General features: G+C 38.7%; 1 protein-coding gene and 2 long non-coding RNA genes across 3 annotated transcripts; all 3 read right to left on the bottom strand.

Annotated features, from left to right (window-relative positions):
* Positions 1 to 11,700: 11,700 nt before the first annotated feature.
* LOC116624116 lies at positions 11,701 to 12,397 on the bottom strand. Its single transcript, XR_004297825.1, has 3 exons — positions 12,304 to 12,397; positions 12,143 to 12,204; positions 11,701 to 11,750 (listed from the first exon to the last, which is right to left on the bottom strand). It is a non-coding gene; the product is annotated as an uncharacterized LOC116624116 (long non-coding RNA).
* Positions 12,398 to 12,467: 70 nt separating this feature from the next.
* On the bottom strand, positions 12,468 to 24,697 carry LOC116624076. Its single transcript, XR_004297821.1, has 3 exons — positions 24,558 to 24,697; positions 20,590 to 20,763; positions 12,468 to 12,495 (listed from the first exon to the last, which is right to left on the bottom strand). It is a non-coding gene; the product is annotated as an uncharacterized LOC116624076 (long non-coding RNA).
* Positions 24,698 to 58,760: 34,063 nt separating this feature from the next.
* Positions 58,761 to 59,569, bottom strand: LOC116624147 (RNA transcription, translation and transport factor protein-like). The gene has a single exon (XM_032391801.1). The coding sequence runs from the start codon at positions 59,493 to 59,495 to the stop codon at positions 58,761 to 58,763; it is 735 nt and encodes a 244-aa protein (XP_032247692.1). The 5' UTR covers positions 59,496 to 59,569.
* Positions 59,570 to 72,089: the final 12,520 nt, after the last annotated feature.

A 72,089-nucleotide genomic window follows, 5' to 3' on the forward strand; every position in this document is an offset into this window, starting at 1 on the left:
ACATATGATTATGAAAATTATTATCATCATAATAGTTTTTAATAAATAAATAGACTAAAATATACTAAGCACTGAGGTAAGCACAAAAAAATTCTTTGAATAAGGTCTGAGGATCTAATGTATAACATGGTGACTATAGATAAAAATGTATACTTAAAATTTCTAAGACAGTAAAACTTAAATGTTCTCACTAAAAAAAAAAAAGTAACCGTGAGGTGATGAATGTGTTAACTCATTGGGAGGAGTCCTTTCACAATGGATACATATATCAAGTCATCACATTGTTCACTTTAAATATCTTACAATTTTGTCAATGATACCTCAATAAAGTGGAGAAAAATTCTTAGTTAAGATCTATAGAACAGAAAGATGGAGGTTTTAGTAGTTTATTATTATTATTTTTTTAAGATTTTATTTATTTATCTGACAGAGAGAGACACAGCGAGAGAGGGAACACAAGCAGGGGGAGTGGGAGAGGGAGAAGCAGGCTTCCCGCAGAGCAGGGAGCCCAATGCGCAGCTCCATCCCAGGACCCTGGGATCATGACCTGAGCTGAAGGCAGACACTTAAGGATTGAGCCACCCAGGCGCCCCAGAGGTTTTAGTAGTTTAAAAGATACCTTCTATTCTATTGTACTGTTTGAATTTCTTATTATATGGAAGCATTACTTTTTAACAAATAAATAGTCCTCCCTTAGAGGCAGAAGAATTAGAACAATTGACATATGGCAATGTGGGATCCATCTTGTGGCTCAGAAGCGGGATTTATTTAGCATTGTTTTTAACAAAATCCCCAGGGGACACAGCATGGGAAACAGAATTGTCCTCTCTGACTTCAATTTCAGAAGTTTAGTATTTAGACCAGCTTCCCTTCAGAGCCGTTTATGACTCTGTGATTCATAAACATAAACATTTATCTTTAACTAATATTGGAAGTGCATCAGATAAAGTGGATTCTATAAGAGCTGCCCTATTGAGATGTTGTTTCATAATGGCAACCATTCCTGAATCAGGTGCTTTATTCTTCTGATATCAGGGACATTTCATCTTTCTCTTGTGCTTAGCAGATGGATACTTTAGGAATCACACTCCACTGTGTATTCCAGAAAAAACAAAGAGAGTCTTAATATAGAAATGAATTGTTTCTCCCTTAAATCTAAAAGAAGGTGTATATAGGCAGACCAGAGCCACCATGGTGACTTTTCAAAGTCTTTAGAGGCCCAGGTTCACTGTATCTTTCTTCCAACCCTCCCATCGCATAGCTTCCATTCTCAAGACTTACTCACAATCTGGCTGATAAATTCTAGCTATCAGATGCCCATGAAGAAAGGAGTAAAGAAAGAATGCTCATCCCCTCACTCCTAAGGAGTGTTCCTAAAAGTCTTCCTCCATTTATATCTCATTAGCCACATCGATGGTGCAAGGGAGGCTAGGATATAAAGCTTTCAGTTGGGCCCATTGCAAGGATTTGGTTACTAAGGAATAAGAGGATAATCCACTTGCAGAAGCAATTACTAGCCTGTGATACAGCAGAGTTTTATCTTTGAGCCTTAGTTGGAAAGTGGAGCGGAGTTTCAGCATGCACCATACGTCAATTTCTGAAACTCAGACTTAGGAGTTACAGTGATCGTGCAAAATATACCTCTCACTATGACACTTACCACTTCTGTTCTATTCATTATCTTGCTTCTGCTGCCACAATCCAGAAAAAGAGAAGAAATTCTTCCACTATCAAAATTGTAAACAATACATTACAAGTGTTTTTATCTTTTCATGTGCTTATTAGCCATTTGCATGTCATTAGTGAAATGTCTATTCAAATCTTCTGTCCATTACAAATTAATTTTATATTTTAAACTTGGTTTTTAAATAAAGATAAATTTAATAAAGTAAAAAGAAATTGTAGGTCCAGTTAAAAAAAAAGAAAAAGTCCATTGTCCCAGGTGCTGTATTTTTTATTTAAATTAATTTATCTTTGACATATGATTATGAAAATTATCATCATAATAATTTTTAATAAATAGACTAAAAACCAATAAATTATATGTTAATTAATTAGTTTTAATTTACCATTTTTCTAAACATTTTTTATATTTATATTTTATTAGTTTCAGAGGTACAGGCCTATGATCCATCATATTTATATAATACCCAGTGCTCATTACATCACATGCCCTCCTTAATGTCCATCACCCAATTACCCCATCCCTCCACTCTTCTCCCCTCCAGCAATCCTGTTTGTTTCCTATGATTGAGTCTCCTATGGTTTGTCTCCCTCTCTGGTTTCGTCTTGTTTTATTTTTCCTCTTTTCCCCTATGATCCTCTGTTTTGTTTCTTATATTCCACATATTAGTGAGATCATATGATAATTGCCTTTCTCTGATTGACTTAGTTTGCTTAGTTCTTTTGTCCATTTTTTAATCGGGTTGTTTGTCTTTTTATTATTGAGTTGTAAGAGCTATATGTTCTGAATATGTCTTTTATCAGATATATGATTTACAAATATTTTCTCCTAGTCTGTGGTTTGTCTTTTCATTTTCTTGATGGTGTCTTTTGAAGAGTAAAATATTTTAATTTTGATAAAGTCCAATTTATCTGTTTTGTCATTTACAGATTGTTTTCACATCAGATCTAACAGTGTTGCCTCGGGCGCCTGGGTAGCTCAGTGGTTGAGCGTCTGTCTTCGGCTCAGGTCCTGATCCCGGGATTCCAGGATCGAGCCCCGCGTCGGGCTCCCTGCTCGGCGGGAAGCCTGCTTCTCCCCCTCCCTCTGCTGCTCCCCGCCGCTGGTGCACTTGTGCTGTCTCAAGTAAATAAATAAAAATCTTTAAAAATAAATAAATAAATAAAATAAAATGTGTTCCCTAACCTAAGGTCACAAAAATTTTCTCTTATTTTCTTCCAGAAGTATTATAGTTCTCACTCTTATTCTAGGTCTTTGATCCATTTTGAATTAAGTTTTTTGTATGCAGTATAAAGTAAGGATCTAAGTTCATTTAAAAATTTTTTGCATACGGATATCCAATTGTCTCAGCACAACTTGTTAAAAGAGTATTATTTCCCTGATTGAAGTGTGTTTGCATCTTTTTTGAAAATCAATTCCCCATAAATCTTAGAAATTATTTATAAACTATATTCTGTTTCATTGACCTATATGTTTATTCTAATACCACACTGATGACTATAACCTTAGTAAGTTTGAAATCAGACAGTGTCAATCCCCCAACTTTATTTTATTTTTCAAAATTATTTTGCTAATCAGGTTCTTTGCATTTCTATATAAACTGTAGGATCAACTTGTCAAATTCTATTAGAAAAAAGCCTGCTGGAATTTTGATAGGGCTTATATTAAGTCTATAGATAATTTGGGGGAGAATTGCCATCTTAAGAAGTCTTATAATCCATGAACACAATTTATCTCTCCATGAATTTAGATTTTCTGTAATTTCTCTCAGCAATGTTTTATTCTATTTTAGTATATAGCTCCTGCACTTCTTTTGTTATGTCTATTCCTAAGAATTTTTTTCTTTTTAACATTTTTTGACTTGAATTCCTTTCTTAAATTTATTCTTAGATGGCTCATTGCTAACGTAAAGAAATAAAATTGATTTTGATTTTTTTTTTTAAGATTTTATTTATTTGAGAGAGAGAGAGAGTGCAAGGGAGAGAGCATGAGCAGGGGGAGAAGCAGACTCCGGGCTGAGCAGAGAGCCTGATGTGGGGCTCAAACCTAGGACCCTGGGATTATGACCTGAGCCGAAGGCAGATGCTTAACGGACTAAGCCACCCAGGTGCCCCTAAAATTGATTTTTATATATCGATTTTATATCTTGCAGCCTTCTTAAACTCATTTATTAGTTCTAACATATACATACATATAATTTTAGGCTGTTGTACATACAAAAGCATAAGGCCTTTAATTTATTTTCTTTGCTTTTTCACACTGGCTAAAACATTCAGTAAAACACTGCATAGAGTTGTGAAAATGGGTATTCTTGCCCTATTCCCAATCTCAGTGGGAAAGACTGTAGTTATTCACAATTAAGTATAATGTTAGCTGTAGATTTTTCATACATGCCCTTTATCAGGTAGAGGAAGTTCCTTTCTATTCATAATTTATTGAGAATTTTTATCTTAAATGGGTATTGATTTTATCAAAAGCTTTATCTGTGACTATTTAAAAAATTATGCAACTTTTGTCCTTCATTCTATTAATATGGTATATTATATTCATTGATTTTCAGATGTAAAATCATTCTTGCATTCCAGGGATGAATCTTATTTGATTGTGGTATATAATCTTTATATATATTGCTGATTTCAATTTGCTAATATTTTGTTAAGGATTTTTGCATTTATGTCATTAGAAATAATTTCTTTATAGTTTTCTTGTGCTATCTTTATCTGGCTTTGGTTTTACACTAATACTGGCCTTATAGGACAAATTGGGAGGTTTTCCCTCCTCCTTTTTTTCCTAAAAACATTTGTAAAGGATTGGTATTGTGCCTTCCCTAAATACTTAATAAAATCTAATGGTGATGTCACCTGGGCGTAGGAAGATTCTTAGTAATTCAATGTCTTATGCATTTCAGGTCTATTCAGATTTCATTTTTTCTTGAGATGGTTTTGGTAATTCGTATCTTTCCAAGATATTAACCATCTCATCTTAAGTTGTCCAATTTGTTTGCATAAAGTGGTTCATAATATTCCCTTTTAATACTTTTAATTTCTGTAAAGTTTGTGGTGATATTCTCACTTCCATTCCTAATTTTGTTAATTTGTCTTTTCTCATTTTTTCTCTTTGTTACTCTAGCTAAAGTTTTATTAATTTTTGTTGGTCATTTACGTGAACCAACTTTTGTTTTCACAGATTTTTCTCTATTGTTTTTCTAATTTTTATTTCACTTGTTTCTTCTCTGGTCTTTATTATTTCTTTCTTTTACTTAAGGTTTGATATGCTCATTTTTATGTAGCTTCTTGCAATGGCAGCTTAAGTTGTTGATATGAGATCTTTTTCTTTTCTAATATAATAACTTAAAGTTTTAAGTACCCCTCTCTGCAATCTGTTAGCTATATCTCATAAATTTTTATATGTTAGGTTTTCATTTTCATCCAATTCAGCATATTCTCTAATGTACCTTGTGATTTCACCTTTCACTCATTGTTTTTCTTAAAGTATACTGTGAAATTCAAAATATTTAGGAAATCCAAAATTGCTTCCTGTTGTTGATTTCTTATTTAATTGTGTGGTAGTCAGAAAACATATTTTAAGTCTCGTTTTATGCCCTGTAGTATGGTTTATTATGAGAGTTCTATGTGTACTTGAAAAGAGTATATATTCTAAAAGGTGTTAGATGGAGTCTACTATGTTATTTATGTCAAGTTGGTTGCTACTGTTGCTCAAGTCTTGAATATCCTGACCGATATTCTATCTCATTCTTTTATCAATTACTAAGAGAGGAATACTGAAATTTTAAGCACTACAATATTGAATTATCTATTTTCCTTTAATTCTGTCAGTCTTTGCTAAGTGTATTTTGGGGTGCTGGTGTTAGGTATTCATATGTTTATAATTGCTATTTCTTCCTGATGTATCAAATATTTTATCGTTATGAAATGTTTTCTTTTGTCTCTAGTAATACTTCTTGTCTTAAAGTCTATTTTTATATATTAATAAAGCCACTCCAGTTCTTCAATGGTTACTATTTGCTTTCCCAGCCTTTGACTTGGCAACTACTTATGTCTCTGAATACAAAGTAGGTCTTGTATAGACAGCATATAGTTGGATCTTGCTCTTTCCTCTGTTGGCTATATTTTAAAAATTATTTTCTTAATAGTCCATCTAAGGACTATGATATATATTTTCAATTTATCACATTCTGCTTCAGGATAATAATAATTAACAATAATAATAATGGTAATAGTAATAATACTAATATACAGCCACCTTGCTCTGACATATTTCCTCTCATTTTAGTGCTAGTCATACATATTACATCTATACCTGTAACCCCCCAAAATAGCATTATAATTGTTGCTTCAAATGGTCCTTGTTTTTGAAGAAATTAAGGGGGAAAAAAATAAAATAATAAATAGTCTTTTATGTTAGCTCACATATTTAACATTTTCAGAGTTCCTCATTCTTTCCTCTGGAGTTTAGTCACCATCTGCTGCCTTGTCCTTTCAGCCTGAAAGACAGTCATTAGAATTTCTTATAAGGCAGGTCTGTTTTTATTTATCTGGGAAGGTCTTTATTCTGCCTTCATTTTTGAAAAATGGTTTTGTTGGATAGAAAAATTCTTGGTCAGTGACTTTATTTTCCCTATAAATACTTTGGATATGTTCTTCCACTGCTTTCTAGATCCCCTATTTTTATGAGAAGTCAGCCATTAGTTGTACTGTTATTCTCCAGACATGGCGAATCATTTTTCTCTTGCTGCTTCAAGACTTTGTCTTTGCCTTGATTTGTTGTAGCTTTTATTATCATGGGTCTAGGTGTGGGTCTCTTCATATTTATTGTACTTGGTAGTCATTGAGCTTCTTGGACTATAAATTAAGTTTTTTCATCAAACTTAGAAGTTCATGGTTATTATTTTTTCAAAAAAACAGTTCCTCCTTTCTTTCCACTCCTCCTGGACTACCATTACAAGTTGATAGGCTTAACATTGTTCTACAGGTCTTTGAGTCTCTGTTCACTGTTCTTCAATCTTATTTTCTTCTTGTCCTTTAGATTGATTAATTTCTATTGATCTATCTTCAAATACACTAATTGTTTCTCTTATCTTCTCAAATCTTCTGTTGACCCATCTAGTAAACCTTCCATTTCAGTTATTGTATTTTTCAAATCTAGAATTTCTCTTTGTTTTTATAGATTATATCTCTATTTAGGTTTCCTATTTTTGAGTCATTTTCACCATATTTTCCTTTACTTCTTTGTACCTGGCTTTTTTAAAATTCTTCAAACACACTTCTAATACCTGCTTTGATGTCTTTATCTGTTAATTCAAACTTTTGGCCCATTCAGATTCAGTTTCTATTCACCACTTGTTGTCCTGTATATGAATTTCACTTTCCTATTTCCTTGAATTTCTCATATTTTTTTTGTTGAAAACTGGACATTTTAGATAAGTTAATGTAGCAATTCTGAAATTGCTTTATCTATTAGTGATTTTTCTGAAGGATTTTTTAAAGTAACTTGAATGAACTTAAACTGCAGAATCTGTCTCCCACAATGTGTATAGTTCCTAATGTTTCTACTTAGGTTTTGAAATTGTGTTTCTAACATTATTTTTCAGCTTGCCTTATTAGAGCTCACCCCTGTGTTACTAATAGCTCAGTGATCAGCTAATGATTTTTGTTGAAGTTTGCTTAAAGACTTCAAGTCCAAAAGCACTTCCAATCTCTGCCAATCAATCTGTGTGTAGACTGGGGAACATATTCATAGCTCAGAGAGTTCTTAAGTATGCCTGGGCTTTTACTTTCCACTAAATTCTTTTTGGTCTCCTTTGGCCATGTGCATAGTTCACAGTCCCAGATCAGCCAGGAATGTGTGGAAAGTGTATTAAGCCTTTTTATGGCTCTCTCACTTCCAAAATCTCCCCATTAAATTATTAGCTGATCTGCTACTTGCCCCAAATAGAATCAGAGCCTCAGGCCAGCAAAGCTATAGAGTTTACCGTTTGTTTCCTACAGAGCTTGCCACTTTTAAATGACAGAGCCATGGGTTTTTGTCTCCAGTCCCAAGTTGAGTCTGTCCACTCAGGAACAAAACTTCTGGTGTTCATGACCAGCACCACCCTCATAAAACTACAGCTTTCAACAACCAGCCTGGGCTAGGGGAGGCATGGAAGCAGCTCCAACCCAAAAAAAGCTGCATATTCCCACAGTTTCTTACACAAAATTCTTCAGTTATTTTTTCAATCAATACTTCTCAACTATTATCTGCCTTTGTTCAATTTCCATAGTCCTGAAGTGATTGTTATTGAAATTTTTATACAGTTATATATTTGATTTTGTTTTGCAGAGAGGTTTCATCGACCTCTTCACTCAACAAGAGCTGGAAATATCTGTACTGTGTGGCTCTGTAGTAGCTCTCCCTAGTAGCAAAACTGTATTTCTTTGCCCCATCAATGTTGGCGTTGGCCATGTGACTTACTTCATCCAGTGACATATTAGCAGGGGCTTTACAGGTACTCTCATGATTTGACTTGGGGTTCTTCCCCTCCTGATATCCATCATCAGCAGAGCATACCTTGGATAGTCACTGGTCCTAAAATAAAGAAGCATGAAGGGGATCTGTATCCAACCTTGAGCCTTAAGCCAAGCCCAGCTGAGCTCAGTCAAGTTCAGGAAAACCCCAGCTTAAACCCTGTTAACCTTCAAATGCATAAATGAGAAAATAAATATTTATTATTATAGGCAACTGAGATTTTTGGCATTGTTTGTTATGCTGCAATGGTGACTTATGTAGTCACCTAATAATAGATGGTATCCTATCTAACCTGTTCCACATCAACCATAAAAGAAAGTAGTCTCAAGCTCTGCTTTGTACATCCTTTTAAATGGATCCAGGCTGAAGGGTAATGTCTAGGTTACAAGCATTATCAAATGCCATGAAGAGATAATGAAACAAGTGGCATGGATTTATCATGAAACTCTCTACAGAGTCAAGAGAGAGCAATGGGCCAGGTGTTAGCCTGAAAGAGCCATTTGCTTCTAGGAGTTATTGACAAAGAAGTAGAGAAGTACATGAAAAATGTCACTGTGCCCTTTTTTTAATTTTATTTTATTATGTTATTTTAGTCACCATACAATACATCATTAGTTTTTGATGTGGTGATCCACGATCCATTGTTTTCGTCTAACACCCAGTGCTCCATGCAGTACGTGCCCTCCTTAATACCCATCACCGGGCTAACCCATCTCCCCGAGTCACTGTGCCTTTTATGAGCCTGACAGACCAAGCTCAGCGCTAACTCAGCATTACTCTCTTACTCTGCATTACAAACTGAGGATCCATAGAATGCATAGAATGCAAGAAAGCATTCTAAACTTCCGTTTTGCTGGAAGCTCTGTATCTTTTGCACACAGCACAGGGAGCTTCTTGAGCAGATTCATCAGTTCAGTTTAATTCACCAATATCTGCAACAGAATACCTACAACATTATAGGGCCAGCACAAGGCATCCTGCTATCCCTCACTTGAATGATAGAGCTCACCAATAAATAGATGCTATAACGTAATGTGATACGGGTCATAATAGGCATCTGTATGTTAGGGAACAACGCCACTTCCCAGATCTAAGAATGTTAACTTAAAAATCAGATCTCACACCTGCATCATAAAAAATATTGTCAGTCTTGGCATTGAAATAGTCCTCATATTGATGTACCCTTGGAATGTGTGTATGCAGAGAATAGAAGACAGCAGGACACCCCAAGAGCTATTGTATAAGAGAGCTGATGTCGGAAAAATCACAAGAAAGGAGAGCAGGATAAATGCTATCAGAACATATCAAAGCACAGCATCAAGCCATGCAACAGAGCTGTGGACTGCTGGGAAATAGCAGCAGTACACAAAACAGCCTGAGCTACAACTATAAGGAATGTGAAGAAAGCCTTCAGGTGAATAGCTAACCAACATTAAGCTAAACTGCTAAGCCAGGTTCAAATTTCACATGTGTATAGCTCATTCTCCATTAGCCTGTGTAGCCCCACTTGAACATAGCAATTGTGGCTTGGACCCCCAGCAATCTTTTAAAAAACAAAAGTCCTCAGAATAATTCTAGATACTCCCTACCAATCCCTTATATATTTTATGTATTCTTTCCAAAAATTGTATACATAAACTTTAATGTCATTTGAAAAGGCCTCACTGTAGGTAATAGATTAGTAGGAAGACTTCCAGCAGCCACAAATATCTCATTCATAACCACTAATCCAGAGGCCCAAAAAATCTCTGCCTTCCAAGAAAACAAGCTATAATAAAACCTATGATCTTCATCTACAGAAGAAGCAGAACCTACCATGGACCTAAGACCTACAATTCTGTCAAAGCTACAGACCTTATAAGCTACTTGTCTACTTCCTCTAGAAAACTGTTAGGTTTCCTTAAATGATCAGGGACATACAGGTTGGCATTGGAAAGGGCAAAAGGGTATGCCTACGAAGCAAATACAAGCATAAAGAAAAACACAGCCCAATTCCCAACTATAATCACACATCAACCAGCAGCCGTTTTATACACGACAGCAATAGCCCTATAAGCTTCACTTCCTAACTAACTCATGAAGGCATTAATAAAACACAATATTAAAAAATGTTAAGCTTCATAATGATGACATTGACTTATCAAGAAAATGCTATATTAAGTTGCTTCTCTGATTAAGAAGATGCAGAAGTATAGTTCATTTAGGAAGACTTTCACAAAAATAACTGATACGGTGAACATTTTAATATTTAAATATATCTGGAAAATATAAACATGCAAAATGTTTTATTGCACAATGGCTCTAGATCACCATTGTTCAGTAGAAATATAAATGTGAGCTGTAAATGGAAGTCACATATGTAATTTTAGGTTTTCTAGCAGACAGATTTTAAAAGTTTTTAAAAGAGTAAAATTAATTCCCCAGGCACCTAGGTGGCTCAGTCGGTTAAGCATCTGCCTTCAGCACAGGTCATGATCCCAGGGTCTGGGATCGAGTACTGCGTCAGGCTCCCCGCTCGGTGGGGAGTCTGCTTCTCCCTCTACCCCTCCCCCCAACTCATGCACTCATTCTCTCTCTCTCGCAAAAATAAATAAGTAAAATATTTTTTTAATTGAAAAAAGAGTAATTCAAGTAATAAATGTAATTTAACCCAACATAGTCACAATATTATCATTTCAATATGTAATCAACATAAAAATCATTAATGAAATTTTTGCAGATTTTATTCATACTAAGTCTATGAAATCTAGTATGCATTTACACTATGGCACATCTCAGTTCATCCTAGCCACATCAATTGCTTAATAGACACATTTGGCTGATGACTACCATATTGGAAAATATAGCTGTCAATAAATGAAGCTTTACTGAAGAACTGAAAGTAAGGCAAATGTAACCATGCTATTCCAATCCCATATGCAGGACTACTAGAAGAAATGCAGATATCAAGACACATGTATTTGTTGAGTTTCCCCAAAAGCTCTGTAAAATTTTCTTGAGTGCTCAGAAATTAAGTACAGCCTTCTGGTGGGCATAGCCTAATGTATAGGGCTGTTGCATCACTACGTTGTACACCTGAACTAATGTAACATTGTGTGTCAACTGTACTCAGTAAAAAAATAAAATAAAATAAAATAACTTTTTAAAAAAGAAATTAAGTGTAGCCTTTGATGCCATAGTCATTTTCTAATTTGGAGAGGAGAAAGGAGAATTGTAGGCACTAAAACCATTTATATAGTCATTTCTGAGATTAATAAGAAAAGTTCAATTTTCAAAGCTGTACCTCTAAAATAACTGAATTTTCAAAGGTTAAATTTCAATCTATGTCTAGATCATGGTAAAAAACACTCTAATAAATAAATCTAATAAAAAATATTTTAAAGCACAGCATGTTTTGCACCAAATGTGTATTGATTTAGAATCATTTGACTGTACAATTTTGAAATTTTGTGAAAACTTGATATTAATATTTAATACTTACATTATAATTTGGGACTATTAAAATCACACGTAGAATTCTTTGTGTTTAATCGTACTCTTTCTAAAATAAAAATGAAAAAATATTATTAATATAACATTAAAATTGAACTTTTTTATGCACAAAAGATAGGAAATGTTAACAAAATGTTTCTTAGGGAAATATGCTTTCTCATTGATCTAATTAGATCTTGTGTCATTCCATCTTTTTCCTATAAGTCCTGGTCTTACTGAGGACTGTGCCCTGTGGAATTTCCTGCTCAACCTCCTCTTTCACCAAAAGAAAGGGAGGAGGTAGAAACTCCTTCTTTCTCATTGGATGAGAGCTAGGACAAAATTTAGCAAAGAATTAGACAAAGAGGAGCTGTAAGTGTAGGCCAGGACAGACTGGTAAGAAGGAAAATTCTCAAATGTCAGGTCCTAAGAAGCAGATGAAGAACGAATCTGCAGACTTACCCTCATAAGGTGGTAACTGGAAGATGGAGAGGTTTGGGGAGGCAGAATCTGGACGCACAGTACTGTGAAGAGGGAAATACTCTGCTTGAGTAAATTCAGGACTCAAAGGAGGAATGATAGCAAGAATGGAAACTGCAAGGCTATTCCAAGGTTTTATTTACCATGAACAAAACATCTCAGGTTTTGGGGGCTCGTGGGTGGCTCAGTCGGTTGGGCATCCAGCTCTTGATTTCAGCTCAGGTCATGATCTCAGGGTCGTGAGATCAATCGAGCCCTGTGTGGGGGCTCCATGCTCAGCAGGGAGTCTGCTTGGGATTCTATCTCTCCCTCTTCCTCTCCCTTGCTCTCTCTCTCTAAAAAAAAAAAAAGATTTTAGATGTCTTAGTTTTTAATGAATTATGCATGTATTATTTATTTCTATGATGATAATTATCTTATTTTCTAAAAAGGCTAAATTACTCTGGATCTTTCATCTTTCTCCAGGACTTTTGTAATCTAATACTTGATTACTCCTATCTGAACTTTCTCGAAGCTTTCTTTCTTTTCTGAGTTGTTCAGGATTTTAGTACAAATCACAATATCTATTAGAGTCTAGCTACAGCTGAGTGCATTAACAGGAAAGCCTAATGGTCCTAACATTAACTCGCTCTTATAAAAGATCTTTGTGTCACAGGCTGAGTTTTAAAATTAAACTACCTGTTATTTTTGATCTACTTTTGGCCCTCCCTAACCCTGTATTCTCTCCAAGCTTTGAAGGATCATTTTATGAGAAGTAGTATGAATACACTTTATAGTAACCATATATAATAGATTAATGCTATTATCCTATTAGTTATTAGGAAGAAAAAAAATAAACTGATTGCCTGAGGACAGAAATATGTGGTAATCTTAGGCCTTTGTTTTGATGTTTGGCTTTGAGATCCACTCATCTCCCTAAGCAGTCCAGGCAATTCCCATGAAGTCAGGCCACCAGGAAAAGTATTTGTGGAGTCCAGAACTCATTATTATTTCCCACCCTTCATTCTAGTAGTAGATAAAGTCCTGGCTACCATTCCTCTTTAGATATTGGTGAGTAGACAGGCATTTGAAAGTAAATGGAAGTTTGGATGTAAAAGCCAACGACTCACGCTAACTAACTAAAAGGCACATGAGACAAAAGTAAACATGAAATGCTGGTGTGTTGATTTACAGTGAGGAAGACACCACCACACGCACAATAAATATCACGTTGGCCTGATCAAAGCATTTTTTTTTCTAGTGGTCCAACCACACAGAAATCAAAAGGTGGTTTTGTGAGCACAGACTCAAAATGATAGGAAGTAGATAAATCAAATCTTTAATGCATCTTTTCCCAAAATGTGTTATGTGCTGTGAGACACTTAGACAGATCTTTCAACAGCAAAAGGTTCAGTAATCAAGTGAAGTTGAGAAACTCTAAATTAAACCAAGTAAAGCAGCTTTCATAACTTTACATTTCCTTTGGTCTGCAGATGTGAATTATGAATCTACAAGGGTTCATATAGGCAAATTTTCTAGAATAAATTTGACTCTTGTTTTTATAGAATAATTATCAGTATCTCATGAAACAATATTACCCTACAGATACAGTTTAGGATTCACTGACCAAAGTCCTTAGCCTGATATACAATCTTACCATAGGGATGGACTTGCCAATGAGCCTTGTGTTCTTGAAATATAAAAACTGAAACCCTGGCTCATTCTCCCTTTAAGGACTTACTTACCACAGAACTGAAACAATCAAAGTCCAGTATCTGAGTGTCTTTCCTTTTGTTTGTTTAGTTAGTACTGCCAATATGTACCTAAGTTATTTTCCTGTTTCTTTAATTTGATTTAATTCTACATTTAATTCTCACATTAAGGAGGTTACAGTGAAGGCTTGTTTGCCTACAAGTAACCCCATCCATTTCAGTTGATTTTCCGTACCTTTATTGTAAGTTATGTATTGATTTTAAATGTAACTCAAAATGACTCTATTTTCTTTATTTTCAATTTTTAGGGTCCAGCCACACTAAATGCTTATTAAAAATATGTAACCAGAAAATGATGTAACTGGCAGACAGAATAATGCCTGCACCCAAAAGTCTACATTCTAATCTCAAGAACCTGCTAATATATTATCTTATATACAAAAGGAACCTTGCAAATGTGACAAAGTTAAGGATCCTGAGATGGAGAGATTATTCTGGATAGGCCAATGTAATCACCAAGGTCCTTATAGGTGAAAGAGAGAGGCTGGAGAGCCAGAATTAGAGAAGTAAATGTGACAATGGAAGTGTAGGTCTTAGTGATGCAATTGCTAGCTAGAAAGAGGCCCTGAGCTGAGGAACATGGGCAGCTTACAGAAGCTGGAAAAGGCAAGGCAAGGGATTCTCCTCTAGAGCCTCTAGAAAGAATGAAGCCCTGCTGACACCTTGATTTTAGACCCATGAGACCCATTTCAGACTTCTGACCTTCAGAACTGTAAGATAATAAATTTGTGTTATTCTAAGCCACTAACTCTGTGGTCATTTGTTAAAGCAACAAGAGGAAAGGGTTAGAATAACCAAAATTTTAGAGACATCAGTCCCCTGTCCACCTGGTGCTTTGCCACCCATTTCCAACATATAATAACCCTCTGGGTTCAAACTTGACTAATACTTGGAGCCATGATGTCCATCAGTCCCTTAAAATCTATTTGGGGAGTGTGAATCTCACTTTACAATGCTATGGAAACTTAAATCTAAGAATCTCAAGAAATTTCAATAAGCGTTAAATAAATCACTGAATGTCTCAAAAAGAGATGAATTTAGTTAGAGAGCAAGAAGATGAAAGCTTTTAACTAAAGATGACAACTACTTGATAAATGTGAGTTTTTAGAGCCCCTAAAGTAGAATGAACTTAAGAAAACTGACCCATGCTAAATAAACTCACAAGAGACTTGACATAAGCTGCATTAATAAGAGATCTCCAGAGAAACAGAATCAAGAGGATGTATATCTAAACAAATTTATTTTAAGGAACTGGCTTATGTGATTATGGAAACAATCTGCAGAGTGGGTTGTCAGTCTGGAGACCCAGGGAAGAGCCAATATTGCAGTTCAAGTCCAAAGGCTGTGTGCTTGTAGAACTCCTTGCCTGGGGAAAGGTCAGTCTTTTGGTCTAGTGAGGACTTCATCTGATTAGATGAGGCCCACCCACATTATGAGGGCAATCCACTTCACTCAAAGTCCACCAATTTAAATGTAAATCTCATCCAAAACACCACTGTAGAAACATCCAGAACAATATTTGATCAAATATCTGGCCACCAAGGCCCAGCCAAGTTGACACATAAAAATAACCATCACATACACCAAAAACTCAATTCATTAATTTAGATTTGGGACCCTTCTGGGGTGCCTGGGTGGCTCAGTGGGGTAAGTGTCCAACTCCCGATTTCGGCTCAGGTCATGATCTCAGGGTCATGAGATTGAGCCCCACATCAGACTCCATGCTAGGTGTGGTACCTGCTTAAGATTCTCTCTTTCCCTCTCTCTCTGCCCTTCCCCCTGTGCTCACTTGCTCGTTGACTCTCTATCTCTCTCTCTCTTTCTCTCTGTCTCTGTCAAATCAATAAATAAATAAATTTGGAACACTTCTTTTTAGCAATTAAAGTATGTATGTCCACTAGCTAGAAAACCTTAGTGACAGAGCGTCTAGTAGATTAAATTAATAAACCTTAAGCTACTTGATGAATGTGAATCAGAACAAAGATAGTAGGACAGGTGTGTGGAACAATCACTGTACTGACCAGATTCTACTAGGTGCCTGCCAATTTTACTACCCTTCAAAAAAGCCTCTGAGGTCTTACTTTTTGAAATTTTCCCTATCAATATATTTCTATTCTTTGTTACACTTGAGACTACAGAGATGGACCATCATCTAGAAGTCTAGGAGGTGTCCCTGTATTAGATGGCAACTAAGATCATTTTCCTTTGAGATTTTAAATATAACATATATAGAGAGAGAGAAAAAATAAGGAGAAGTCTTAGGACATAAGAAACAATGTTTTTCTAGAAGCGATGATGTAGGGAAAAAATGGAAATTTTGTTAGTTTGCCAGTATATAATATATGCAGGTAGAGAAAGAAACAAAGCCAGAAGAACCAAGCTAACCAACCTGGAAAACTAATGGAGTGAGAGGCCTCCAGCCATTGAAAGTCATTTCGGAGTCCTGAGTATAAACCACCTACCAGTTCTCCCAAAATCTTATAACAAATCCCATTGGTTGAAGTAAACCATGACTGTCTCCTCTTTACCTTGTGGCCAAAAAGTCAAACACATCACCTAGGCTCTAGGAAAGCCAGATAAAATTTTACTATTCATCCAGAGAGTTCACCTCTCCCAATGACTAAAATGTTTCTATGCCCTAGAGATCCAGTGTCTAGATTCTAGATTCTTTGGACAGTGTTGGAGACTTAAAATCCCTCTGTAGGTTTTTGTCCCCCTCCCAACATACAAAATATATACCCAAACAGGGCAACCATTGGTCAGTTTAGATCTCTGACTTGTCACTACTGTAAAATATAATTCAGTTGTTCATCTGTTTCCTGGAATGATTTGGGTTGTACTTTTGAACCTTGCGGTAACACCAAGACTGAACCAGGAAGAAATAAAAATAAACCAATTTTTAGTAAGGAGATTGAATCAGTAATAAAAAATCTCCCAACAAAGAAAAGCCCAAGACCAGATGACTTCACTATAAATTTTACCAAATATTTATTTGTTTGTTGTTTGTTTTTAAAGATTTTATTTATTTATTTATTTATCTGAGACAGAATGCATGCAAGTGCGGGGAGGGGCACTGGGAGAGGGAGAGAATTTCAAGCAGACTCTGTACTGACCGTGGAGCCTGACACAGGGCTCAATCTCATGACCCGACCTGAGCTGAAACCAAGAGTTGGACGCTTAACCCACTGAGCCATCCAGGCACCCCAGTTTTACCAAATATTTAAAGAAGAATTAACACCAATTCTTCACATACTCTTCCAAAAAGTCAAACAGGAGGGAACACTCCCAAACTTATTTTATGAAATGTGTATTATCCTGATACCAAAAGCAGAAAAGAATGCTACTAGAAAAGAAACCTACAGGCAAATATCCCCAATGAATATAGATGCAAAAATTCTCAATAAAATACTAGCAAACTGAATTTGGCAGCACATTAAAAGGATCATTCATCATGATCAAGTGGGATTTATCCCTGGGATGCAAGATGGTTCAACATACACAAATCAATCAATGCGACACATCACATTAGTAGAATAAAAGAAAATAACCATATGACCATCTCAATAGATGCAGAAAAAGTATCTGACAAAATCCAACATCCATTCATAATTAAAACTCTTAACGTATTAGGTAACAAAGGAATATATCTCAACATAATAAAAGCCGTATATGAGAAGCCCACAACTAACATTATACTCAGTGGTAAAAGACTGAAACCTTTTCTTCTAAGATTAGTAACAAGACAAGGGTGCCCACTCTCCCCACTCATATTCAACAGAGTACTAGAAATCCTGGCTAGAGCAATTAGGCAAGAAAAATAAATAGAAGGTATCAGAATTGGAAAGGAAGAAGTAAAATTGTCTCTATTTGCATGTGACATGATTTTATGTATAGAAAACCTCAACAACAACAAAAAAATGGTAGATCTAGTCAATGAATTTATAAAGTTATAGAATACAAAATTAACATACAAAAATCAATAACACTTCTATACACTAACAATGAATTTTCTGAAAAAGAAATATAAAAATCTATCCCATTCACAACAGCATCAAAAGCAATAAAATATTTAGGAATAAATTTACATAAAAAGATCCAAGATCTCTACTCTGAAAATGGTAAAATGTTGACTAAAAAAAAAAAAAAAAAATCAAAAAAGGCACAGATAAATGGAAAGGTATCCTATATTCATGAATTGGAAGAATAAATATTGTTAAAATGTCAATAATACCAAGAGCCATTTATAGATTTAATGAAATCTCTATCAAAATCCCAATGGCATTTTTGACAAAAACAAAACAAAAAAACCTTCTAAAATTTATACAGAACCATAAAAGACCCCCAAATAGCCAAAGAAATTCTGAAAAAGAAGAACAAAGCAGGAGGCATCACACTTCCAGATTTCAAGCTTTACTATAAAACTATAGTCATCAAAACAGTATAGTACTGGCAAATAAAAACATACAAATAGACCAATGGAACAGAATCAAGAAATCAGAAATAAACCCAAACATAAACAGTCAACTAATATTTGACAAGAGAGCCAGGAATACTCAGTGAAGAAAAGACAGTCTTCTCAATAAATAGTGCTGGGATGTTTGAGTATTCACATGTAAAAGAATGCAATTGGACCCATATCTTCTGCCACTCACAAAAATTAACTCAAAATGGATTAAAGACTTAAATAAAAGATCTGAAACCATAAAACTCCTAGAAGAAAACATAGGAACAAAGCTCCTTGACATGGGCCTTGGTAATGCCTTTTTGGATATGACTAACTAAAGCACAAGCAACAAAAGAAAAAATAAACAAGGTGGCGCCTGGGTGGCTCAGTCGTTAAGCGTCTGCCTTCGGCTCAGGTCATGATCCCGGAGTCCTGGGATCGAGCCCCGCATCGGGCTCCCTGCTCTGCGGGAAGCCTGCTTCTCCCTCTCCCACTCCCCCTGCTTGTGTTCTCTCTCTCGCTGTGTATCTCTCTCTGTCAAATAAATATACAAAATCTTTAAAAAAAAAAAAAAAAGAAAGAAAAAATAAACAAGTGGGACTACGTCAAACTAAAAAGTTTCTACACAGCAAAAGAGACAGGGTGAAAAGACAGTCTACAGAATGGGAAAAAATATTTGCAAATCCTAAATCTGATAAGGCCATACCCATATATGAGATGGCTTAATATCTTAAAATCTTAATATCTAAAATATGTAAAGAATTCATATAACTCAAGAGCAAAAAAGCAACCCAGTTAAAAATGGGCAAAGACCTGAATAGACATTTCTCTAAAGAAGATATACAAAAAGACCAACAGAGATGTGAAAAGATGCTCAACATCACCAGTCATCAGGGAAATGCAAATTAAAGCCACAGTGAGATATCACCACATGCCTGTTAGAATGGCCATCATCAAAAAGACAAGAGATAACAAATGTTGGCATGGATGTGCACTGTCGGTGAGAATATAAATTGATATAGCCACCATGGAAAATAGTAAGGAAGAACCTCAAGAAATTAAAGATAGAAATACCATACGATACAGCAATCCCGCTTCTGGGAATACATGCCAAGGAAATGAAAACACTGCATCCCCCATGTTCATAGTAGCATTATTTACAATAGACAGGACATGGAGATAATCTAAGTGTTCATTGATGAATAAATGGATAAAGAAGTTCTAGTCTGTATAGACAAACAATGAATTATTATTCAGCCATTAAAAAACAAGAAAATTCTACCAGTTGTGGCAACATGGATGGACCTTGAGGGCATTACGCTGAGTGAAATAAGTCAGACAGAAAAAGACAAATACAGCATAATCTCACTTATATGTGGAATCAAAAGAAAAAAAAACACAGAAAGAGTGGTCAGACTTGTGGATACCAGCGGCAGAGGGTGGGGGGAGGGTGATTTGGAGGAAGGTGACCAAAAGCTACAAATGTCCAGTTATAAGATTTAAAAAGTACTGGAAATGTAGTGTACAGCATGATGACTAGAGCTAACACTGCTGTATGGTACATAGAATAAGTTGTGAAGAGAGTAAATCCTAAGAGTTTGCATCACGAGGAGAATTTTTTTTCCTTTTTTCTTTCTTTTTTCTTTTTACTGTTTTATCTGTATGAGAAGATGGATGTCAGCTGAACCATACTGTGGTAATCATTTCATAATATGTGCACATCAAACCATCATGCTGTATGCTTTAAAGTTATCCAGTATTACAGGTCAATTATTTCTCAATAAAACTGAAAGAAAGGTTGTGGTACCATTTCATCTTGCTGAAACCTTGCCTTCATCATCTTGCTCTCTATACCACAGTATTACCACACTGGTATGGCCCTCTAAGCCCCGATCTCTTGATTATTCCTCAAGATGTATCAATTTTAAAAATGGCTGATCTCATTCACTACTGTTGGATTTTTTTTTTTTTTACTTTTACTCTCACAAGTTAACCTTATTTTCCAGTTCCCACACGACACACCTCATTTTCCCTTTTTTGTGCTGACTACAGCATCATGCTTATTCAGATCTATCAATGAAAAAATTAAGAGCTTTCAGATTAATTATAGCGTAAATGTTAGGCGGGGACAGAATTGTAATGTAAAAATCCAGGCTTAGTCAATCCGTTTTAGTGTATTCACATTCAAGGGAGGGACAAGGAATCCAAAAGCTGCAGTCAGGGAATTCTCCAACCTTCTTGAAAGTTCCTGGCTTTGCAACTCCGTGAGCGACAACAGAACCCAGCACGCAAGATGAGGCCCGGATTGGTGGTCACTGAGGTGAAGCTGGTAGCTTAGGACCAGTGTCAAGTCACAGAGGGAGGATGTGGCAGGTGCTGTGGGCTCCGGTGTGGAGGAGGACTCCTGCCTGAGAAGAGAATGAGAGCCAAGTGGCAGAGTGAGACAATAGGGCAGCTCTGTCAAAGGACAGGCTCTCTGGTCCCAAGGCAGGGGCCCTCTGTCCCCGGTCCTGCCTGAGGGCTGGCTCCATAGGGTACAGGAGACTCTGAACTTCTAGGGGGTGTTTGTAACTAGAAAGAAAGTGTTGGTCTACAGATGAATCCTGTTCCTGGATGATGCCTGGGCAGAGAGTTCAGCTTGCCCCACTTTCTTGTCACAGGAAGCAAGCTGCCACAAAAATCCTTTAGAACAGTGATTTTTTTCTAATCGTTAGCAAAAGAACCTTTTTCAAGCGAAATTTTTTTTTGTGGAATGTCAAAAATATAAAAATAGTTGAAAGCATATCAGCCCTGAGCAGCCTAGAGCCCAAACCCAAGGCCTCCCCACTGAGCCCCACCCCCATGGCAGCCTCTGCAGTCCCTCCATGAAACTACTGGAATTGGGGGGACACAGTGTGAAAGTCATGGCTTCAGAACGCCAGGCAGTCTCTCTATGAAAGCCTGAAAGCATGGATTCGGGCAAATGTGAACAATAAAAACCATGCCTCATGCCAACAACCTAAAAAACCTATCAAAGTCGAATCAACTGGTCCCTGGGAAACCCTAAGTGTCAAAGGCATCCTTGAATCTTACCACATCAGCAATATGCTGCTGGAAATACGCTTATTAAAAAGGCACGAAGAGGCCATGCAATGGAACAGAACATGTCATTTAGAGTCGTAAACCCTGAATTTGTGTCACAATTCTGCCACTTGCTAGCTGGGCGATCCTGAGTAAATGTCTTAAACTCTCTGAGCCCTGGGGCGCTTGGGTGGCTCAGTCGATTAAGCATCTGGCTCTTGATCTCAGTTCAGGGCTCAATCTCAGGGTTGTTGAGTTCAAGCCCCATGTTGGGCTCCATTCTGGGTGTGGAGCCTACTTAAAAACAAAAACAAAAACAAAAAACCTCTCTGAGCCCTGACTCTTTCTCATCAGCAAAAGAAAGAGAATAGGTTTCTTACTCACTTTAAATGGATATAAGGATCAAATGAAAAACTGCATTGAAGAGGTATATAAACTGTAAATCTCTGTATGCATGAAAGTTGTTGATATTATAAAAATCTGCTCTCTGTTATGTCATTCATTCACTCTGCAAATTGTTTATTGAACAATACTCCAACCACTGTAAACCAATAAATTGAGCTAATTTGGATGTGACTTCTCTGTATCCCACTGAACAAGGCAACAGGAAAGAATAGCAACTTGCTCCCGGTGAGCAGTGATGGGATCCACACGGCCTGAGACAGCTCCTCCCCACTACCTGTCTAGCTCCCTGACATGCTATTGCGGCTTTCTTGAGAGAGAATCTATTCCTCTCTGTCACTGCTACACTCACTGCCTTCCCCCCACAGCTGGGGCCCTGAGGTTCCCTGATTCCTGGCTCTATGCAGAAAATTCAGAGCCCGCTGACCTAGTCATTTCATGAGAGATAGGCTGCCAAAGCTAGATGGACTAACTTTCACCACCACCAAGATTCTGGCCACATGCCCAACAGAACTTTCTACACTGATGGCAATGCTCCATATGTTCACTGTTCAGTAACTAGCCACCAGCCACAGATGGCTACTGACCTCTTGAAATGTGTATATCAAAGGAACTGATTTAAGTACTTTAAATAGCCACATGTCCCTAGTAGACAGTGTGGCTTCAGAAAAACGGAATGGAATAGAATGGAATGGGGGTCAAGCCCGATCTTTTCAACGAAATCTAGGAGCGCATGTAGTAATTGTACCCATATCATTTTGAAATACAGCAACATTGTTAAATCAATAAATAATGGTTTTACCATATCCACATGATCTGTCCTAATCCAATCTCCAATAGTGCTTCTCCTAATTATTGAAACTTGTGAGCAAAAGCCAATGTCACGCACAGAGACTGAGTATGCATGTGAGGGATTTAGCACTGTGATCAAATAAAACTTAAAATTAGTCTGACACCTATTAATGATGTGCATAATAGTTACAGTAACGCAGTAATTAGTTATAAAGGGTAAGTCATTCTCATAAATTACTAAAATTAGCATAACTTCTAGCCTGTTTGTTCTCTGGAATTAACAAAATACACCAATATTCTTAGCTTTCCTGAATTCTTTGTCAATGCCTACCCCCAGCATCATTGAAAGACCAGAATCCTGGCTCCAAAGCTATTGCTACATGTTGTTCTGTCTCAGTATTCTTTTTTTTTTTTTTTTTAAGATTTTATTTATTTATTTGACAGAGAGAGAGAAAGCACAAGTAGGCAGAGTGGCAGGCAGAGGGAGAGGGAGAAGCTGGCTCCTCGTTGAGCAGGGAGCCCGATGTGGAGCTCGATCCCAGGATCCCAGGAGCCGAAGGCAGCTGCTTAACCGACTGAGTCACCCAGGCGCCCCTCAGTATTCTTTCCCTACCTAATACAACCCATAGTTGAGGTCTTTGGTGCCCCTGGTCATACTGTCAAGTTCTGCTCCTCTCTGTCCCACCCTTGAGATGTCACTGTGCAGAGCAACTATACTGCTCCCCTCATGAAGTTCCTGCTCTGGAGGAGGCAAATTGTGGACAGACAGCTCTCCCTGATCACCATGCATCCAGGAAAAGGGAAGAGAGAAGAGAGGGGCAAGCAAGAAGGCCAGGAAGGAAGCTGGATGCTAGGCAAAGGCAGCCCGAGGGGATACTGAATATGGACTCAGGATGGCAGTTTGGAGGCAGAGGGAACCAGCATGGAGTAAAAGACAGCGCCGCAGTCCGAAGGCCTGCACGCTTGCGCAACGGGATCCTGGTCCTGAAGCCACACCTGACCGGAGCCGCAGGGCACATGGAGGAAGGTAACCTCCGGGCACACGTACTGTGCTGAGTAGTCCTTGATAATACGCTTCTAGTGGCTCCAGATCGGACACAGCTTTCACGGTGAAGAACAAAAATAACTAACATTGCGGTCTGGATCTCCTGGGAGACCAGAGGAAGCAGAGGGGGGCAGTAAGTACCGGAAGTAAGCAGAGAGGATAGGGCGAGGGGAAGCCTTCGAAAGCACAGGAAGAAAGTTCATGGTTCCTCTTGGCTGGGAACACTGCAGAAATCGGCCATATTTGCAGAAAATAGTCATTTCCGTGGCAAGTGCTGCACCATAAATACCTCCACTTGAACTTGAGCAGGCCCTGCAGGCAGATTTCATGCTTTCCAGGTTAAGAAGGTCAGGGCTCACAGGGTAACTAAATGTGCAGCTTCCTTACAAAATTTTCTACACAAGGGCTCCAGACACCATACAGCTCTCCTGCTCAAGCTGTTGTTTTTCTATGGTGGAAACTGCCAAGTTCTGGTTTCTTCTTCCAAGGTCCAAACAATGAAGAGGAAGAGTTGGGCAACGTTTGTACTAACCACAGTCCTTTTCCCTTCAAGCACCCCCTCTATCTTCACAGTTTCAGTGTGACTCTGAAACAAAATACCAGTGACTGGAACAACAAACTTCATTCACTGAGGGATCTGTATAAACGGCACTAAATGTTCCCACCTCTCTTCAGCCTCTCTCTTTCTCTGTCAGTCTGTCTGTTTGTCTCTGTCTCCCCCAACCACTTGCATGGCTACTAGACAATGCTTGACTTGGTATCTTCTCCATTCACAGAGCCAGCTCAGCTAGAAACTAGCATTTCTTGGTCTCAAACTCATGGGGAGGGAGAATTACCTAGCTCAGCTCAAGTTAGAAATCCGCCTTAATTGAATCAACAGATACCAGAAGCTCAGGTACTTACAGAACTCAGGTGAGTGGTGGGGCCCCACGTAAGGGAGAGAGAGAGTGACAGTCCTCAAAGCAGAGAGATGTGAGCTGAACAAGCACTTAGAAACATGTTTACTGCAGTGCAGTCCTTTAGTGGTGTCCGTATAATCTTTCTTTGACGTTGGAGAAGAGTAGTCATCACTGGAGGTGGGGAAAATGCTAAAATAGGGGCTAGGGTAGATTCTAGCTTCTGCATGGCTTTACCTAAGACTCAGTTACCTCCAACTAATTAAGACAAATAAAAGCTGTATACAAAGGAATTTGACTCTGCCTGATGACAGGTACACAGGAAGGTAGAGTCACAATCTCTTTTAGGTAAGAGGTTCCTTTTAATTCCTCTGAAGCCAAGAGACTCCTTGGAAGGGAGATGCTACTGACATTAAAGTCCTTGAGCTAACAGATTATTGTGCATCCTTCCTTTCAAGGAATCTGAGAAAACCTGGTGGGAGAAAGTAGCTCAGAAGGCAGTATGTGGGGCAACTGTTTTAGAAATTATATGGAGGGGGGATGAGCTTGTGATCTACCAGCAGATTTAATGTGAAAGGTTCCTGTCCTAGTGATCAAGTAACTCAAGTGTCCATTGCAATTGTATTATTAGTTGCCTTTATTAGTCTCCTGTAGAGAAAGGAAGGACCAAGAAGGTTAAGCTCACCTTTGGCAGCTGCTGATTGAAAGCAATTCTGAGCTGCATCTCTGATGGTGAACTCCTTATGACTAAGGAGAAGACACCAGTACAGAAATCGTTCTGTAGAAAGACTTCAAATAAAGAAAATCCTTATCTCCTAGGAAACCAATTCACTCCTCCTCATTCCCTGTTCAGAAAGATGGCCAGCTTTCCCTTTGCCCATCCCCAACTCCATAATCATTTCCTTCTTCAAAAGCTCACAGTCTAACAAAGCAAGAAGGCATTCTAGATGAGTATATGTATTTTTAAAGCTGAATTCTATCCAGCCAAGGTCCAACACCATTTCCAGATTCAGAATCCATTTGAAAAGATACTTGGGACATAGAAATACAGACAGCTGCCAAATAATCACTTAGATATGACAAGGAATACAGGCTGTGAATTGGAACACAGTTGGAACCTACCTATATAACCATTTTCCATAGGGTAGAATTTAACAAATGATATCTCTATTACAAGGGGTCTGGTTCCTCATATCTCTTGTAAGCAATTTCACAAATGCTATGGCCTTCAGGCACAGTGCCTTATAGAAGCTTTCATCTATTCAGTTGTTCAATGGGAGTTGAGCACCTATTATTAGCCAAACACTAGGCAGAGCACTTGGGGGGGGGAGGGTGGGGGGAGGGAAAAAAAAAGAATTAAGGAGTTCAAAGTGTAGCAGAGAAGACAGACACATAGATGAATATTGTAGCTACTAAATTAAAAAGTGAGTTCAAAGCACAGGGCTGGTGCAAGAGGGTCAACTCTACTGGGGATAATCAAAAAAACTTCACAGAGGAAGAAATCTTTCCATTGGGGTCTTTTTTTTTTTAAGATTTTGTTTATTTGACAGAGAGAGACACAGCGAGAGAGGGAACACAAGCAGGGGGAGTGGGAGAGGGAGAAGCAGGCTTCCTGCGGAGCAGGGAGCCCGACGTGGGGCTCGATCCCAGGACTCTGGGACCATGACCTGAGCCGAAGGCAGATGCTCAACGACTGAGCCACCCAGGCACCCCTCCATTGGGGTCTTAAGAATAAAAAGAAGTTTGTCAAGAAGACCACTGTGGGAAGACCACTTCCAGACCTGGGAAACAGCATATGCAAAGGTATGAAACTGTAAAGTTCAGTCATGGAACTGCAAGTCAGTAATTCAGTTAAGGACAGCACCGAGGAAGAAACAGGAGTGGAGAGAGATGAATGGAGAAGTAGGAAGACACCGGCTCATTAAGGATGTGGTTTGTCATGGCTGAGCAGTTTAGATTTTATCCTACCAGTGATGGAGAGTATACTGGATTACCTGTGGTCCTCAGAGCCATTCCGACTCCTTCTATGCTTTCTCCTGTATCACAGAAGTTGGAAGTCTGGGAAAACATTTCCCAGATCTCTTGTCAGTGGTATATCAATTTAAAGTTCACCAATTCAGTGTCCTCATAGGCTTTCAGAAGGTAGAAGGAAATCAAAGGCCACCATGACTCCTCCAATAGTGGTAGGCAAATGTGTGACTTCAAGAGACATTAGGTTGTTGTCAGTGTTCTGCTGTGTGTGAAGTACCCACTGTGGTGTTACAGGCAGCTATGAACATTCACAGTTTTCTGAAGTTCTTTACCAGGGCAACAATAGCTGCTTCCTCTTCCCCAGAAAGTTTGCCACCACATTGTAGGCCTGCTGGCAAGCCACAGAGCCACCGATAACCTTCTCTGACCTACAGTCCTACAACTTTTCCAATATTTTATAAGCATCATTTAGCAATACTAAATCTATCCCTGCTCAAAATACTTCATGTGGTTTCTGTTTCCCTGATCCAAACCCTGACTGGGGCATTTTAGAAGATGACGCTTGGGGCTTTGTGAAGAAAGAATTGAATGGGGAGAGACTAGAGGCAGGGATATCAAGAGATGGATTATTTCAATAATACAAAGGAGAGCTGATGCTCAAAACTAGGAAAATAAGAGAAATAGAGGAGGACAACAACTTTAAAAATATTTAGGACATATGACCATTTGGTTAGAGGAGAAAAATGAAAGGAGTTTAGGCAGGTTCTAGACTTCTGGTCTAGGTAATTGTACCAATGGTGGAAAAGACAGAATACAAGACAGGGAAGATGGGAAGAAGATTTGGTAGGCATTACAAATGAGAGTTTAATTTGGAATGTATTAAATTTGGTGTAGACACTAAGTAGGCAGTTGGGTAAATAAATCTGGGGGTGAGGGGATTTAGGCCAAAGGTATTTATTTTGTAGACCAGGAGCACAGAAATGGTCATTAAACGACAAGAGTGGGTGAAATTGATTAAGGAAAGTATGCAGCATGTAAAAAATACCCAGAAAGTTGAAAAAGGAACCCTGGAAAACATCAACAGTTAAGAGCAAATACTAGAAGAGAATCCAACAAAAGAGATCAAGAAGGAGTAATCAGAGAGGTAGGAAGAATCCACACAGTATGGTATTAAGCAGGAGGAAGTCATCTGGAATCATGGGTAAAGACATAAAGATGACATAAATTGTAACTAATGGAAAACATCAATTTTTAAATATAGGAAGGATTCAACTGATTACTTATGTTCACTCAAATGTTATTATTTGTTGCTTTTATGCACGGGTACAATTTCATGCAACGTGAAAATGAAAGGATGATTTGTAGTTCATGGCAGCTTTACATTTCCACTGGGTTTTATCTCTTCCTTGGTCTTCCTCCTTCATCCTAAGGGCATTTTTCCTGTTCCTCACTGCTTCATCCCCTCAAGCCTCTCCCCGTGTTCTTCTTAGGATGGAGCCAATGCATTTCTGCCCTTATTGGTGGAAATCTCCCAGATTTCTCCCAGATACCAAATCTGCATTTCTTTAGCCAGGCAATCTGAATTGAAGCTTTATGGACCCTATGTCAATGCAAGTTTGGCCTGTGACCACTCACTGACATATTGGTTCAAAAACTGGTAAATGGACCACTAGGCTGTGTTGAAATCAATTTAATGACCAGAATATTTTTTAAATGAAATATAAGAGAGTAACATGGAATGGAAAATATAAGTATATGTTTGTGATAAGAAAGATAAGTATTATTTAATAAATCATTTTTTGGAAATAGATTATATGTGTGTGTTTCAATTATATGTATGTTATGTGTGATGAGTCACAAAGTAAAATATTAGAGCAAAGTCTCATAAGTGTAACATGGGAAAGAATTACCAAGGAGGATTGAGTTCTGTCTTAATTTATATTTACAAAGGGATAAGGTCTCAGGTGCAAATAGTTTACTTGGAAAGTGATCCTAGAAAACAAAAGTGAAGGAAAAGGGAAAGAGATAAGAAAGGGCAAAAAGCCAATAATGTGTGTATTAGTGCTGGTTACTGCTATGGGTGACTGGGTCTCCGTCTTGTTGGGGACACACTGAGAACCCATGTATAATGTGCCTCAGCATTGTCCCACTAGAGCAGAGGTTGGCTAATATTTTCTGTAAAGGGTCAGATTTTAAACATTTTTCTCTTTGTAGGCCATGCAGTACCTGTCATAACTACTCATCTCTGCCACTGCAGCATAAACGTAGCCATAGACAATATGTAAATGAATGGGCATAGCTATGTTCCAATAAAGCTTTATTTATAAAAAACAGATGGGCTGGATTTGGTCAAAGTTTGTCAATGCTGCACTAGAATGCAGGAAGGCTGAAGCATTCCTTTTCCACCAATTCCTATGCCCAATGATTGAAGATTGCCCTAGAGAGTGATAACCCCGCCCCCCCCCCCCATTTCTGGGTGTGCATAGACACTGAGAAAACAGCACAAACGGATGGCCAGTGTGTTTTATGCAAAACACTGGCTGCCAAGGATACATGAAAGTGTGCTGGGGCCAGGTGGAAAAGGGGGTGTGGTGAAGTGCATCACAGATGCAATAAGGGACAAATGGAGGTTATGAAACACTGGAGAATATATTCACATTCTCCCATACTTGATGAAATGACCTCGCAAGGCTCTTCCAAGTGCTCACTGATCTTTCCCGTACCACCCTTTTCTCTAGAAACACTAAAACCTGGTGTTTTTATATTCATCATGACCCATTCCCTAAGGAAATTAGTTGTTGCATTGTAGAGAAGTTTTTTCTTTTACTTCTTCAAAGTTAACTGTGTTTTCAGCTCTCATACCTAGCTTGGCACACATACTACCATTTCAAATCATTTTCTCTTAAAACTGTCCACACAGAGGAATCTCACCTAATTATTCTTACACAGTCTAAAAGACACTGTCTCTCTTATGCTTTTAAGCTCATTTTCTTTACCACACAACTTCCTTTTTCCCCAAATGGATACGTCCAATTATTCTCTTCTTGGGTGTTTTAATTTCACACATTTTTGTGCACTTAGAAAGACCATAGATTGCACTACATTCACTGGCAAATCATCAAAAATCATTTAAATGAAAGAAAATTTTTGTAAAAACATATCTTTTGTAGCAACATAAGCCTGACATCATTCCTTGTTTTAAACCACATATCTAGAGGAGAGGAGAAAGACAAGATTTCATGATTTGATGTCTTTTTAATGACTTTTCACTTATATAGCATTTTTACAGCTCACAGAGCTCTTTCTCATGAAATTTGTGTGGCTTATACATTTTCTTATTCGAACCATGGGGAAACTGAGGCTTGGGGGTTAAGAGTTTTGTAAAATTCACAGAGGAAGTTGGTAACAAGACTGGATCTATAATCTAATCTCCCTTTGTCTCAATCCAGTATGCTTTTGGATATGTATTATTCACAACTACCATGTGAATTACAGATTTTAAGGGTTATTTTTTTTAGCTACTAATTTCTCACAGGAACTTTATAATACCATGTCATTCAACTTTACCCACGCCTGGATATTGGTTATAAATGCTTGGATGTTTTTTGGTTTTGTTTTAATGCAGGTAGGTCCCAAGCATGGTAGATTATTTTCAAAGATGGCTACAATAACCTCTCATCCCTGTATGCTCATGACTTTGCCATTCTTCCTATAGAAAGAAATACAGTCTATTTCCCCTGCCCTTGAGTCTCAGCCGACCTTGTGACTTGCTTTCAACAGGAGAATGCAGTGATGCGACATAGTGAAAGAGGCTTCTTGGAACACATTGATGCCATGTGAGGAAGCCTGGCTCTCCTGTTTGAGGATAAAGGGCCATGGGGAAAGGGGCCCAGCTGAAAGCCAACACCAAATAGCAGGTAAGTGAGTGAAGCCACTTTGGGCTATCCAGCCCCATTCGAACCTCTAGATAACCAAGCCACATGAGTGACTCTAGATGATACCAGTAGAAGAACTGCCCAGCTAAGCTCCTCCCAAATTACTGACCCACAAAATGATGAGCAAATAAAAATAGATACTGTTTTAAGCCACTAAGTTTTAGTGTGATTTGTTATGCAGCAATACATAACTGATACACTAGTAGTGAGGGATTTGATGGTCCATTATTTTGTGGAAATAGTGGAGATTCTCTAAAGATCTGAAGCCAACTTTAATGCCTCAGAAAATGATTAGTTTTTTTTCCATTTTTAAGGACTGCTATCTTGATTCCCCAGGTTTGTTACAGAGTAATGATGTCAATAGATAAATAGCATAAGCTTATTTCTTAACTTCTCACAGAACTGCTTGAGCTCTCCGCAGGAGTGATTTCTGGCAGCCATCTTTTTGTTACTTGACTCTGTCCCAGTGGCCGTAATTGGTCAACAATGGATACCTAGCACAGGTTGGGCAATTAGTCTCTCCGTGGTGAATATGAAATATGGAAGAGAGACCCAGAGACTGGAAATCTTTGAGAACTGAGTCTGCTTAACAGTGGGTCTCTGGATGGAAGGCTATCACTACTCTGAGACCCCCGGAACCACACTGGTCCCCACCCTTCCTGAAAAGGGGTTGTTCAACTCTTCATTAGACTCTGTGACATATTCTAATACTCATTCAATAAGTCGTCTTTCCACATAAACCACTTTAGTTGATTTTGGTTCCTTGCTGCTACAGAAATCTCAATTAACGCAGGTCCCATTCCCACCTTTGGCTGGAGAGAAGTCCAAGGTTGGCTCCTATGGGTTCCTCGGAGGGTTACTGGCCCCTGTCTGCTCCTTTACAGTTTTGGGGCCAGAAGGAAGCTGCTGCCCAGGAAGATAATCTTATTTTACAGTGGGATCAGGAAAGCTGGTCTCTTGAATTTCTTCACAGTTCCTTCACAGGAACTGCACAGATCAGTGCTAACATCAGATATAAGCAAGTCTCTGTCGATAATATTTTCACTGATGAAAGCTCTCCCTGTTCCTACTGCCCCATACTCGTATCACATGGACACCAACTCCATACTGCCAGGACCAGCCTTGGTGGTGGTGGTAGGAGGAAGAAAGTGATGATATCTATAATTGATTACTCAGGAAACTGGGTATTTGGTGGTCAGTGGCACCAAGTACAAGTTCTTATCCCCACTGCCTGCCAGGGCATCTTTGGCCATTATATAACCTTGTTCCCTGTAATACCAAAAATCTATACTCCTCTACAAATTACTATAATATCCTAATTTCAAGTTGAAGTTTGTCAGAAGAGCTGGAATCTTACATAATTACCATAATTCAGGACCCCAAAAAAAGACTGCGGGTAACAACATCATTTTCTATTATATTTGTACAGGGAAAGGTGAATGTGCCGAACGGCTCCTGAGGGTATCTTGTTTTCAGTAAGAGCTCACACAGTCACATGGCTAAATTCCACCTATTTCATTCAGGACTTGATTCAGTTTTGTTACTGAGAAGGGAAAATGATCTTAGTAAATGTCCATCAAATGAGGGTTCTAGAACTCTACAATGTCATGATAATTTTTGCAAAGGATGAATCAAAAAGTTAAGTGTCCCCACTGCCAGATGTCATTGTGCCTGGGTCACTTCTTGGTTCTCTAAAAAATATGAACGAGGCATTTGAGTGACTTTAAGTCTAAGGAAACTGGTGTCTTTTAGTAGACAATTTCAGGTTGTGGCCTACAGATTGATAGTGAATATTCCCCTTTGGATAAGATCAAAACCTCTGGTTTGGATTATACTAGAATCTCTTTCTCCATTTTCAGAGACCAAAGAGTTGAGTTTTCCACAAAAGTTATTGGTCTAAAGAAACAAAGCAATTTATTCCAATTTCTTGTGAAACAGAAAAAGAAGAGGGGCAGAATTATAAAAATGTAAAAATGGAAATGGCCTCTTAATCTCACTTCATACTTAAAGTTTACAAGAAATTTCTTTTTTCTTAACACGAAATTTCTTGAAACTGAATAAAAGCTTGTATAGGTTTTAGTTTTAGTAATCCAATCCAAGAGGCTTCTGGGTGGCTCAGTTGGCTGTTTGACTCTTGGTCTCGGCTGAGGTCTCAGTCTCAGGGTTGTGAGTTCAGGCCCCATGTTGGGCTCCACTTATACTTAAAATAATAAATAAATAAATAAATAAATAAATAAATAAATAAATAAAATCCTAAAGAGAACACACTATAGATGTAAAATATTTATTCAAGTTAAAAAGCAAAATCAAACTAAAATCTCCAAACTAAAACTCTCCCTTTCACCACACTCATCAAAATTAGAACCATTTCCTTGAAAGGAAGCAATTGCTTGGTTTCATTGAGTTGGCTTTTTTTTTTTAAGATTTTATTTATTTATTTGACACAGAGAGAGACAGTGAGAGAGGGAACACAAGCAGGGGGAGTGGGAGAGGGAGAAGCAGGCTTCCCGCAGAGCAGGGAGCCCGATGCGGGACTCGATCCCAGGACCCTGGGATCATGACCTGAGCCAAAGGCAGACGCTTAATGACTGAGCCACCCAGGTGCCCCTAAATAAAAATCTTTAAAAAAAAAATAAAAATAAATAAAACAATGAAGAAAGTCCGTCATTAACTTTTGAATGATTATGATGCACATTCCATTCTCTTACCATGATTGGTGAAGAAAGATCATGTCGAAAGTGCTATATTGGGCGCCTGGGTGGCTCAGATGGTTAAGCGTCTGCCTTCGGCTCAGGTCATGATCCCAGGGTCCTGGGATCGAGTCCCGTATCGGGCTCTCTGCTCCTTGGGAGCCTGCTTCTCCCTCTGCCTCTCTCTCTCTGTCTCTCATGAATAAATAAATAAAATCTTAAAAAAAAAAAGAAAGTGCTATATTTCTCTGTCCAGCATGCCATGAACAGAAACCCCCAGGGAGTTACAGGGGTTCCAAAAATCTTCCTAAGTAATCAGACCAGGGAACATTATGAAAATCCCTGCTCAGATCCTCAGTTCAAATAAGATTTATGTGGAACTTTAGCCCAGAGCCTTATCATGCTCCAGGGTGAAAATGGTGGATTTCCCAAACATCTGGCAGCAACATAGGCTAAAACTGGGTGGAATGGACACTGACAATTCCCACCTTCTCCTCAAACTGCAAGAGATGGTTTTAATTACTGCTCCAATCTAAACCACGCGGAGGCCTCTAGGGGCCACAGAGCTCCACAGCACATTGGCCGTGTCCTTCTACCACTGACTCCCATCCCCACCCAATAACATGGCAGGAAGTGATGACCACCTTACATGTCCCACCTGGAGAGACTGCCAACTGGATGGTAATCTCTAGTGGAAAAGCCTGGCTGGAGGCAAGAGGTGACCAACTGCCCTATACAGTTTTCATCTCTGCAAATTGGTGGCAGAGCAGAGTCCCTGCCTTCACTTCTTTGCTAAGAATAAAATGGCATGTGACTTGACAATGAAAAGATTCTGAGCACAGCCTCAGATGCCTTAAAGTAAGCATATGTTTTCTGAGGAATGAAAGAAACAGAGAGGCTCGAGGCATGTTGGATACACGCTCTGAAAAGGAACTGATAATATGTTACATTTGCTAGTAGCCTTTTCCATTTTTAAAGTGGTTTTATACGTTTTCATGTGACTGCAACCTCTCATCAGCCCTTGTCGACGGCTTGGGCGGCTGCAAGCATCCTCCATTTTACACATGTGGTAAGAACAGCCCGCAGCCTGGCTAGAGATCCCCCAGCTAGTGACCGGCAGCACCCGGGCTAGAACCTCTCTCTGCCTCTCGCACTTCCTCTAGAAGCAAGGCCCCTTTCCGCACACGGTTCTCTCCCCAGAGTGAAGGAACTGGAATATAAAATTGCTTGGTTTGATTGAGTTGGCTTTTTTTTTTTTTTTTTTTTTGCTTCCATTCCTGTTTTGAATTCGTTCACTTTCTATCCCTTCCTTCCCACCTTCATATATTCCCTCTCCCTCCGCCTCCCACACTCTCTCTGAGCATGTTTCAGATGCTGCTTCACTCACTGCTTCGGCGGCAAACCGCCCTGCGTCACAGCCAATATTTGGAGCTCACAGATTACACAGCTGTGTCCTCAGACTGCCTGTTGCTTCTTCTTAGGGTTGGATGAATTATTATTATTATTATTATTATTATTACTATTATTTAGTGGAGGAAGGGTGTTAGGGAAAGAACTGAATAATTACAGAATTAACAGCAGTTGGTGCTCACCTAATGACCCCCTTAGTGGGCCTGCAAGTCCAAGTTAGGGACATTCCGGGGGGTGGTAAATACCCCAGGGTGAAAGGCTTCCAGGGTTACAGTAGTTTTCATTTACCTGACGGGTCAATATCTTGACGTGCAATAATCAAAAAGACGATCAACGGAGTTCTCAAGTCACTCCCCTCACTTACGGCCGAGTTGTGAATGGGGGACGTTGGAGGGGGGCCCGGTGTGCTGGGGGCTGTCGGCCTGGCCTCCCCACCTCGCACTGAGTTCACACGGACACACAAGGCGCAGAGGGCCACAGAAAGAGAATAAGGGAAAATCTGAAGGCTACTTTGTCATCCTGCCCAGAGGGAAAAGAACTCGGAAACTGTCAAAGGTAAGGTTCTACTCTGGTCCTCTCTTCTTTTTTTTCCACAGCAAAATTGCTCAGTCCACTCTTGCCATGACAAACACGTGCACTGAGCTCCTCAAGGGGACACAGGGACGTGGGCCTCACGGGCTTCACCAGTAATAAAGATTTTACCAGCTGCACTGGGCGTTGGTGTGGCATCCACCTATTGCTGTCAGGCTAATAAGAAAAAAGATTCACTGTGGCGAATCAAGTAAATAAACATGCCTGGGAAACACTATGGCAGCAGATAACACTGAGAGAAAAAATGAGAATTGGTACTATTTTTAGTGCTAGCTCTCTGATTATAATTGTACTTGAAGAGCAACTAGCATGAACAATATAAAGGCAAAGTTAATTTCAGATCCTGAGCTTGCTACACAGTTCTTAGATGATTCAAAATGCAATGTGATCTACAGTCATTTTTCCACTGTGTGACAAGGAAACTTGGAGCTCTCTAAGTAGCTGCTGGGAGGCTCGTGGGCAAATGGAAGTTAAGGGAAGTTGTTTATGGAAAGATTTTTTTTATTTAAAAAAAATCTTATATATATATGTATATATATGTATATACATATATATATATTTTTTAAAAATCTTATATGGTGTATCCCAGTCTCCCTCTCAAGCTAGCATTTACTGAAGACTTACAATGTGCCAGGTACTGTATTAAATTATCTCAATTAATTATCATATCAACCTGTGAAGTAGGTTCCGTTACTGTTTTCATCTTACAAAAGCCATATAGCTTGTAAAGATGGAGCTCGAATTTGAACCTAGTCTCTCTGATTCTAGATCCAAATTGTTGTGCTGTTGTAGATGAAGACAGGACATAACTCACGCTTCCACCTTCTGTGCTTTGATGAAAAAAGGAATCGTGCCCCTCTACCCGCACTGAGTACATACACATCCATCCCCAAGAACAGGGCCCCAAGGTTGCTGATGGGAGCAGAGCAGCCCTAGTGAGGCAGAAAACAAAACAAAACAGAAACAGTGGCTACAGCCTTCCCAACACACCTCACGTACCTTCCCCTGTGGAACTGTAGAGCTGAGGACCTTCTCCCATGCTCAGTCCAGGCCTGGAAACTCTGCTGAGCCGCACGTCTCATCCCTCTTCCCAGATCAGAATACTGAGAAGCAGACGTTCAGGTCCAACATTTAACCACTACTCTTGCCATTGTCTAAGGAAGCCGAATGGCTCTGAGACTTACTCTCACAGCTTTACTCTTCTTCCTTCTCCTGCTTTTGAGCTACAAAGTAGCCAAGTTCCGTCTCACTAAATGTGGGTATGAAAACAAACAACTTGCATTCATATAAACTATACCAGAGGCGAGCATGCAGGATCAATGAGGTGAGGAACAAATCTGCTCTACATTATGTGATGCTCCAGGTGCTAATGTACTCGGTGCATATGTGCATGGCAGGATCTATGAACAGAGCTCCACTGTTAATCACTATAAGTTTTCAGACTAAAAAAAAAAAAAATGAGAATCAAATCAAACTGCAAGCATAGAACTAAGGGGAAAACACACCATGCTTGCTGACTGACTATAAGGTCCTATGATATGGTGTTGCTGATCTCATTCCCAACAGTCTGGAAACACTTTTTTTTAGACAGAACTTTCTAACTTCGTAATGGAAGTTAGTGGGACTACAGTTTTGCCTTTAAGGAAAAGTCTTATACAGATAATTAGACTGGAATACATTTGTATCCATTTAAGAGCTTTTCACTTCCAAGTGACAGAGGATCTAACTCAAACCAGCTTAAGTACAAAGGGAATTATTAGCTTATGTAACAGGCATAGGGCTGGCTTCTGGCGCAGACTAATCCAAGGGCTCAAACTCTGTCACCGGAGTCTGTTCTCTCTCCACACCTGAGTTCTGCTCTCCTTCACGTTGCTTTCATTGTCAGTGTCCACTTGGTGGCAGAAATGATTGTCAGCCACTCCTGTCCTTCACTCTCCAGAGTTCAAGGGGAGTTTGAAGAAAAAGTGTCCTGGGTTCTACTCTGACTGGCTTACCTGGTTTCAGGGGCTCATCCTGGATCACATCCCTGTGGTCAGGGATTGAGTGGATTCTTTGGCAAAACCAAATCACATGTCCACCCCTCCACAAGGGCTAAGAGAAGAAGGGTGAGTCCTCACTGAAAATTCAAGGAATTATTTTCAAACAAAGGGGGAAAAGAGGCCTAAAATCAACAGATGTCCTCTAATGCATCTCTTCATAAAACAGAAGTACTTGTATTCACTTATTAAAATTATTCAGTGCCAAGATCTGAAACATCTAAGTGTGAGTATGCACAAGCTTTTCCCCCTAATGTAGCATCCTTAGACGAACCTAAAATATTGCCACATACGTTAAAGCTTTGGGTACCTGCTGGCATGGATATGCTTGCAAAACTTACACAGATTAAAAAAAAAAATTTTTTTTAATCACACAGATCGAAAGTTAAAAAATTTAAATCAATGACCAAGACCAAAGAATCTTATATTTTTATCTCAGATTGGCTCTTAACTCATAAAATGTTATCCTGATAAATTTATGTAACCCTTCTGCGCTCATTTTCCGTATTTCCAGATTGCTTTCCTTTCACGAAGGATGTGCCTGTGTGTCCCATCTCTTCCATGTGTCCCTCCAGATCACCTCTCCACCCTTCTCCAAACTCATCTCTGCCCTGAGAAACTAATTTCTTCGGATTGCATTCGCAGGTTCCTTTATCCTCTGCATTCTGGTTGGGTTCAGCCAGTGGGGAGACCTGGTGGGAGATCAGGAGAGAAAAGGAGAGTGGGGAGCAAGCTGTATCTCTCAACCAAAGGTCACTAAGGTCCCAATGCCTATCAGAGGTGTCCTCTCTTCATGACACTCTCTCAAATTTCCCACATGGCCTGGGGCTGGTAAGGGAGGCCGCAGTTCCTGCACATCCATGTGGTTCACCTAGTCCCTCCCACACCTTTGTAAATAGTCCTTTTACTAAACCCTCCACCAGTGTTCCAACTTTGAGGGTATCATCTGTTTTCTCCTGGGACCCTGATTAAGACAGTCTATAAAATTTTGATGGAGAGGGGAGCAAAGAGAAATGGAAAGGGTAACCAGGGACTACAGATCAAGAAGTAGACCTAATTATCTGATAAGCAACAAAATACTACAAATGGCGCCAACCAATTTGATGTTTGGGTTAATTTACTTTTTCATTTCAATAGATCCTTTAAAACCCCCACATTAGATATGGAAACTACAAGATTAATATCAATACTCACTGAAAGTTTTCCACTTCAGAGGGAGTTTTAGCACATGCCTTAGCTATGATTTTGGTGAACTAGAGAGGTGAAAGGAATGAGAGCAGTCCAGGAAAAACTGAAGACAATCCTTTTGAACTCTTCCCTTCTAGGTGCTTCTTTCATAACAAGTACCATTCACAATTCCTCACACTCATTCCTGGCTCAGAGGAACCAGCTATTTCTATCAGAATCATTGATGTTTTTCAGAGCATTTGTTCCCTTTGCCAAAGTTCAGATGATTACGATGGCAAGAAGAGGAGCAGTGAGGGAAAGAGAAAGTCCTAGAGGGATGATAGGAGGGTGAACTGAAGTGACAGAATGAGAAGATGGGGAGTGAGACCATGCATGAGAGGTGAGCACTGAGAGAACCTGACTGCCGAGGAGAGTGAGGCACTAAAAAGATGGAACAGACAAGAGAGAGGAACAGGGGGACCAGATGGTTGGATCACTGGATATTATGCAGGGAGATTAATTTGTGGGGGAGGGGACCAGCAACTACATGGTTGCTCAGTAACCACAGAACAATAACCTGGAAGCATTTAGCCTACATTCTACGGGGAAAAAAGGGCCACTGTCCTGTATGGTTCTACAAACACACTCTAAGGTGGGCTGACTTATCCATACTTGCCTGTTCTTTGCCAGATCAAAAGACATTTTTCTGCTTATAAATAGAGGGAGTTGGGCTGTCACCTTAGATGATCTAGTGAACAACAAAAATGGGGTGAGGGGAAAAAAATGAGATTGGCATTAAAACTCCCATGCCCTTAATTTGCATCACTTTTGCTATCAGTAGCTCACTCTCTCTTTGCTTAGGAAGAAGGAAACTGCTTAGAAAGTGGAATAGGTTATGCTTTCTCTGGTCTGTAAATCCCTGCTGTTGCTGCTGTTTGTTTGTTTGCTTTTAATTACTTTTTAAAGACACTGGCAAGAGAACCAAGGAGTGAGAACATAGTCGCTTCTTCCTGGCTATTGGCCTTTCTCAAGTCTAGGATTTTTTTTTTTTTTTTTTGGTCTGCCCCCATCTGTGGCAGCTGCTTTCAGTTGCCCAATTGATTCTGCATTTTAAGGAAAAGTGTTATCCTCTTCCTATTCAGTTTAAGATAATTGTTGCCCAGGCAAAGCATTTCAATTAAATTCAATTTAAAAGTGAGAACCCACCTGCAACCATATGTTAAACCTGCCTTTGGATAAGGAAGTTAGTATTTTCACTTTGTATTAAAGCAAAAGTGTGTAATGGTAAGAGATTTTCAATGGAGATTGTTAGAGATTTGTTTCTTTTTTTAAATGATTAATTACAACTCACCTGTCTCTGAAAGGAAATTACTTGACTCTTAGAAAAACATTTTCATTAAACAGAACCACCATTGAGTAGGCTTCTATCAAGCAGGTCTGGTACTGATGCAGAGAAATAAAGTAATCAAGATAAGAAAAAAATAAGGTGCTTCCAGTAGATATGAAATGGAACTGAAACATACATAGATGTTTCCTATAGAAAATATTTGGCATTGTTTGGCTCTCCAGCATCCTTTCCATTTCCTAAAAGTGTTCTGAATTTTCTCCAAAAAATCATTTTCTCATTCTCACCCAGAGTTTGCAAGAATTAGACCCTCTCAAACCAAGGGCTGATGTGACTAAAAGCCAATCAGACTTAAGCTAATCAGCATGTCCTATGCCCCTGGCCATAGTGATCTGATTAGGAATCAGAGCCAATAAGATATGCTGGAACTTCTGAGATGAAGAAATTTCCTCTCTCTCCTTCAAAAGCCACTTAAAGAGAATTTTTTCTGGGTATTGAGGAGGGCACGTTCTGCATGGAGCACTGGGTGTTATGCACAAACAATGAATCATGGAACACTATATCTAAAACTAATGATGTAATGTATGGGGATTAACATAACAATAAAAAAATTTAAATTAAAAAAAAAAAAAAGGAGAATTTTTTCTCCTAGAAAGAATACATAGTTTGAAGATGAAATATCTAGAACTGCTGCAGCCATTTTATAATCTGGAAAGAAAAGTGTCAGGGGGACCCCAAGGCATGAGGCTTTTATCTAGGAGCGCAGAGCAATGTGACATCATTTGAGCCATCAGATCAAGATTTTTTAGCCATGTGTATCCACTTTCACAGCTTAAAGTAATTTGAGTTTTCTGTCACTTGCAACCACAAGAATCCTGGAGGAGTGAATTCCATACCTGGGTTGATGCAAGGTTAGATGACCTCCTAATCTGTGGTAAAAAACGTGGTAAAAAAAAAAAAAAAAGCCAAAGCCTACATGATTGGGACAGTGTATTAGATTGGGGTTGCTGGGCCTACTGATCATCTAAGTCATCAGGAAACTTGGCAAAAATACATGTAAAAACTTGACAATCAATGACTTTAGGAAATTACTTTTAAAAAACAGGTAAATTGAGAAAGAGAACTAAGATAAACATAATTAATGAGCTACATCTAAAAGAGGAGGGAAAGAATGTTAAAAGATATAGGCAAATTCCATTCTCTTAATCCAAGTATTATTTATTTAGTCATTTAAGAACAAAGAACTGTGCTAGAACTTGATAGAGGTGATTACAAAGCACTGTAAGACAAAATCTATCCACTCAAGGTAATTTTTTAATCAGATAAGGAAGCTAAACATGTATGCTTATAGTCAATTGCAACTCAGTACAAGGCAAGTGCTGAGAAATTATTTCCATAATCTTTAACAGCTTACTAAGCATATTCATACTCATTATATCATTTGATTCTCACAACAGCCCTTTGAGATAGGCAGTTGCACTTCCCTATTTGGCATAGATAAAGAAACTGAGACTCAAAGTATGTAAAAATAAATATCAATAAATGTCACTGTGGCATTATTTAAAAGAAAAGAAAACTAAAAACTGCCTAAATATCCATCTATGGTGGAGTAGCTAAATACATTATGTTCCTCCATTCAAGAGAATGGTAAGAAGCTGTTAAAAAATAGGAGGTGAAGTCCCTTTTTGGGTAGAATGGAGTAAGCCCAGTCCACCCTATCTCCTACTGAGTTAGGACTGCCAGATTTAAGAATCAAAATATAGAATATTCATTTACATTTGATTTTCAGATAAACAAATTTTTAGTATAATATTTGATAAACTTATACTAAAAAGTTATGCAGGATGTCTTGTATTTTATCTGGCGAGCCTAGACTGAATGCAACTAAAAATCTAGACAAAATGCATAGAGAAGTTATCTGAAGACTCTGAACAGTGAATGGTAGCAGGAAGATTGAGAAACAAGAACTTGAATTATGAACAATCTGGTGGTGAATTTCCGGGGTTTGTTTGTTTTCTTCCTCATCTCCCAGCCTGGACTGAAAAGCAACCCAAATCCCGGAGCTGTGGATCCAGCACAGAGAGCAAGAACTCCAAGAGAATCTCTTTCTGGTCTCAGGAGTGAGAAATGGGGCCCTCTATAGTACAGAAAAAATGGGGAGGATCCTGTGGTTTCCTTCCTTCCTTCCCTCCCTCCCTCCCTTCCTTCCTCCCTTCTTCCCATCTTTCTTTCTCATCTTATTGAAGATCTCAAGAAATCCACAGTCTCAAACCAACTGGGTGGTGGCTAGACAGAGACAGCAGCAGTGGCCAGTCAGGCACCTAAAACTCAAGAGAATTCTTTCTCTCTGACAAGAAGAACGGCAATCTGTAGCATGTAGGGGAAAACCCCACTGTTTTTTCCTCTATTTATATCTTCCTACTTCTTAGATATAATGGTGGACCAAACTGCAGGAAGTGTGTCATTGGGTGGAGAGATCAAATACTCTGCTTTCTAGCCAAAGGACCAGAAAGAGGTATCTTTGGGTGCCAGAGAGTGTTGGGAGATTGAGAAGAGGAGGCTCAAAAAAGGATCCCACATAATGATGATGAAATCCTGGGCTCGCCCTTGATATATGAAATGATCCAAAATAGTACACCAAAGCTTGAGAACTGAACTATCAGGTAGACTACCACCCAGGATCCAGTTTGCCCATTGAGTGGTGAACATATGTGGACAGACTTGTATAGCATTGCAAAAAATGAGCTGAATTAGAAACACAGTCCCCAGAAAGCAAGTAGGAACCTGCAGCCTAAACATAATTGGATTGAATGCCTAATGAACGTGGTAGCCAGCTTCCAAGATGACCCCAATGACCCCACATCCTGGTATTCACACCTTTGTGTTGCTCAATCCCATGCTATACAAAATTAGTCTGTGTGACCAACAGAATATGGCAGAAGTGATTATTTGCCTCTTTTGAGGTTATAAACACTTGGTTTTAATCTTGGGTTCACTCTGTCTTGGATCCTTCTTTCTGAGGGAAGCTATGTCATGAGCAACCCTATGGAGTGACAAAGAACTGAAATTTCCTGTCAACATCTACATAAATGATCTTGGAAGTGGATCCTCAAGACCCAATCAAGCCTCCAATGACTATGGACCAGGCTAACACTTTGTTTGAAGCATCATGACAGCCCCTAAACCAGATCTACTCAACTAAGTCACTTCCAGATCTCTGACACCCAGAAATTGTGTAATAATAAATGTTGTCCTGTTTTAAGCTACTGGGTTTGGGGTAGTTTGTTATGTAGCAGTATATAATATGCCTACCAAAACAAACAGGCAAAGGGGCGTCTGGGTGGCTCAGTCTGTTAGGCATCCAACTCTTGATTTCAACTCAGATCATGATCTCAGGGTCATGAGATCAAGTCCCACGTCAGGCTCTGTGCTGGGCATGAAACCTGCTTAAGATTCTCTCTCTCCCTCTCCCTCTGCCCCTCCCCACCTCTATAAAAACAAACAAACAAAAAACAAGCAAAAATGCTACATTCTCCATAGTATTCAAACAAGATATAGATTCTCATAACATAACACTCATATGATGCAATGTCAGTGATACAATCCAAATCACTTGACATATGAAAAACTGAGAAAAATCTCAACAATTTGCAAAGAAAAAGACAATCAACAACAAGAAATAAAAAACCCAAGTTTAAAGTGTTGGCAAGGATCTTAGATTTATACCTAAGTACTTCATTTTTTTAATAAAACTATTATAAATTGTATTTTTATTTCATTTTCCAATTGTCTGTTGCTAGTATATAAAACATAATTTTTACATCGAACTTGTATCCTGTAATTTTGCTAAATTCACATGTTAGTTCTAGAAGCTGTTTAGTAGATTCCTTAAGATTTCCTATGTGGACACAATCATGCTGAGTAAAAGAATCCAGTCTCAAAATGTCTGCATGATTCCACTTATAAGACAGTCTGGGAAAGGCAAAATTATAGGGATAGTTACAAGGTGGGGAGGAGGATTTACCTACAAATGGGCAAAGGGAGGGAATTTTTGGAGTGATGTAAATGTTCTCTATTCTAAATATGATGTTGGTTCTACAAATTAACATATGTGTTAAGACTCATAAAACTAGGGGTGCCTGGTGGCTCAGTCATTGGGTGGCTCAGTCATTAAGTGTCTGCCTTCAGCTCAGGTCATAACCCCAGAGTCCTGGAATAGAGCCCCACATCGCATCGGGCTCCCTACTCCGTGGGAAACCTGTTCTCCCTCTGCCCCTGCTTGTGTTCCCTCTCTTGCTATCTCTCTCTGTCTGTCAAATAAATATATAAAGTCTTTAAAAAAAAAGAGAGACTTATAGAACCATACACCAAAAAATTAAGTGCATGAATTATTTAAAATTCAAAGTATAATTTGAATATAATTGAATAATTGAATATAAATAAAAACTATTTAAAATGAGGGAAGATGTATATAAATATATTACTTATAAAAAGTCACAGAAGTTGTTATATAGTAAGAATTCATTATTCTAGGGGAAATGTGTGAATGCATATGCATGCATATAACATGTGTTTGCATGTATGTATTACATGAATATAGAAATATGTTTTCTATTCTTAATAAAAATGGATATAGAAATATCTTTAAGGGTCTGAAGCAAACTCTTAAGCAGAATTGGGAAAGAGTCGGAAATTTTACTTATATAGAGTAAATTTTTAAATGATATTTGCTACAACAAACTTGTATAAGTTTGTAACATTGCTTAAATTAACATTTGTGTGATGAGAGAAACTGAGGCTCAGATAAATTAAATGTCTTGTTCAAGGTCATACAGTGACAGAATCAAAAGGATTCTAACATATGCCTAATATTATTCTCAATAAGTGACAAAAAATTAAATTCTAAAGAAAGTCAGAAAGGGGAGAGAGACTGTGAAAGACTCTATGGAGGAAGAGGCATTTGGGGTCACTCCTTAAAGGATAAAAATAATTTCAAAGGTGGAGATAATGGAAAATCATTTTTGATAAAAAGAAGATCTTGAGTATAAGAGCAGGGGCGAAAAAAGTATAGCTTGTTTAGAATGTTCCTGGTTAATTAGATCAATTATATAGGTATACATATGGTATTAGTATAAAATGATGCAGAAATGTTACAGGACACAGAACTTTGAAAGACTGTGTGGGTTTGGTAATTAGGATACATTTATAGCCTTTAGTGAAATTTCAGGGGAAAGAAGCCAGAACGCAAGACATTAAAGATGAGTGAATAATATGTAAGTAAGATACAGGAATATGTTTGGAATAAGAAAAGGACAGGAGAGTAAGTAAAGAGAAAATGCATCAGTGAAAGAATCTGGGGCAGATTGAGGTTTATGATAAAGGACAAAAGGCATTTATAAGACAATCTGGAAAAGGCAAAATTATAGGGACAGTTACAAGGTGGGGAGAGGGTTTAACTACAAATTGGCAAAGGGAGGGAATTTTTGGAGTGATGTAAATGTTCTTTATTTCTCTCATTGAAATGTGGGGTCTATGGTCCTTCTCCCTTTGAGTATAGGGGAGATTTATGACTGTTTCAACTAATAGAGTGTAACATATACAAATGCTAAGATAGAGGTTAAGATAAAAGGAAATGCAGCTTCCATCTTGCTCACCAGAATACTCACACTCAGAGTTTCAAATCACCTCTTGAACAGAGGGCAGTTTTGAGTCCACCATGCTATGAGAAAGCCAGGCCAAATGGAGATGCCATGTGTAAGTGCACCAGTTGGCAGTATTTGCGTTTGATCCTCCTACACCATACATCAAACATGTAAGTAAATGAGTCTTCCAATGACCCCAGTCTCCATCCTCTCAGTCTTCTCAGGTAAGACCCCCAGCTATCATGGAGCAGTGATAAATCACATTGACTGTGATTGTGACCAAATTCCTGACTCACAGGTAATAAGATTTTTCACAAATATTGTGGTGTTTTGTTATGCCACAATAACTAGAAGAGATGACTTCCAATTAGTGGAAAACCACTGTCATATGTTTAATGGGCTATGATGCAGGTTGAGGGAGGAAGTAGTAAAAGATGAATCCCGGTCTCAAGAAATTTATAATCAGGAGGCAAAATAAGATATGTACATAATCACCCAACTACATATAACCATACATAACCACCCAAGAAGGTAGAAAGTTGGTAATGCTGCTAGTGACAATTTTTTTCAAAAGGTTTGCAGCAAAAAATCAGGGTAGGACTAGAGTTTTGAGGAGTTAAAGTGCTTGGAATTACTAAAGTCAATGTTTTAGGAGGGCAACAAGACATGCCTAAAAAGATTGTTCAACAGCAATGAGGACCCAGCCAGATTTAATAGCGTGGATTTGAAAAGGTCATATTAGCCTAGTTGGATCATGTCTTCTAGCTATATTTAACAGTTTGGAGGAAAGATGAAACTTCAACAGTGGGAAAGATCTGGTTTTGATCTGGCATGACAACTACTTGCACATTCCTTAATTCATTTAGCAAACATGTATGGAACACCAACTATATGCCAGACCCAATGTACAAAAAGAATAAAAATTATGTGTGGTATAACTGAGTTTAGAAGTATACTAAAATATGGAGGCTTTGACGAAACTTAAGAATTTTTTTCCAGTGGAAATGAGATAGACCTGCCTTTTAGTATTTGTATTAAAATGAGCACAAATATCATGATTAAGAGAAAGTAAGCTTCAGATAAATTAAGGTCCCCTGAATTCTTGAGATTATATAATTAAGTAGGACCTGAAATGAGATCTGAGGGGTGGTAAGGATTGCAAGGAGTCATCACTAACAATACCTGAAGTTTGTTCAATTAAGTTTTAACTTCTCTTGGTCTGACTTAATCTCTTAGAATGGACGATGGCTAGCTGTGATTTCAAGAATAGGTAGTTATTTCCCCAAAAATGTATTTCAAAGTTTGGTTGGATTTATTTGCAGGGAAGCTTATGTTTAGCCTGATTTTTTTAAATTTTTTTTTACATTTTTTAAATTTTATTATGTTATGTTAATCACCATACATTACATCATTAGTTTTTGATGTAGTGTTCCATGATTCATTGTTTGCGTATAACACCCAGTGCTCCATTCAGTACGTGCCCTCTTTAATACCCATCACCAGGCTAACCCATCCCCCACCCCCCTCCCCTCTAGAACCCTCAGTTTGTTTTTCAGAGTCCATCGTCTCTCATGGTTCATCTCCCCCTCCGATTTCCCCCCTTCATTTTTCCCTTCCTACTATCTTCTTTTTTTTTTAACATATAATATATTATTTGTTTCAGAGGTACAGGTCTGTGATTCGACATATCAGATAAAGGGCTAGTATCCAAAATCTATAAAGAACATATCAAACTCAACACCCAAAGAACAAATAATCCAGTCAAGAGATGGGCAGAAGACATGAACAGACATTTTTCCAAAGAAGACACCCAAATGGCCAACAGACACATGAAAAAGTGCTCAACATTGCTCGGCATCAGGGAAATCCAAATCAAAACCTCAATGAGATACCACCTCACACCAGTCAGAATGGCTAAAATTAACCAGTCAGGAAATGATAGATGTTGGCGGGGATGCAGAGAAAGGGGAACCCTCCTACACTGTTGGTGGGAATGCAAGCTGGGTGCTGCCACTCTGGAAAACAGTATGGAAGTTCCTCAAAAAGTTGAACATAGAGCTGCCCTAGGACCCAGCAATTGCACTACTGGCTATTTACCCCAAAGATACAAATGTAGTGATCCGAAGGGGTATGTGCACCCCGATGTTTATAGCAGCAATGTCCACAATAGCCAAACTGTGGAAAGAGCCCAAGACGTCCATCGACAGATGAATGGATAAAGAAGATGTGGTATATATATACAATGGAATATTATGCAGCCATCAAAAGGAATGAAATCTTGCCATTTGCAATGACGTGGATGGAACTGGAGGGTATTATGCTGAGCGAAATAAGTCAATCAGAGAAAGACATGTATCATAGGATCTCACTGATATGAGGAATTCCTAATCTCAGGAAACAAACTGAGGGTTGCTGGAGTGGTGGGGGGTGGGAGGGATGGGGTGGCTGGGTGATAGACACTGGAGAAGGTATGTGCTATGGTGAGCACTGTGAATTGTGTAAGACTGTTGAATCACAGATCTGTACCTCTGAAACAAATATGTTTAGCCCTATTAAAGACCAATGTTTCCCATGTTTAGGGTTTAAAAGAATCTTCAGTGCTCTGAAAACTGAGAAGTGTCCTGACATTATCCTTCTCAACAGTTATTGAACAATAATTTCAGCTGTTTTGGGATGCTTATTTTCAGAACTTTCTAATACATAATAGTAGTCTTTGGTCCATATTTTTTAATATATTAACTAAAGATAAATGATGTTCTGTAGCCATGGGTCTATGAGTTGTTTCAGGGCAGGATGCACCAGCCTATCAGCATTGTTTACTGATTATAATTGGATTTATTATTCATACTTGGTGTTAGTGGAACCAGGTAGATTTGTCAGTTAAGTCTGATCACATAATGTTATGGTCCTATGTGATCAGCTCACTGCAAGAGACCTGGATGTGATCAGCTCACTGCAAGAGACCTGGATTAAGAGCAGTCTTTGGGCTTCCTGGTAATAATGTTCTTTGCACACACCATGGTGGTGGTTTGAGACCTAGAGACAAAGCATGCCTAATTCCACCCAGCAATGGGTAAACAAAGAAACCTAGACATCAAATCTCCAGACACTTTAAGTATGTATCTTTTTTTATATATTGTTGTACTGAATTCTTTGCCTGTAATAAAACAGCTCTTTGAGTATAAATGATTTGAGTCCTGTGAGCCTTTTCAGCAATCAGTATTGAAACTCATAAGGTGATTAGTGAACAGAGCAAGGTGGATAGGAAGGCATGAAGAAGATCTCTAAGGGGAAAACTCATCTATTTATTCAGCCTTTATTGAATGTTTACGGTTCCAAAAATCTCACTAGGCAACTGGCAGACAAAAATGACTCAAGCATGACCTTTGATCATAAGACGTTCACATTGTGAAGAAAAATATAGACACTCAAGCAAAATATCACAACCAATTGTAATAACCGCTGAAATAGGAGTGTACAAAAGCAACAAGGGAAAGAGTAAATCTTTTTGAGAGTTGTTAGGGCTTTGTATTTAAGCGTAATCATAAAGAATGGTCATGAGTTACCAAAAGTAAAAAGAAAGAGAGAGAGAGAGAGAAAGGCAAAGAATACATTCAAAGAAATAGAGGTATGATATTGTTTATAAATTTTCATCAATAGAGATCTATTTAAGTAAATTGTAGTAATGTTTATGCAAGTGAATACTGTATAATCATTAAAAATAATAGGAAAATTCTCTATATGCTAATTAAGAAATATATCCACAACAATGTAGAATACATCTTTATACTTTTAATCCTAGAAGAAGACTATGGCCAAGACATAAGTCTTCGTTTTTATAATCAAAACAATGAGGCAGACAAATATTTGAAGAAACATTAGTGGTAATCTTCCAAAACAAATTAAAGACATTAAGCCACAAATTAAGAAGTCTTATGAATAGCAAGCAGAATAAATATAAAGAAAACCACACTCAGAGGTATAACAATAAAATTGATAAAAGCAAAACAAACAAAAAAATAAGGAAAAATCTAAAAAGCAGTCTTAGAAATAAGACTACCTTCAAAGGACTAACAATTTGACTTTTGCATAATATCCCAACAGAGATAATAAGAGCCAGAAGATAATGGAGTTACATTTTCAAAGTGTTGAAATAACATCTTCAAAATGTTGAAAGAAATAACATCCAAAAATTATATAGCCAGAAAAATTATCAAAAATTTAGATGCAACAAACTCATTAATAATGACTCAGAAATAGTAAAATGTAACCAAGCTAATAGAGGGAAGGAGGCAGAATAGTAAAAAGTATTCAGTACAAAATAAGTCAAGAAAGGAAAGAAAAAGGAATACAGGATAGGTGAAATAAATAGAAAAGAAATAGTAAAATGGAATATTAAAACATAACATATACCCATAATTAAATGTAAATGGCTTAATGTTTTAATTTTTCCGAAAGTACATTTTTTAGGATGGGTTTAAAAATAGCGACTGTAGGGGGGCGGAGCAAGATGGCGGAGGAGTAGGAGACCTGGATTTCGTCTCCTCTCAGGAATTCTGCTGGATAGGGATCAAACCATTCTGAACACCTACAAACTCAACAGGAGATCGAAGAAAAGAATAGCAACAACTCTCTGAACAGAAAAGCGACCACTTTCTGGAAGGTAGGACGTGCGGAGAAGTGAATCCGAGGCGATATTCGGGAGGATAGACGGCGGGGGAGGGGCCTCCGTCGGCCGCTTCTGGCAAGTGATAGAGCCCCAGAGCACAAAATCGGAACTTTTAGAAGTCTGCTCCGCTGAGGGACGTCACTCTGGTGGCGAAGTGGGGGGTGGAACCCTCGCGGGACAGTGTGGTCTCAGGACCCTCGGGGTCACAGAAAGACCGGGGGTGCCTGAGTGCGGCAGAGCTCCCAGGGATCGGAGCAGGGAAGCCGGCTGCAGAGACGGAGCCCAGGCGCGGGCTCTCAGCTCGGGGTTGCCATAAACCGTGATCCGCGGCACAGTCGGGCCACTGCTCCTCCAGCAGGGACTCAACAAGCGGCAGATCCGGGGACACTCACCTTCTTCCCCCAGGAGGAGAGGTGCGGGAGCGCACCGCGGGGATCTGCTGGGTTTGGAGACTCCACCCGGGGTCGGGTGCCAGATAGAAAGGCGCGGCCACAGGCCGGGTGAGCGCGGAGTGTGGCCGGAGACCGGGGAGACGGGAGTGACTGACTGCTTTTCTCTGGGGGCTCGCTGAGGAGCGGGGCCCGAGTTCTCGGCTCCGCCGGGGCGGAGACTGGGAGGCCGCCATTTTCACTCTCCGCCTCCAAAGCTGTACAGAAAGCTTGCAGGGAACAAAAGCTCCGGAGAGCAAACCCGAGCAGATTACTTAGCCCGGACCGGCAAGGGCGGGGCAATTTTGCCTCCGGCAAAGACATTTGGGAACCACGGCAACAGGCCCCTCCCCCAGAAGATCAGCGAGAACAGCCAGCCAAGACCAAGTTTACCGATCAATGAGAACGGCAGAACTCCAGCGCTAGGGGAATACTGCACATAGAATTCAGGGCTTTTTTACCATGATTCTTTAGTCTTTCAAAGTTAATTATTTTTTTTAACTGTCTTTTTTTCTTTTTTCCTTTTTTCTTTTTTTTTGAATTTTTCTTTTTCCCTTTTTCAACCAACATCTTATCAATCCCCTTTTTTTTTTTTTTAAAGATTTTATTTATTTATTTGACAGAGAGAGAGATAGCGAGAGGGGGAACACAAGCAGGGGGAGTGGGAGAGGGAGAAGCAGGCTTCTCGCGGAGAAGGGAGCCCGATGCGGGGCTCGATCCCAGGACCCTGGGATCATGACCTGAGCCGAAGGCAGACGCTTAACGACTGAGCCACCCAGGCGCCCCTATCAATCCCTTTTTTTAAAAAAAACATTTTTATTTTTCATTTTTAAAGTCATATTCTATCCCTTCATAGTAGTTACCCGTATTTTTGGCATATAGATATATAAGTTGTTCTCTCTTTAAAATCTTGAGATAGTTTCTTTTAACAGATCAAAATATACTCTAAATCTCTAGTGTATGGTTTTTTTCTACTCCCCTGCCTTATCACATTCTCTCCCTTTTTTCTTTCTTTTTTTTTTTTAATCCTCTTCTTTCTTTTTTCAAACAACTTATCAAATCCTTTTTTAAAATTTTTTATAATTTCCATCTTTACAGTCATATTCCATCCCTTCATCATATCAACCCTTATTTTTGTACATATATAAGTTTTTCTTTCTTTAAAATTTTGGGAGGGACTTTCTTTTAACAGACCAAAATACACCCAAAATCTAGTGTGTGGCACTGATCTATAATCCAGCCTGATCATATTTGATCACATTCTGTTTTTGTTTTGTTTTGTTTTGTTCTGCTTTTGTTTGTTTTTATCTTTATCTTTTTCTTTTTTCTTTTTTTTCTTTCCTTTTCTTTTTTCTCTCTTTCCCTTTCTTTTCCCACTGCTTCAGGTCTTTTCTGATTTGTTTAGAGTATATTTTCTGGGGACGTTGTTACCCTGCTAGCATTTTGTTCTCTCATTAATCTATTCTCCTCTGCACAAAATGACAAGACGGAAAAAATCACCTCAACAAAAAGAACAAGAGGTAGTACCGACTGCCAGGGACCTACTCAATACGGACATTAGTACGATGTCAGATCTAGAGTTCAGAATCATCACTTTAAAGATACTAGCTGGGCTTGAAAAAAACATGGAAGTTATTAGAGAAACCCTTTCTGGAGAAGTAAAAGAACTAAAATCTAACCAAGTAGAAATCAAAAAGGCTATCAATGAGGTACAATCAAATATGGGGGCGCTAACTGCTAGGATAAATGAGGTAGAAGAAAGAATCAGTGAGATAGAAGACCAAATGATGGAAAATAAAGAAGCTGAGAAACAGAGAGATAAACAACTACTGGATCACGAGGGCAGAAATCGAGAGATAAACGATACCATAAGACGAAACAACATTAGAATAATTGGGATCCCAGAAGAAGAAGAAAGAGAGAGAGGGGCAGAAGGTATAATGGAGCAAATTATAGCAGAGAACTTCCCTAATTTGGGGAAGGAAACAGGCATCAAAATCCAGGAAGCACAGAGAACCCCTCTCAAAATCAATAAAAATAGGTCAACACCCCGACATCTAATAGTAAAACTTACGAGTCTCAGAGACAAAGAGAAAATCCTGAAAGCAGCTCGGGAGAAGAGATATGTAACCTACAATGGTAGAAACATTAGATTGGCAACAGACTTATCCACAGAGACCTGGCAGGCCAGAAAGGACTGGCAGGACATATTCAGAGCACTAAATGAGAAAAATATGCAGCCAAGAATACTATATCCAGCTAGGCTGTCATTGAAAATTGAAGGAGAGATAAAAAGCTTCCAGGACAAACAAAAACTAAAGGAATTTGCAAACACGAAACCAGCCCTACAACAAATATTGAAAGGGGTCCTCTAAGCAAAGAGAGAGCCTAAAAGCAACATAGACCAGAAAGGAACACAAACAATATACAGTAACAGTCACTTTACAGGCAATACAATGGCACTGAATTCCTATCTTTCAATAGTTACCCTGAATGTAAATGGGCTAAATGCCCCAAACAAAAGACACAGGCTATCAGATTGGATTAAAAAACAAGACCCATCGATATGCTGTCTGCAAGAAACTCATTTTAGACCCAAAGACACCCCCAGATTGAAAGTGAGGGGGTAGAAAACCATTTACCATGCTAATGGACACCAAAAGAAAGCTGGGGTGGCAATCCTTATATCAGACAAATTAGATTTTAAACCAAAGACTGTAATAAGAGATGAGGAAGGACACTATATCATACTTAAAGGGTCTATCCAACAAGAAGATCTAACAATTGTAAATATCTATGCCCCTAACATGGGAGCAGCCAATTATATAAGGCAATTAATAACAAAAGCAAAGAAACACATCGACAACAATACAATAATAGTGGGGGACTTTAACACCCCCCTCATTGAAATGGACAGATCATCTAAGCAAAAGATCAACAAGGAAATAAAGACTTTAAATGACACACTGGACCAAATGGACTTCACAGACATATTCAGAACATTCCATCCCAAAGCAACGGAATACACATTCTTCTCTAGTGCCCATGGAACATTCTCCAGAATAGATCACATCCTAGGTCATAAATCAGGTCTCAACTGGTACCAGAAGATTGGGATCATCCCCTGCCTATTTTCAGACCACAATGCTTTGAAACTAGAACTCAATCACAAGAGGAAAGTCGGAAAGAACTCAAATACATGGAGGCTAAAGAGCATCCTACTGAAGAATGAATGGGTCAACCAGGAAATTAAAGAAGAATTAAAAAAATTCATGGAAACCAATGAAAATGAAAACACAACTATTCAAAATCTTTGGGATACAGCAAAGGCAGTCCTAAGAGGAAAGTATATAGCAATACAAGCCTTTCTCAAGAAACAAGAAAGGTCTCAAGTACACAACCTAACCCTACACCTAAAGGAGCTGGAGAAAGAACAGCAAATAAAGCCTAAACCCAGCAGGAGAAGAGAAATAATAAAGTTCAGAGCAGAAATCAATGAAATAGAAACCAAAAGAACAGTAGAACAGATCAACGAAACTAGGAGCTGGTTCTTTGAAAGAATTAACAAGATTGATAAGCCCCTGGCCAGACTTATCAAAAAAAAAAAGAGAAATGACCCAAATCAACTAAATCATGAATGAAAGAGGAGAAATCACAACCAACACCAAAGAAATACAAACAATTATAAGAACATATTATGAGCAACTCTATGCCAGCAAATTAGATAACCTGGAAGTAATGGATGCATTCCTAGAGATGTATCAACTACCAAAACTGAACCAGGAAGAAATAGAAAACCTGAACAGACCTATAACCACTAAGGAAATAGAAGCAGTCATCAAAAATCTCCCAAAACACAAAAGCCCAGGGCCAGATGGCTTCCCAGGGGAATTCTACCAAACATTTAAGGAAGAATTAATACCTATCCTTCTGAAACTGTTCCAAAAAATAGAAATGGAAGGAAAACTTCCAAACTCATTTTATGAGGCCAGCATTACCTTGATCCCAAAACCAGACAAAGACCCCATCAAAAAGGAGAATTACAGACCAATATCCCTGATGAACATGGATGCAAAAATTCTCACCAAAATACTAGCCAATAGGATCCAACAGTACATTAAAAGGATTATTCACCACGACCAAGTCGGATTTATCCCTGGGCTGCAAGGTTGGTTCAACATCCGCAAATCAATCAACGTGATACAATACATTAACAAAAGAAAGAACAAGAATCACATGATCCTCTCAATAGATGCAGAAAAAGCATTTGACAAAGTACAGCATCCTTTCTTGATCAAAACTCTTCAGAGTATAGGGATAGAGGGTACATACCTCAATATCATAAAAGCCATCTATGAAAAACCTACAGCGAATATCATTCTCAATGGGGAAAAACTGAGAGCTTTCCCCCTAAGGTCAGGAACGCGGCAGGGATGTCCACTATCACCACTGCTATTCAACATAGTATTGGAAGTCCTAGCCACAGCAATCAGACAACAAAAAGAAATCAAAGGCATCCAAATTGGCAAAGAAGTCAAACTCTCACTCTTTGCAGATGATATGATACTTTATGTGGAAAATCCCAAAGACTCCACCCCAAAACTGCTAGAACTCATACAGGAATTCAGTCAAGTGGCAGGATATAAAATCAATGCACAGAAGTCAGTGGCATTCCTATACACCAACAACAAGTCAGAAGAAAGAGAAGTTAAGGAGTCGATCCCATTTACAATTGCACCCAAAACCATAAGATACCTAGGAATAAATCTAACCAAAGAGGCAAAGGATCTGTACTCAGAAAACTATAAAATACTCATGAAAGAAATTGAGGAAGACACAAAGAAATGGAAAAACGTTCCATGCTCATGGATTGGAAGAACAAATATTGTGAAGATGTCAATGCTACCTAGAGCAATCTACACATTCAATGCAATCCCCATCAAAATACCATCCACTTTCTTCAAAGAAATGGAACGAATAATCCTAAAATTTGTATGGAACCAGAAAAGACCCCGCATAGCCAGAGGAATGTTGAAAAAGAAAAGCAAAGCTGGCGGCATCACAATTCCGGACTTCCAGCTCTATTACAAAGCTGTCATCATCAAGACAGTATGGTACTGGCACAAAAACAGACACATAGATCAATGGAACAGAATAGAGAGTCCAGAAATGGACCCTCAACTATATGGTCAACTAATCTTTGACAAAGCAGGAAAGAATGTCCAATGGAAAAAAGACAGTCTCTTCAACAAATGGTGTTGGGAAAATTGGACAGCCACATGCAGAAGGAAACTGGACCATTTCCTTACACCACACACAAAAATAGACTCCAAATGGTTGAAAGACCTCAATGTGAGACAGGAGTCCATCAAAATCCTAAAGGAGAACACAGGCAGCAACCTCTTCAACCTCAGCCGCAGCAACTTCTTCCTAGAAACATCGCCAAAGGCAAGGGAAGCAAGGGCAAAAATGAACTATTGGGACTTCATCAAGATAAAAAGCTTTTGCAAAGCAAAGGAAATAGTCAACAAAACCAAAAGACAACTGACAGAATGGGAGGAGATATTTGCAAATGACCTATCAGATAAAGGGCTAGTATCCAAAATCTATAAAGAACTCATCAAACTCAACGCCAAAAGAACAAAGAATCCAATCAAGAAATGGGCAGAAGACATGAACAGACATTTTTCCAAAGAAGACATCCAAATGGCCAAAAGACACATGAAAAAGTGTTCAATATCGCTCGGCATCAGGGAAATCCAAATCAAAACCTCAATGAGATACCACCTCACACCAGTCAGAATGGCTAAAATTAACCAGTCAGGAAATGACAGATGTTGGCGGGGATGCGGAGAAAGGGGAACCCTCCTACACTGTTGGTGGGAATGCAAGCTGGTGCAGCCACTCTGGAAAACAGTATGGAGGTTCCTCAAAAAGTTGAAAATAGAGCTACCGTATGATCCAGCAATTGCACTACTGGGTATTTACCCCAAAGATACAAAAGTAGGGACCCGAAAGGCTACGTGCACCCCGATGTTTATAGCAGCAATGTCCACAATAGCCAAACTGTGGAAAGAGCCAAGATGTCCATCAACAGATGAATGGATAAAGAAGATGTGGTATATATATACAATGGAATATTATGCAGCCATCAAAAGGAATAAGATCTTGCCATTTGCAACGACGTGGATGGAACTGGAGGGTATTATGCTGAGCGAAATAAGTCAAACAGAGAAAGACATGTATCATATGACCTCACTGATATGAGGAATTCTTAATCTCAGGAAACAAACTGAGGGTTGCTGGAGTGGGGGGTGGGGTGGGAGGGATGGGGTGACTGGGTGATGGACACTGGGGAGGGTATGTGTTCTGGTAAGCGCTGTGAATTGTGCAAGACTGTTGAATCTCAGATCTGTACCTCTGAAACAAATAATGCAATATATGTTAAGAAAGAAAAAAAGAAGAAGAAGAATGTAGCAGGAGGGGAAGAATGAAGGGGGGTAAATCGGAGGGGGAGAAGAACCATGAGAGACGATGGACTCTGAAAAACAAACTGAGGGTTCTAGAGGGGAGGGGGTTGGGAGGATGGGTTAGCCTGGTGATGGGTATTGAGGAGGGCACGTTCTGCATGGAGCACTGGGTGTTATGCACAAACAATGAATCATGGAACACTATATCTAAAACTAATGATGTAATGTATGGGGATTAACATAACAATAAAAAAATTTAAAAAAAAATAGCAACTGTATACTACTTATAATTACACTACTTATAACTGTATACTACTTATGATGTAAAATACAAGGTCATGTTAGCTAGCCACAAAATATATCCCCCCCCCAACAATGATTCCCAACTCCCAGTATTCATGCCCGTTTGTAGTCCCCTCCCCTCGAATCTGGGGTAGATTTGTGGCTTGCTTTGGACCAAGAAAATGTAATGTAAATGATGCTTTGTGACTTTCAAGGGTAGGTCAAAAGAAGCCTGTATCATTCACCTTAATTTCTTGGAAAATGTGCTCTGAGGAAAGATACTCACCATGTAAGAAGTACAAATACTCTAAAATTACCATGCCTTCATAGGGCAAAAGAAAAAAAGAGAAAGAGCAAGAGAGACAAACCAAGAAACAGACTCTAAACTCTAGAGAACAAACGGATGATTACCAGAGGGGGGGGGGGGGGGGGGGGGGGGGGGGGGGGTTAAATAGGTGAAGGGAATTAAGAGTAAGTATACTTATGATGAGCACTGAGTAATATGTGGAATTGTTGAATTACTATATTGTACAGCTGAAATTAATGTAACACTGTATGTGAACTATAAGAGAATTAAAATTAAAAACTTAATAAAAAATCACCATGCTTTCAGAAATACAGATTGAAAGGAACTGTACCCAAGTAATGTACCCGACAAACCTAATCTATACCTGGACATAATTTAGACGAGATCCTGGATTTTAAGATGGAGCCTAATGCCACAGTGGAATGAAACGTTGGGGGCCCTGGTGGAGGAGTACATGTGGGAGGGATGGGAACCATTGCAAGCCAGGGAGCAAGTGGTAACTAGGTCTTCAAAAATAGCCTTCTAGTGAATCACACCTCTCAGTATTTACACTCCTGTGTAGCCCCTTCCTCCCTGAATCTGAGCCAGACCTCTAATTCACTTTGGACTAATAGAATATGGCAGAGTGGCGTCATGTGACCTCCACAGCCATATCACAAGAAGCCTGTGGCTTTTGCCTTACTCTCTTCAAAGATGCATCCTGGGGGAAGCCGGTCACAGCCGTCCAAATCAAGCCCTTGCAAATTCCAGCTACCATATGACTATGACTGCAACTGCATGATGGAACCCCTTCCCAAATGAGAGCTGCTGAGCTATGCCAAACCAACCCCCAGAGCCATGAGAGATAATAACACATTGTTACTTTAAGCCACTACATTTTGGAGGGGCGCCTGGGTGGCTCAGATGGTTAAGCGTCTGCCTTCCGCCCGCGTCACGATCCCAGGATCCTGGGATCGAGCCCCACATTGGGCTCCCTGCTGAGCAGGGAGCCTGCCCTTCCCTCTCCCTCTGCCTGCTGCTTCCCCTGCTTGTACTCTCTCTCTCTCTCAAAAATACATAAAATCTTTAAAAAAAAAAAAGCCACTACATTTTTTCCCACTTTCCTGAACTTTATTAAAGAAAAAGCAATGATGATAAATCTCGAGAACATAGTCAATTTTCTAGGATTCTTCCCTTGAAAATGTGACATTTGATTTCCAAACACATGCCAGAGCATACGTGGTTCCCAATTGTACTAAGTAGGTGAGAAGCTGAAATCCTAAGATGTTCATCTTCCAACTTTCCCCAGTCTGTGGTCTGTCTTTGGATCAGCAATAATTGCCTGAACAGCTACTATGGCTTCATTAATTTTTGTCTGTAGCTCTCTGAGCTCTTCTATATGCAGCAATCGCAGAATTTGAGCAGCTTCATTAAGAACTGCATCTCCTGTGTCAAAACCAAGAATATGTTTGTCTAAAGCAACAGGCAAGCCCTCTTCCGTTTGATCTGCTTTAGCACCTGCATCCTGGGTCAGGCGCCCCCGGACCAAAACGCGAATTGCCTTAAGCATTACCAGGTAATCGTCATGACGCTGAATCTGAAGAAGGTCCGCCAAAGCCATTACACCAGCCTTAAAATCAGGATTATTTACATCCAAGTTGATCAATGGCTCTGCATTTTTAGCTGCATTTTCAGCATTTTTTGTATTATCAGGTACCAAGTCCTTGTATTTTTCAGTATTATCTCCACATTCAAGTCTAACAGCTAAACCAAGAAGCCAGTCAATTGCTTCTTGTCGATCTTGAATCTTGAAAGGACAGTTAACATCTTTGAGATACTTTTCAAAGAACTTGGGCCAGTCACTGCTGTGGATGTTTCTTAAATTACCTCTGTCTTCAGTCTTGTAGTGTCTGATTTTCTGGTCTTCCAGCCAAACAATAAAGTTTCTAAATTCTGTTTCATCTTTGCAGTTAAAGCCAGTCGGGTTGTGGTAGTCGAGGGCCGTCAGCTTGCGTCGGAACATGGTCCCCGCGTCTTGCTCTGGTCCCCCGGGGCTTCGGCTGGGAGAGGACAGGCCAAAAGCCACTACATTTTGGAATGTTCTGTCATGCATCGATAGATAACTGAAACAGGATTAAAAGGCTTAAAATAAAGAGATAAAAAATAAACATACTAGACAAATCCTAAAAGAAAATTGTAACTATAGTAATAACAAAGTAGACAAAATGTAAACAGCTAATTATTATAGATTAAGGCAAATTTCACAATGATAAAAGATTTAATTCTCTAGGAAGATAAAAATTTTAAATGTGTATAAACCTGATAACAAATTCTCAAAATATATAAAGCTAACAAAGTGATAAAACTCTAAGGAAGACTAGACAAATCCACGATCACACTGGGCAATTTTAACAATCTCTTTCATTTACTGGTAGATTAAGCAGAGGAAAGAAATCATTAAGGGAGCGGGGACTACCACTCTCCAGCTCTTGGAATAAAACCTGCTTGTCCCTGCCAAAAAAGAAAAAAAAAAAAAGAAAGAAATCATTAAGGACAGAAAATTTGAACAATAAAACTAACAAATATGAATACTAGGTATATATAGAACACTGCACTCAACAGCTATAGAATACATATACCTTTTAACTGTCCATAAAACATTTGCAAAAAAATAGATTATAAACTGGTCCAGGAAAGAAATAACAAATTTCAAAAGAATGATATAGTACAGAGAAAGACAATTATCATATGGTTTCACTCATATGTGGAATATAAGAAATAGCACAGAGGATCATAGGGGAAGGGAGGGAAAACTGAATGGGAAGAAATCTGAGAGGGAGACAAACCACGAGAGACTCTTGACCCTGGGAAACAAACTGAGGTTGTGGAAGGGGGAGGTGGGTGGGGTAACTGGGTGGTGGGCATTAAGGAGGGCACAGGATGTGATGAGCACTGGGTGTTATATGCAACTGATGAATTATTGAACACTACATCTGAAACTAATGATGTACTATATGTTTGCTAATTGAATTTAAATTTTAAAAAAAGAATGATATGGTATAAAATATGTCCAGTACCACAAGGCAATTAAGCTAAAAATTAACAAGAGAAAGATAACTAAAGGTCATATCTTTGGAAATTAAGAAATACACTATAAATAAGATATATTTTTTTAAAAATACCATGATAGAAAATATTTGAACTAAATAACAATTAAAATATTTCACTTTGAAACTTGTAAGATGCAGTTAAACCATGTTTTAAGAGATAGTCATAGCTTTAAATGTATATAAAAAAGGAAAAATACTGAAAATCAAATAAGCATTTTGAGAATTAGCATTTCTGAGGTTACATCACCAAAATGGCAAGGTAGTAGACCCTAACTTCCATCTCCCAACAAAGATCAGCAATTAGACAGCTATCCATGAACAAAAATAGCTCTGGGAGAGCTCTAGAGTCCATTTAAGAAATTTTAACAACATAATGGAACAAAAAACCTGAGATTAACTGCAAAAAAAGAGGAGGGCAGCTTCATTTTGTCCGAATCATCCCCTCCCCCCAGCAGGCATTGCTCAGTGCCAAGAGGGAACTTCCCAGTGAGAAAGACTACCCTTCACCAGGAAAGAGAGAGTGGGTGACCAGCTTCTCCCAACTTTCAGAGTACCACACAAACGTCCCACTTTTTTACCCCATCCAGACCAGCAAAGTGGAGATGTTGAGAGACAGCTAGAAATGAAGAAGAAAAGCAGCAACTATCAATAGCAACCATGCAGTGGGAGCAATTGTGGTTCATAGCAGCCTGCGTTACAGACAAGCCTAACAGCTTTCACCATCGAAGAAGGAACCAAAGGCCAGCATAACTGCCACCTACCTACCCAATGTAGATTTCATCAACTTTTGCTCCGCAGGTATTCGCATTCACTGAAGCCAACCACCTGAGTCCCCCCCACTCCTTACACCACTGTCCCCAGGGGAGCCCATGAACCACACTGGCAGCCAGCTCAGGCCTCTCTGGCTGTATGAGTGCACAGTGCCAGCCTACAGCCCTGTGGCTGACCCCCACCACTATGCATGCACTCAGGGCTAACCCCTCCAGCTGTGCAACTGCATGCCGCAAGCCCACCACCCATCACCAGCCTCCATGCAGTGTGCATGCCTGGGAGGAGATTGGGTAGCCCCAGGAAAGCATGCCAACAGCCACAGCTGCTTGGGGGCCTGAAACAGGCCTGGTCTTCTTTGTCACTTGCCTGCACTATCATGCTCACGTGTAGCAGGCCCCTCCAGTTGTGCATCTGCATGCTGCTAGCCTGACTCTCATCACCAGCCTCCACTGCAGTGTGCACGAATGGGAAACAAGAGAGCACACCCATAACCAGGGCCCCCACAGATACCAGAGCCAATAGTGGCCCTTGCTACCTGCCCTGGCCCTGGCCCTGGCCCTGGCCATTATGTGTTTGTCTGTCACTAATTAGGCACCGGCAGCTGGCCCCCACAGTTACATGTGTGTACACCACCAGCTCCAGTCCCCACCACTGCCTACACTGGTCCCTAGCTACATGGAGGCATTGCTGAGAACCCCAACAGCCCTTACAGCCACTGAAGACCTCTCACAGTGCTTGCCAAGGACCACACATGATATTGTGGACCCCAGCAGTCTGAATTGAAAGACATCGTGCCCTCCAAAGACAGTGGTACTAAATGCCCCACACTTGGTGCCCTGCACAACTAAACCCAGGATCACAATATGCTCCAACGTGCCTCCACCCACAGTGAAAGTCTTCCCTTACCAAAGCCAGTCTATAAAGTCTAGAGGAGGTGACTGTTACTTCAAATGCACTTACACAAGGCTACAAAATCACAAAGAATCAGGGAAATGACTGCACCATAGGAATGCAGTAACCTCCAGTAACTAACCCCAAAGAAACTGAGATCCAGGAATCGCCCAACAAATAATTAAAATAATTGTTCTGAAAATCACAGAGCTACAAGATAACACAGATAAACAATTTAATGAAATCAGGAGAGCAATAAAAGAACAAAATGAGGAATTAAACAAGAGACAGAAAACTAGAAAAGAACAAAATAGAAATTTTGGAGCTGAAGGATACAATGACTGAAATGAAGAATTTATTTTTTGTGTGTGAATTTTTTTTTAATTTAAATTCAATTAGCCACCATATAGAACATCATTAGTTTCAGATGTAGAGTTCAGTGATTTGTCAGGTGCATATAACACCCAGGGCTCATCACATCACGTGCCCTCCTTAATGCCCATGTTACCCAGTTAATACCCAGTTACCCCCTACCCCCACCCACCTCCTCTCTAGCAACCCTGTTTCTTTCCCATAGTTAAGAATCTCTCATGGTTTATCTCTCTCTCTCTGATTTCTTCCCATTCCATTTTTCCCTCCCTTCCGTTATGATCCTCTGTGCTGTTTCTTATATTCCACATGAGTGAAACCATATGATAATTGTCTTTCTGTGACTGACTTATTTATGCTCAGCATAATACCCTCCAGTTCCATCCACGTCGATGTAAATGGTAAGATGAAATGAAGAATTTAATATGGAACATCAACTGAAGATTCCCCAAGCAGAAGAAAGAATCAGTGAGCTAGAAGACAGAAAAATTGAAATCATCTAATCAGAGAAGGGAGAAAAAAGAGGGGGGAAAATGAAGAAAGCCTCCAAGATTTATGGGACACCACCAATAAAAATAATGTATGTATCATTGGATTCCCAGAAGGAAAAGAAAGGGAGAAAGGAATAGAAAGCTTATTTAAAGAAATAATGACTGACAACTTCCCAATTCTAGGGAGAGATTTAGATATTCAAGTTCATAAAGCTAATAAGTAACCCCAAAATTTCAATCCATAAAGATCTTCTCCAAGACAAATTATAATATGTCTAAAATAAAAAAAAAAAGCAAAGAAATTTTTAAGCAGCAAGAGAAAAAGGATTTCTCACACACAAGGGAACCCTCTGATAAATTCAGAATGCTGAAAGGAAAAACTGCCAACTAAGAATGCTTTACCCAGCAAAGTTGTCCCTCAGGAATGAAGGCAAGATAAAGACTTTCTCTAATAAACAAAAACTGAAGATATTCATCACCACTAAACCTGCCTTATAAGAAATGCTGAAAGGAGTTCCTCAAGCTGAAACAATGAAACAAAAGGATGCTAACTAGTTAAAGAGAGAGGGAGAGAATCAAATAAACAAAATCCAAAGCTAAAGAAAAGACATTACTTCTGATAACACAGTAATACAAAGGATTACAAAAGACTACTAAGAATAATTATATGACAACAAATTGGATAATCTAGAAGAAAATCAACAAATTTCTAGAAACATACAAACTACCAAGACTGAATTATGAAGAAATAGAAAGTCCTTACAGACCAATGCAAAAATGTCCAATACTAGATGATTTCTCTGGTAAATTCCACCAAACATTTAAAGAATAATTAATGCCAAACTTCAAACTCTTCCAAAAAACTGAAAAGGAGGGAACACTCCCAAATTCATTTTACAAGGCTGGCATTAACCTGATATCAAAGCCAGATGACACTATGAGAAAACTACAGACCAATATCCCTGATGAATATAGATGCAAAAATTCTCAACAAAATATTAGCAAACCAAATTAACAACACATTAATAGAATCATACACAATGATCAAATGGAATTTATCCCTGGGATGCAAGGATGGTTGAACATACGGAAGTCAATTAATCTGATACACCATATTAATTAAGTGAAAGATAATAATCATACAGTTATCTTAGATGCAAAAAAGGCATTTGACAAAAAACATTCTTTCGTGATAAAAATGCCCAACAAATTGGGTAGAGAAGAAAGTAACCTCAACACAATAAAGGCCATATATGACAAGCCCATAGCCAACATCATACAAAATAATGAAAGACTGAAAGCTTTTCCTCTAAGATCAGGAACAAAACAAGGTGCCCACTCTCACCATTCCCATTCAACATAGTACTAGAAGTCCTAGCCAGAGCAATATACAAGAAAAATAAATAAAAGACAACCCAAATTAGAAAGAAAGAAGTAAAATTTTCTTTGTTTGCAGATGATATTATCTTACATACAAAAAAATCCTAATCAACCAAAAACTTGTTAGAATAAACTAATTCAGTATGGTTGCAGGATACAAAATGAATATACAGAAATCAGTTGTGTTTCTATAAACTAACAACACCTAAAAAAGAAATAAAACAATCCCATTCACAGTAGCATCAAAACAATAAAACACTGTGGTGCCTGGGTGGCTCAGTTGATTAACTGTCTGTCTTTGGCTCAGGTCATGACCTCAGGGTCCTGGGATCAAGCCCCACATCAGGCTCCCTGCTCAGCAGGGAGTCTGCTTCTCCCTTGCCCTCTGCCCCTCTCCCCACTCATGTGCTCACTCTCAATCTCTCTTTCTCTCTCTTGTTCTCAAATAAATAAAATCTTTAAACAAACAAACAAACAAACAAACAAAAACAATAGAATACTTAGGGAAGAATTTGACCAAGGAGGTAAAAGATCTGTACACTGAAAACTATTAAGACTTTCATTAAGGAAATTGAAGAAGACACAAACAAATAGAAAGATATCCCATGTTCATGGATCAGAAGAATTAATATTGTTAAAATATGCATTCTAGCCATTTACAGATTCAATGCATTGCCTACCAAAACTCCAATGTGTTTTTCACAGAAATAGAAAAATAACCCTAAAACTTGTGTGGAATTATCAAAGATTCTGAATAGCCAAAGCAATCCTAAGAAAGAATAAACCTGGACACATCACACTTCCTGATTTTAAACTATATTACAAAGCTATAATAATCAAAATAGTATGGTACTGGTATAAAAAGTTAACTTAAAATGGATTAAAGACTTAAACATAAGAACGAAAACAGAAAACTCCTAGAAGAAAACACAGGAGTAAAGCTCCTTGGCACTGGTCTTGGCAGTGACTTTCTAGATCTGACACCAAAAGCACAAGCAACAAAGGCAAAAATAAATAACTGAAGCTACATCAAACTGAAAAACTTCTGTACAGCAAAATAAAACAATTAAGAAAATGAAAAGGCAACCTATGGAATGACAGAAAATATGCAAATCATATCTGATAAGGACTAAATATCCAAAATATATAAAGAACTCATACAACTCAAGAGCAAAAAACCCCCAAAATCCAATTTGAAAATGAGCAGAGGAGGGGCGTCTGGGTGGCTCAGTTGGTTAAGCATCTGACTTTGGCTCAGGTCATGATCTCGGGGTCCTGGGACCAAGCCCCAAGTGGGGCTTCCCGCTCTTATAGCTTCTAGTTATAAGATGAATAAGTTCTGGGGATCTAATGTGTAGCATGATGATTACAGTTAATAATACAGTTGTTGAACTGTATTGAACAACATGGGTTTGAACTGCATGGATCCACTTATATGTGGAGCTTTTTTGATAAGTACAGTACAGTACTGTAAACGTATTTTCCTTATAATTTTCTTTTTTTAAAAAAGATTTTATTTATTTATTTGACAGAGAGAGAGAGCACAAGTAGGCAGAGTGGCAGGCAGAGGGAGAGGGAGAAGCAGGCTCCTCGCTGAGCAGAGAGCCCGATGTGGGGTTTGATCCCAGGACCCTGGGATCATGACCTGAGCTGAAGGCAGACTGACTCAAAAGACCGACTGAGCCACCCAGGTGCCCCATTTTCCTTATAATTTTCTTAATAACATTTTCTTTTCTCTAGCTTACTTTATCATAAGAATACAGTATATAATATATATAGCATACAAAAATGTGTTAATCAACTATGTAATCAATAAGGCTTCTGTTCAACAATTGGATATTAGTAGTTAAATTTTGGGGAGCCAAAAGTTGTATGTGGATTTTCTATTGCACAAGGGGCCAGCACCCTAATCCCCCATTGTTCGAGTCAACTGAACTATATTATAGACTTGTAATTTGTTATGAGAATAGATCCTAAATGTTCTCACCACAAAAACAAAATGGTAATTATGTGACATTAGGGAGGTTAGCCAATGCTATGCTAGTAATCATTTTGCAACATGTAAGTGTATCAAGTCAATACATTGTACATCTTAAACTTACACAATTTTATATGTCAGTTATATCTCAATAAAAATAGAAAAAATAAAACTAAAGCATTTCTAGAAGATATTTTTAAAAGTCTAAATAAATGGAACAATATTCCATGTTCATAGACTTGAAGATACAAAATTATGAAGATATCAACTCTCCCCAAATTGATTTACAGATTCAAAAAATACCAATAGGGCATCTGGGTGGCTCAGTTGGTTAAGCGGCCAACTCTTGGTTTCAGCTCAGGTCATGATCTCAGGGTCATGAGATCAAGTCCCAGGTCAGGCTCTGTGCTCAGCGGGGAGTCTGCTTCTCTCCCTCTCCTGATCCCTCTGCCCCTCCCCCCCAAAGAAATAAATAAATCTTAAAAAAAAAAAAAAAAAAGAAATACCAATAAAAACCCTAACTGGTATTGTGTGTGTGTGTGTGTGTGTGTGTGTGTGTGTGTTAATGGGGGAGGGCGAGCTGGCAAGCCAATTTTAAGACTTCTATGGAAATGCAAATTGCTAAGAATAACCAAGATGCTCTTCAAGAAGAATCAGGTTGTAGAACTTGCTCTGTTAGATATCAAGACTTTACAAATCTGCTATGATTAGTAGTGTAAATATTAGGGCAGGGATAGAAAAAAAAAAGACCAATAGAAAAAAATGCAGAAAACAGAAATGCATCCATACTTACACGGACATTTGTTTTAAGACAAAGGTAGTATTGCTGAGCAATGAGGACAGGACTGTTTTCAAAAATTGCAGTAGAAAAAAAAAATTGCAGTAGAAAAACTGGATATCTATCCAGAAAACAATTAAATCTGATCTTGACCCACATAAAAAATAAATAAATGGGGGTGTTCATAACTAATAAGTTTTGGAGTGGTTTGTAATGGAACCATACCTAACCGCTACAATTCCCTTTCTCAGTACCACTACCTAATCTCGAGTCTCTCTGAAAAGCTATACTGATGGTGGGTACAGATTTCAGCACCATATTGTTCTGATTTGTAAAACTGCTTTGGACCAGACTAGGAGAAGGTAAGTGAAGCATCTGCCAGGGGTGCAAAATTTGAGGGGATGTCTCAAGTTCAGTAATCATGATAAATAATATTTTAAGGTAACTTTTTTTAAAAAAATCAAAGTTAGTGAAAATAATCCATAATAAAAAAAAATCAAAATTTAAAATGCAGATGAGACAAAACCACAACTGCAATTTCTATTTAACATCTGAGAGAAATATAGGAGTTGGGGTGGGGGGAGGGGGCGGGATTCAAGAAATTTTAAAATGGAATTACAGGAACAATGAAAAGAACTGATCCTTTATTTCTTAGACTATTTAACGTGAAACACTTGATTTTAAACTGACTTGCTCTATAACACTAAACATGTTTCACTTAGAAATATGATTTACAGTAATAATACATAACCCTCTACACCATCTGATTGATGGTGGGGGAAGGGTGGGGGAAGGGGCCAGTTAATCAGCATGCAAAGGACTTCAGAACACAAAATGAATCTCCAACCACAAGAGTACATCAGTAAAGGAACAGAAAAGCCAGCTGTTGAGACTCCTCATAGATGTAGTTGGCAATGCTAGTAAAAACCAACTTAAATTTAGACAGTGCTTTCTGCTTCAAAATTACCCAGATAAGATTACATTAAAGAACCTGTTATAAGGGGCTGATAAAATATGTCTGTCATTAAGTTCTATAATCAAATATTTTTAATGGTCTCACTATACTTTTGCTAACATTAAAATAAAACCTCAAAAAACTATCCCTAATTATTTTTCCTAAATGGATTTCAAGCAAACTATTAGGGAAAATGTATTTACTTATTATATGACACATTTTTTCTTAATATAGCTTCTTATATATTTGGGCAATTAATGGAGTTTAAATTTCTACAATTATTAGTTTTGAGCCCTGCCTATAACCATGAAGGAAAAAGATTTTAACATCTGTGTCCTTAATGAGTACTTTAAATAATGAATAAGAATCTCCATACCTCAACTGAGCTGGAGTGAACTATACCATGATAGTGCAAATAAAGAAAGGAATTTTAAATATATTAAATTGGAAAAAAAAACTTTAACTTATACATACTGTGTTGTTGCAGGGAGCTGAAATAACTATAATAGTAGATGCTCTACGATATGAAATTCTTACTGTTCCTCAGTCATCCTTCATCCATGTTGTAAATATGGTGTATGCCCCAATATTACAGTGACTATGCCACCCATTTGATTAAAACGAGGAATATTTTCCTCTTACTAGTAAAATGCAAAAGCAAAAGAGAAGTTCTACTACCTGTATATGTGAGAGAATAGCCCATCTTTGGCATAAGAAAAACGCTTACTGAGCTGACACTACACCAAACACTATACGTAATCTATTCATCAAACTTGGTCTTCACAATGCTGTGGGACAGGTAATATTAACCCCCTTTTACAGATGGGGTTTATGGAGGTTAAACCAGTTGACCCAAATTACAAAGACATGGATGAGTCTGGATTCCAACCCAATCTTCTGGTTTTAGTTCCATCATCTTCCCACCCCATGCCATAGGATCTCTAAGAGGACAAAGGAGAATTATTCCCATTTCTCTACAGTCAGATCCAACCAAGGTTCTGATCCTCTTTTTTTTTATACAGCGTGAGGGATGTGATAGTGACTGAGAGTGTTCAGTAGATTAATTGCATCAATGGTCCCGATTCTTTACCTACGTTGTATCTATGCCACTTTGCTGGGTGGCTGCATTTCTCAAGGTTTAGCCATGTGACTTGCTTAGGCTAATGGGATGTTAGCAGATGGGACATACACAGAACCATGAAAAAGTGCTTCTGCTCTCGTGCTTCTGCTGTTGCCACAAGAACATGCCGAGGCTAGCCCAGCCTGCGGGAGCACTGGATCCTGACAGTCTAGTGGCTCAGGTGCTTCCCCAGTCCCCAGTCAGCTGATTATTCTACAGGTAAGGGAACCAGCTGAAATCAGAATTGTCCAGACATGCAGACTCATGAGTTAAAAATGAATGATCGTGTTTTTTTTTAAGTCCTTGAGTTTGGGGGTAGTTTGTTATTGTGACAATAGTTAACTAACACAGAAAGGCTTTCACATGGAGAAGGAATAAACACTAACTCTGGGGGAAGGGGCCAGTTAATCAGCATGCAGAGGACTTCAGAACACAAAATGAATCTCCAGCCACATTTGGAAACAATCAGAAAATGTCAACCTCTACACTTAAAGCAAATTAGAACAATAAGAAACACATGAAAAATGCCTATAATTTATATCACTTCCCCACTCCCTAACACTCTCTTGAGTAACAAGGATGGCCTAAGGACCAGTCTCCACTCTTGCCACCAAAACTGAGCCCCGTGATTTAGATTCCTACCCCATCTTAAAATATTGAAAAGAAATTATCCCTTGCACAAAATTTTATGTAATTGTTTTACCACAGTTATATACGGAATTATCAGTAGCTTCTCAAAGAAAAGATGTGGGAGCATTTATCTATTTTGGTGACAACTGCTACTTTTGATAACAGCCAGAGTGCACACAGAACATACTTTTCTTCCTTCACAGTAATAATGACAAGAATCGCAAAGTGTTCAAAAGGTGTCTTAAGGAAAAGAAAACATAGTCCACATGTTTTAATTAATGGTGAGTGAAAGTCTGCCATGGGTCAAGCATGAGGAAGACAGTATGTGGAATGAAGGGGCATAATGATTAGTGAGCTATTATTCTAAAGCACAGAGACGTGCATCTATGGGAGAAGACAGACATGTAAACCACCAACCGTAGTACAAAAGCGCATATTTTATCAGGTTTCAAGCTGTGGAAGATACAGAACATTTAAGCAAATTTATACAGATATTAGAAGGAGGAAAGAAGAGAACTATTTTAAACCTTTTAAATAAAAAAGTTAAATTTTTATTAAATGACACCTGATTCTTCATGACATTGTGTATATCCTGATTTTTATAAAAGACATAAAACATTAAGTGAATGAATTTACAAAAAGGTCTGAGTAAGGAGAAAATTCTTTTTAATTGTTCAGGAGGAGCATGACCAATCTAAGCCCTACTCTCCCCTAGATCATACACTCCTTAAGGGAGGAAATGTGCCTTTTATTTTGTATTTCCCAATTACCAAAAATGTCTAGCACACAAACAATTCTTGAGCTCCTAATGAGAGATTAATAACATATAAACAGACCCTAACTTATAAATTAGCTGTTTTAAAGGTCCTATGTAGAGTCTATGGTTAAACTCAGAATGCATTTTCTCACAGAAGCACAACTATAATTAATAATAAGCTTCCTAGGTTAGAGTCCCTCAACCCCACAAAAATCCGTTAATGTAGCTATAGCATAGGCTTGTATTAGACCAGCGGTACCATGAAAACTATCCACTTGCGTACCAATACCTTTCTCTGCTAGGATTTGGATCAGATGCCTCCCTAACCACTTTCCCACCACCAGTTTCACCTACTGAGTAGTACAAATATAAGACTTTGCTAAATCCAAGCCACTCTTAATGGGTCGAGGGGTACAGGACAAGGAGATGACATGAGAGCTAGGCATCCTCTATTTGTTCATTTATTCACTGAACAAATGTTCTTGAGCACATTTTATGTGTGATTCATTCTCATGGTTGGGGATAAAATAGTTAAGAGTTAAAATAGATAAAATAGTTCTATTGACATGGTTCTTGCTTCACAGAGCTTGCATTCTAGTAGAAACTTTTTTTAAGTAAATAAAAAATTGCAAGTCATGGTAAGAGTTATAAAGGATCCTACTAAAGGACTAGGTCTGAGGCTAAAAGTGGGGATTAGCTTGAGCCCCAGTACCCAAGAAAGGCCCTCCTGAGGAGGTGATATTTAAGGTGAGTCTTGCAAATTATCTACCAAATAAGTGTCACCTGTATGGTGAACAGATGAGACTAAAGGGTGCACTGTAAAATAAGTTCCCACTCTGCTCAAATTAGTAGACCCTGGTTCTTCCTGCCCCTTGGAGAAGTCTAGGACACACCCCCACTACTTTTCCAATCTCTCCCAAATAATTAAAATTTTTTCAGTCTCTTAAATCATTTCAAGTTATACTATACACCCATCTCAGTAATTAAAATTACTATTGCTACATTTATTGCATACTTATTTTGTGCCAAGCCCTAGGAAGGATGCTAGAAGTACTTAAATGAATAAGGAATGATCCCTTCACCCAAAAAGCTCCTATTCTGATCAACCAACACCTAACAGGCAATTGCAGTTAATGTGAGATATTTACAGATCTACATTCTTGGCTAAGTTATTTCATCTTTCTGTGCTTAATTTGTCCTCATCTGTAAAATGGGGATACTAATAGTGTCTACACTTCACAAGCTTGTGAAGATTTAAAAAAGAAAATATTTCTAAAGCCATGTAATGTAGAAAACGCTCAGAAAACAATTTTTAAAAAACTAGTCCTGTGTGATATCAAAATTCTATGTTTCTCACTCGGCATCAGGGAAATACAAATCAAAACCA

This window comes from Phoca vitulina, unplaced genomic scaffold (genome assembly GCF_004348235.1).
Source record: "Phoca vitulina isolate PV1807 unplaced genomic scaffold, GSC_HSeal_1.0 scaffold64, whole genome shotgun sequence".
NCBI classification, from domain to species: domain Eukaryota; kingdom Metazoa; phylum Chordata; class Mammalia; order Carnivora; family Phocidae; genus Phoca; species Phoca vitulina.

Excerpts from the sequence above, each read along its gene's own strand:
- LOC116624147 (XM_032391801.1), bottom strand. The coding sequence starts at position 59,495 with ATGTTCCGACGCAAGCTGACGGCCCTCGACTACCACAACCCGACTGGC.